Consider the following 72,089-nt stretch of genomic DNA (forward strand, 5'->3'; position numbering starts at 1 on the left):
TCTCTCTCCTTATCTCTTCATGTCTCCTTGTTGCAAAAAAAATCATTTCTTAAATAACCTATCAACTGACATCACTACCTACACAAATTTATGCAAAAAATAGACAAACAATTTCCAAATTAACCTTTCACAACTCTTTGGTGTACCCATTCCACAGCAAGGTGCAATTGCTAGTTTAATTGTTATAAGTGATAGAAAATGGAAATTTGGTTTAAAATGTCTATTTCAATGTCTCATTTTGACAAAAAAGTGGAACACATTATCGTGATATGCATTCTCATCTTAGTTTTAACTCTAACATCTTCCATTCATGATGAGATATCTACTACGAGATCATCACTTGGAGCAACATTTATGCATAAAAATGCATCAAACTTTGCTATTACGATAGGAGGTGCATGTCAACCTTTGTCTCATTTATGGATTTTAGAAGCCATCATCATTTAGTTTACAAGCCTTACAACATTGAAGGAAATGTGAGTTGTATTTAGATTATAATATTTCTTGAGAAAAACCAACAACCATGCTTGATATAAGACTAAATATTTTCTTGTATGTTAGATAAACACATTTTCCTCTAGCCAAGTTAATGCTAGGTGCAATCTTTTGATTTTGGTTGGGTTTACCCTTTTTTTATAATGTCCCAAATATTATTAATATTTAATTATCCAAACTTCTTGGTGTGTTGAGAAAAAAATCCAAACTTCTTGGAGTGCTCAATTTTGGTAATTACTGACTTTGGTTTATGGGAATGAGCTCAATTGGCTTAGGTGATGCTTTCAAAATTAGTTTGTGACCTCTTGTGTGCTCTCCAAACTTCTTGGAAGAGTAGGCTTATTTTAGTAAGTCACCTAGTTGACTCCAATCATCATCCCAACTCTTCTAAATTGTGTTGGTATGATTATTGATAATAAAAGCGATGATTCGAAGAGGATTGTAGATCAAAATTTATATCTTAAAATTTTCGTTTGCATTCCAATTAGTCATCCCATAATTTTATTGGTAAACTTATAGTTGGAATCACAAGTGCTCTTAATAAAAAATGGAGTAATTTTCTTTTGGAAACTATTTGGGCATCTTTTTCAACCTTTACACAAGGTATTCTTGTCAAAACAATTCTTTCATTTCGTATTTTTGTGAGAAAGTTCCAAATTTGCAATTGTTAATCCATTTTGAAGTTGTTGAATTTGATGAAACCAAATTATGTCATTTTTAGATTTGAACAGTAAGTTAGGTCATTCTAAGGCATTGGATCATTGGAGGATGTTAGTGGTTGTCATAAATTACTTTTAACTTGCATTAATTTTGATGTAGGTCCTTTATTGGAAGGGATGCCCTTCAACATCCTTATCGAGGGGTTTTATACAAGTGTGTTGGAAATTGTAATAGGTTATTTTTGGAGCTTATTCAAGGTAGTAGATTTCGACATCTTTTGACCATTTTCAGATACATGTAATGAAAAATAGTGACATTAACATAAATCATCCAATTTATATCAGAGTGGCACAATAAAAAACATGTTAGAGCCAAGTAGTTCTTTAGAGAGTTCATTGAATTTTTGCAAAGGATTGTTGAACTTTTTGCAAGAAAGGAGTTTTATTTGGTAGGTGAAAACAAAGGCTTATAAATCTCCTATATTGATTTGGGATTTGGAGCCACATTGAAATTTTCAGGTATGAAGTGTTGTTTGAGATTGGGAATTGCTTGAGGTAAGCTATTTCATAATTATTATAGCATAAAGAGCACATGCATTTGTTAGGCCATGAAAATAGCCATGTTAAGACCTGATAACAAGATTTACACCTATGAAAGCAAGATCCTTGTAGCCACTTACAAGCATTAAGTGAACCATTCTTACTTTCTGCATTAAATAAAAGTGGCAATAAATAACAGGTCATTAGTTTTAAGAAAAATATTAATATTAATATTTAATGGGCAAATATTTGTTCACTTGTATTAATATTATAAGTAGATATTAGTATTTCCTAATAAGGTTGTAACTTGTAACAATGAGCTTACATCATCCTCACTTACGTTTTGACTTTTGGTGTGCTCTCCAAGCTTCTTGGAAGAGTAGTCTTTTTCTAATGTCACCCACTTGACTCTAATCATCATCCTAAGTCTTTTGAATTGCGTTGGTACAATAAAAGTTTGTTTTTGATGCAGTTTTAATGCTTTTTGTAATTTGGGTGAGTTATTGTGTTATTAATTAATATTTCACTAATATTATCTAATGTTGAAAAATAATAAAATGACAACTTAGTGTAATATAGTTCATTGAAAACTTGATTAAGTGTTTTAAAAGTTGGGACACATAGATAAGGGGGCCTTTGCATAGAAAAAAAGCTATTATTACTTTGAAAGGTCTTTGCGAGAGAAATAAAGTGAATTATTATATTTTTAAATTATATAATTCTCTCCAAAAAAGACTATATAAGAAGGTGTTGGGCTCATTTAGAAGGAGCTTTAAGAATAAAATTGTTATGTTGTTGAAATGAATCTGAGATCTTCCAAAACTTCTTAAGGATGAAAACCCTCTTGAGTCTTGAGATGAAAACCTGTCTAACTGGTCTTGGTAGTTTCACCTAGTGATTACAGTTGTGCTTCAAATTGAAGATTAAGACGATATTAAGAGCTTCAAATTTTAAGTGAGTTTGAACTCAAAATTTAGAGTGAATATTATTTGTTTGTGGCAATTTATGGGTTTCATTTGTTTTAGATTAAAAGAAAAGTGTTAACTAGGGCGCTGACCTTTTACATAGCCAAAAGGCTACCAAACCTGCAACAACCCACCCCAACTCAAGAGTGGGGAGAAACACCCAAATATTGACCAAGGGGGGGGTTGAGAAAGGGGGGTAGATTTTCCCTTCTTCTCGCAACAAACAACCATCCAGGCAACACTGTCGTTAGGAACATTCAAAGAAAAATCATGCGGGGGGACCCTGCAGAGTTACTGCTAGACTGCTGCTACAGAACATTAGCAGATTGTCGTTGTAGGACAACAACAAGAGTAGAATTGCCAGGAGAAGAGAGGAGATGTGGAGTAGGAGCAACATATGAAGGAGCCAAAAGGGCGGAAGAGTCAACGACAACAGTAAAATCAACAAATGCTTCATCAACAATAAGGGGTACCTCATCACGGAAGGAGACATCATCCTCCAGAGAGGAGTCGATATAAACAACCTCAAAAGTATTAACCATCAAGTGACCTTCAATAGCATCCTTCCACCAAGTAGAAATACCTTTGCGATGGGAGAGAGAACAGTCCGAAGCTAAGTGACCCGTTGAGAAGCATCTTCTACAACGAAAGGGGAGGCCCTCATAATCCAACGATTGAGTCCAAGGCCTATCCCCAACCATTAGAAATACATCCCTAGGGAGGGGCAGAGATATGTCAATACCAATTAACAAACGGGCAAGAGTAGAATGACCCATAGAAGTCGTGGCATCATCTACCTTCAAGAAGCTGCCAATGGCCTCGAAACAAGAAGGCTCCCAAAAATGGAGGGGAGGATTAGGAAGACGTAACCAAACCAGATGAACAGTAAGGGGGTTGAAGGAATTTGTCCAATAATTTGTTGGTTCGTACCATTTATTACAATTTGTTGGTTGAACCTATTTAATGGTAAAATCTTTAAGTTCGTTTGATCAATATCAATGCTAATTGTATTATTTGAGGGAGTTTGTTCTAATTTTAAGGAAGCTGTTGTATTTCTGAGGAGCACATACTAAGACAAGAGGGGTGTGAGAGGTTAAGTCCACAGTGCTTCATATTTGGGTTTAATTTTGTTTGTCGACTCAAAGCCCAAATAGAAAAGTAGCTAGAAATTCTATTAAGATGAGTCACATTTCTTGCTGTCAAGCCTTTCCTACAATCTATAAAATTTTAGACCTGAAATGACATTTGTGAAAATTAGTTGAGTTTTTATTTACATTAGTTAGAATTTTACATAATTTAAGAAAGTTCAGTCTTGTTTATCTTTTGAAGGTATAAGTTATCAGTTGTTCTATGTACAAGCATAATTGCTATAGATTCAGTTTATCTTTTGGAGGTATATCTTCATGTTTGTTTTCACTATCCTTGTTGGTGAAGCACTTTAGTATGTTATTTGTTGACCTGCAACAACTATTGCTACCATTTCATTCATTCTATCTTGATTAGCAATATTTTGAGGTGTATTTGATGATGCTTTGAAGAGTTTTCACTAGTGTTATGCTTGTGTGTTTGTGTTAAGCATCTACACTAAATTTCTAAAACTTTACCAGGTAGTTACTTGTTAATAGTGTAGACACCTAAAAATGTCTCATTGATCATGTACTAATTATTCCTCTAATTAGTTAAATAATTCTTTAATTATTTAATTAAGTTAATTAATCATATTCTTCTAAATTCATATTTCCTCATAATCTTACTAATTATTCTATTTCCTATTCTATCATCATTTAATCATTTAAACCATTTTCTAAATATTAATTAAATATTTATTATTTAATTAATTATGATTAATTCCCCAATTTAAATCATATGTATTATTTTAAAAAATTAATTCTCAATTTCTATCTCTAATCATTTAATCATTCAATCCTCTTCTAAATATTAAATATTTAATTAATTGTGATTTAATCCTTTAAATTAAATAATCTTAATTATTTAATTAAATTCCATTTCTAAATAATTAAATAGTTTCTTTAAATTATTTAATTAACTAATTAATTCTTCCATTTCCAAATCCCCAAATACTATTTTCATTTAATTTCATATTCTTCTAATTTCTTCCAAATTCAAATACATGTGCATGATTTCAAAAATCAAATTGAAAATCAAAGTCAAGTTCTAAATATATTCAAATACTAAATTGAATTAAAATAAATTCAATTATTTGAATAAATATCTTGCAAAGATTAAATTGAAAATGCGACTCTAAATGCAAGCACATGCTAAATTAATTAATTAATTCAGTCAATTAATTAAATCATTATCTCTCCAATCTCTATTTCCATCTTTCAGTTAACTTTTTCTAAATTAAGCTTTCTTTGTCATCCTCTTTATTTCCTCCAATCATTCTTTTTCTTCCTTCAGTCATCTTTTTCTCAATCAGTTGACTCCATTGATCTATTCAATCTATTGAGTTTCACTCCTACAATCAACAGTTCAATTATCAATTTTCATTTGAGCTCACCTGAGTTCCACCTCTTGATCAATTTGTTCCACCTTTCAATCAATCTTCTCCAAAAATATTTAAATTGAGTATTAATCTCCATTTTCAACAATCACGAACTTCGAATCATTGTGTCACTTGCAGATTACCAATGCAATATCTGAGAGCCATCATACCACAAAGAAGAGAAGAGCAATGGAAGCTATATGTAATCTTGGAATAGGGAGTTTTATTTGTACTATTTTAATTCCTATTTGTTTGATATTGCATTATTTCATTGTCTTGTTTGTTAGAATTCTTTGATTAGATAGGGATTCGTGATATCCCTTTGTTTCTAATTGATTATTGTTATTAAGATGAATTTTACATGCATACAAATAGTACAACAACAAAAAAAGTGCCAATAGACTGAAATGATAACTCAATGCATGCACCTAATTGATACATTACTACTAGAATTAGTGACAAAGCAACATGGGTGCTTATTGATATGGTATGTATGGTTAATTTGGTTACAAAAGTATTTCGTTACATGTATGAATTATATCAAGACACTTGTCATAAATCTGAAGTCTTGATTTAGGTGTATGATGGTTTCACTTGTCCCACCATTGGCTCCATCAACCTTCAAGTGAAATTTTGATCTAAAATCTTACATGTTCCTTCTACCATTATTCCTACCTCAAACCAATTTCATGTGAAGTTGGGCCATCCTTGGCTCACCTCCATGAAGGCGGTCCTATATGTAGTACATAAGTGTTTGAAGTTCCCATTTGAAGAACAATTTCACAATGGTTCTAGCCCTTGTTTAAACATCGAAATTTAACACTTTGACTAGTTTTGGCCTCAACAACCTCAACCAATTAGATCTTATGAGGATACCTTATTCCTTTCTTACCAAAATTTGAAAGCCAAGAGAATAGCTAGGTTATCTTTAGGTAGTTCCTCAAGATCCACTCTAAATAGGAATCAAGACATCAAGAAGAGAATCACACTTGAAAGCACTTCTTTGCACACTCAAGGGTCTAACTGGCCCTTACCAATATGAATTCCTCACACATATCACACTAGGGATACTCTAGCATATATTAGGTGCATGGGATGAAGGTTGTGTGTAAGAGTCTTATAGTTGGTGTTACTCTTGTGAGAAACTTTCTCTACTAGTATATCATAATCTTTTGATTTTTGAATAATATATTGGACAACTTTTTTAGTGTGGGATTTTACTCTCAAAATTTTTTTTCCTACATAAATGATCGTGTTATCGTATGCATGATATTTATGCTTTTTAAATTTTTTTTTCTGTAACTATTGTAAAGATTTGAAAAATTTAAGCATTACCCTCTCAATATTAATGTAGGAAGTTGTTCTGCTACCTTAACTTCCTTAGACAAACAATGCCTAGAGAATAAAATCTTTATAAAAAATACTACATCATGACTTTCTAGTTTATGTACATGTTACATCCCATACATTCCACAAGATATAATTCATGATGTAAGGGGGGATGGAGACATTTCTTTAGAGGTAAAACCTTGCAATGTAGAAAACATCAAAACTACTTTAGCTATTTGGGAAGAAGACACCAAATTGCATTTGCCTTTTCTTAGAAGCATATTCTCCTTCTTGCACATCTTGGTGGCTATGAGAAATTTAGCTTTCATTAGGTTAAGATAGAGTTAGAATTCCCGCACTTGGTGAGGAAAGAACTCTTGTCGTAAGTATGGTTTTTAAAAATGAGGCCTTAAAAGCCTCTTTGATAGATAAATGTAAATAGGAAGAGGAAGATCTAGTTAGATCTCAACTGCATGCTTTAGTTTCTTAGTTGCCTATGGTCAAGAATGCTCCTCAAGCTTAGTTGATTTGTTGTTGGATTTAGGGTGAGGATTTGTATTTCTAGCTTTGGTGACAACATTATTACATAGTCCCTCTCTACCCCTCCTTGGGTTGGGTCTGGGTTGTTGTTGAATTGTAAGGTTTTGTTGTTGCATTTGTATTATTGATAGTCTCTGACTATGTAAAGGGTCGACACCCTAGCAATCGCTGCTTTTTTAATCAAAAACATTATTACATAGTCTAGGATTAGACTAAGAATTCTTTTGGGTTCCATTACAACTATTTTTATAGTTGCCAACATTAGTCCAACCTTCATCATGCTTAATTATTATAGTTGATGACTTATAGACTAATTGGGGCTTGAAAGAAGCAAAATGATATCCTCCAATGTTGTGGTAGAAACTTGACATTAAAAATGGATGTTAAATTGATATATGATACATGCTATACATGACACATTTCACTTATCATCAACTGTTTCAAGATCAATTTCTAACAAACTTTATAATATGATATGTTTGAGTTGTGAAAGAATTGTGATGAAGGCAAGGCCAACATTACATGATCAAATCCAAAAATTCAAGCTAGATAGAGAGCTTAAAAACCTACTAGTGTGATACGACAAAATCTCTTTTCCACAATAATAATATAAAATAAAATATAGCTAAACAATTAAGAGGGACGACAGTGTGATTTGATACGTTGGTTCTTCCCATGTATATGCTTGGAAAGTTCAGGTCCTCTATCCCATCTCAGATGAACGTGCATTTCACTTCATTGTCGGCTTTGACGAGATCAGCAACCAGAAATGACGTGATACTCAGTGCATGGCAGCCAAGAAAACAAAACTAAACCATTCTACGTGTCCACAACAAATTTGCTGCGAATTTGCCTCTTAGCTGGCCCATTTAACGCGGGAGAAAGTGCATTCCATCTATCAAATCGGATATTAGATCTGATCCAGCGTTTAGTTTAGTTTATTTGAAAATTTGACTGCAACTGTGAATTGTTTAGAGTTCCCTGTGGATAGTGGGCGGCGGAAGCTCATGCTCCTCTCTTCAACAATCTGTCGGTTCATTAAGTATAACTTGTAAAGACAGTTTTTCTCTCTTTCAATGCTGCTGGAAGTCAATGTTTGTATTATATTGATTCTTTCTCATTATGGGAGTTGGGAGATGTGAATGTCTTATTGTTTATTGGCACACAATCTAAGATATATATGGTTTAGCCATTATGTATTTAAATATTTCCTGTCTTTGATTGGTGGGTGGAAGGAGAGTTTAAGGTGAATTTTGGCCTGGTAAAATGTATGATGGTGGTTGGACATGATGTATAGGTTTGTCATATGGAGGTATTAATGTCGTCTTTTTTTCTTCTTTTTCCTTTTTTTTCCTTTTTTTTTTTGGTTTTGGTTTTGGTAAAATTTAAATATAATTGTGTAGGAAGTATATAATTCAAGGATAATAATGTATGATATGATGTAGTGTGTTATTATTTTATATTGGTTTTAGATGGATATATGTTTGATATTTGAATCTATGTGAAAGTTAAGTTGATCTTGGGATTAGGTGTCTCAATTTTTGAGTCCCAACATGTTGAATTATTTAATTAATTGTTGCATAATTGATTTATCCTAAGTTATTAACTTCTTGAGTTGTCATTCACTTCGTGGGATGTCTTAGTAAGGTGGCATTCTACATGACAGGTGATGAGATGACATATGAACCTTATTTTTAGGAAGTTGACACCCACTTGGAAGATGCTATAAGTTGAGAATAAGGTCAATGCAAGATGTTGAGTCCACTTTTTGGCCAAAAAATGGAAGTGTTTTCCTTGATTTTCAGGTTTTGTTTCATTTGAGCTTAAATTTTGAAACACTTGGAGAATGAATCTTGGAAAAAGTCAGTAATATAAAAGACAACCCTCTGAGTCTACTTTTCAAATATGTAATTTATTTTAATACCCACATAATACAAAATAACTTTTGAATGAAGTTCTAAAAACTATGTTTTAAAAATGTCTGTTTCAGGACCATACCATGCATGTGTATGACCCACATTTTTTGACACAATTACAATTATTTTCTTAAACCATTTTGGGAAATGGTTTGTAACACACTGAAGATTGATGAACATATTTTTCTATATTTTTTTTTAATAATTTTTAAAAATTAATTTTTAATGACCGTAATTATCTTTTTAAAAATTTGACGTGTATGGCCCACATAACTTGACGTAAACTTAACTTTTTTTGATTTTTTTTTTAAATAGATTTTTTTTTGTGTAGATTGATGACATACTTTTTTTTTTTCAAAATTTATTAAAATAAAAAAGTTATTAAATTAACAAAATTAGTTAATATTTCAAGTTTATGGACCCGATTTAGTATAAAGTAAATGAAAAATAGTTAAAATAATCATTTTAAAAAAAAAATTACATATTTAGAATCTAGACAGTATAATCTAAAATGAGGTTTAATTTCCTATAAAAATTCTCTAATTAGAGGCACGTAAACTATTTCAGAAGTTCATATTTGTGCTTTCGTTCATGGAGATTTGAATTTACAGGTCCATGTCTCAGGTGTGGCCATCCCAGGCCTATCCCAGACCTAATCCCGAGGCAAGTGGCGGAAATGGGTAAAATCAGATTTAAAAACGGGACCCTGTTTCGTTTTCAAGTGGACCCCCACTTGAGAACAAAACGAGGGCCCGTCTAGTTTCGCTTCGGGCCCTCGTTACTTTTTGCCTCAGGGGCCCAAAGCAAAAACGTGCCCCTGTTTCTAAGAGCGCATTTTCCAACGCACAAACTTCCACCAATTTGTGACCCATTACCTTGCATTTACCCAATATATTGTCATATATTTTCATTTTGGAGTGGAATTGATTTGAGAATTTCCTATGTTGACTAAAGAGTCTTGATTTTTTATTTCTATATGCATTGGAATTGTATTTTAGCAATTGACATTTATGGTGGAGTTCACTTTTTACAAGTGGTGTGAGGTAAGGAAGACACCTATTCTTGGTCATAGTAATTTCTATGATGTACTTACATTGTATTTGGAAAGATGACTGTTATGTCCATGAGATAAGTTTTGTTGCCTTAGAAGTTGCTATGAGCAACGTCTCATGAGATTACCAAGATTTTTTTTATGACACAACTTACCTCTTAGGCATTGAAGATGGTTTTGGAAACCACGGGTGCCTACCTCTTTGTGTTGAGCTCTATATATATGTTGATGCCTTAGCTGATTTATGAGAGGAGAGAAGTTCATTTCACATGGGTTACGCTACTAGATTTTTACCAGGATGGAACAAGATGTAAATCTCCATGTAAAGGTTTAGAGCCTAAAAATATATTGTAACTTGTTGCTGAATAATAAGTTGGCTCGATGATTTGGAGTGTGGGGCTTTAAATTACCTGAAATGGTTTTCCCCACGCATATTTATGTTTCTCTCTTCTGTCTCATTCTTCTTGTTTTATATTTTACAAGTATTAAATCTGTATGCGATAATGCTGCTGAAAATTTCTTAGATTTGTAAATTGCAATCACTTTCATCTAAGTTTTTAATTGTGAAAAATAAACTATTTCTGATTCCATTTTAATGGCATAGTAGTATGTGCATGTATTAGTTTGTTGGAATCCATTTTAAAGAATTATTGGATACTGGATGTGCATACTGATCTTAGATGGCTGTTTGGGATGCCCCATTTCCCTTCACAGTGAAGGATTAGACAATGTTTGAAGTTAGACATTTCTATCATGAAATGAATTATATGATAGCATTACTAATGCTAGACAATTTTAAACATTTATAAATCTGGTAAAGGAGTAGACAATAGGAAACATGAGGTACATCCAACAAAAAACTAATTGTGTGAAGAATCTTATCACACAATTATTTTACAATTTTTTTTTTCAAATTTTTGGAAATATAATTTAAATGATTCTATTTTTTGAGTTATAGATTCAAGATGATGATTTCGGTATTATAACTAGAGGGAGGGACTTAATAGTTTCTAATATTAACTTTGTACCTTTCATTTCCATAAGGATTCTTTTTTCATTTAATTTTTTTATATTAAATTGAAATAAGATTTGCTAGTGTCAATTAGATAGCAAAAGTATCAAGAAAATTGGAGATTAAAATATTTTCAAAGTCAAAGTAAGAAAAAAGTATCAAATGGAGCATCATGTTTTAAATATAGGAATAGATATTCAAATAGGTTCCATACTTTTCTCTTAAACCAAACTAGTAACCATAATGTACTTTTTTAACTTAAGGAATTAAACCCTATTGATTTGACCTTCATTATATAATGTATCTCCTAAAGAGGTTAAAATATTGATATCATCAATTAGGTTGCCTACTTTTTGAGTTAAATACTTGTGTTTTTTATTAAAGAAAGTACCAAAACAAGGGTGCTGGCCCTCTGTACAACAACCTGTAGGCGGCAAAAGAAAGGCAACAAAACAAAGGTAATAACCTAAAATAAAACAAGGTTGAACGAGCCAAAAACAACAAACCAGAAGACCACTATAGATGCCTGCCAAACTAGCAACAACCCAAAACCCAACTTAAGAGTGGGGAGACACACCCTGAAACAAAGGGGTTTCGGGGGGGAGGACTTCCCCTTCCGCCTACAAAAAACAACAGTCTAGGCAATACTACTACTAGGGCACATCAAAAGAAGAATCAAGTGGAGGAGGGGAGGTCCCCCACAGAGTTTCTGTTTGCAACAACAATAGGCTGTTGGAAACACAGTTGCTATTGCACCAAAATATCGACTTATTAATGCCCAATACAACTGCATGATACATAGAATCCATGGGAGGCGGTTAAGCCATGTCGCATACCCATCATTTGTGCTACACAGAGACCAAGGGCGTACACCTTGCAACAATCCCCCCTCAGTGCAAGCAGGGTTTGAACTTGCGACCCAACTCTGATACCATTTGTTGGAAACACGGTTGCCGTTGCACCAAAAGATCAACCTATTAATGTCCGATACAACCACATGACTCATAGAATCCATGGGAGGAGGTTAAGCCATGTCACAAACCCATTGCTTGTGCTGCATAGAGACCAAGGGTGCACACCTTGCAACAAGAACAACATCCATAGAAGATTCACTAATAGTGGAGAAATATTGTAGAATAGGAGTAGCTTGAGCCTTAGGGATAAAGGAGGCTGTATCAGTAGTAGCAAGGGGATCATTATAAGCTTCAACAACATTAAGAGTCACAACCTCATCCCAGGAGGAGTCATCATTCTCCTGAGAGGAATCATCAAAATCTGCAACATTGATAGTCAAGTGATTAGTAGTAGCATCCTTCCACCAAGTAGCAAGATGTCTGTGGCGAGAGAGAGAACAATCTGAAGCTAAATGACCCATTCAGAAGTATCTCCAACAACGAAAGGGGAGGCCCTCATAATTCAACGATTGAGTCCATGGCCTATCTCCCACCATAAGAATCGCATCTCTAGGGAGAGGCGTAGAGATGTCAACGTCGATTAGAATGTGGGCAAAGGTAAAATGACCCATGGAAGACATAGAATCATCAACCTTCAAAAATTGGCCAATAGAGTTACTAATGGCCTTGTAACAAGTGTGCTCCCAAAAGTGAAGGGGAAGATTAGGAAGGTGAACCCATATCGGATGCACATTAAGTGGTTCGGTAAGGGGGTTGAAGGAGGTTGTACAAGGTTTGATAGAGAGAGAAATACTTGTGTTATTTCTTTTAGAAGTCATTTGTTTTTTCAACCTTGAATTGCTTTGGACAATGCCTTGTGGAATACTAGAAATATTTTCCATTTATAACAAAATATTAACAAAAAATTGTACAAAATTAATTCTAATAGAAAAAGAGATTTTAAAAAAATTTATGTTTTTGATTAAGGGTTTTGAGGGTACCCAAAACCTTGTACAACAGGTTTTGAAGGAACCTAAAACCCTCTAATTTTTTGGGGATCCATATTCCTCTTAAATAATGTTGCAATAAGAAACAACACAAGCAATCGACAACCAATCCGTGACCATACACGACATACTATGCATTAGAGAACTAGCTATAAAAGTAGAAGGCCGAAGTCATCAAATCAAACTACTCAGATTATCATGAGCATAGGGTTTTTTTAGGCCCCCTTAGCCTTAACCATGGGTTTTAACAAGGATCTTGTAACCTCCACATCAAACAACATATAGATAAAACATACAAGGCATACTAGAATACTAGGTTTTTAAAAGGTTCCCAAAACCTTTAACATAGGGTTTTTCCAGGCTCCCTTAACCTTAACCATCACATTCGATTTTACCATGGCTCCCAAAACCATCATGCAACAATCAACAATAGCTCCCCAATAGCAAGTCCCAACCTCTCATGCCAAACCCCAACCCCTCTCCACCTTAATAGAAGACGATCCCACCTCAATAGGAATAACATAGGAAGAGACCACTAGGAAGAGAAGCCATGCTTGATCCACAATCACATTGAAGCAATTAAAGACAAGAAGAGCCCTCATAAAGTTGCTTCCAACCTATATCATAAGGTAAGTCACCACCTTCATAGGGACCAACACCACCTCAGTAGGAACCACATAAGAGGAAGAAAGGAGTAGGAAGAGCCAAACCCCATCCATAGACATGAAAAAAATCTCCAACTCGATAGGAGAGGTCTCCACCTCCATAGGAGCCAAATGCGAATGGAACAAAAGAAGAGAACCATGAGCCCTCTTGAGAAACAAGAAAACCTGAAAGTATTGGGCTCCAAGAAGGTTGAACACAACCCGAAAATAAGAAACCTCCCTTAACCAAAAATAGGGAAAACAAATAGCCAGAATGTGCCCTTGAAGATTAGTAGCAATAAAGTTACTATAAAGGGGAAAGAGAAGAAGAGTGAAGCATAAGCACATACCACACAAAACCACTAAGAGGCTATCCAAGAAGGGATAGAAAAGGCCTCGAACCCACCAAATAGGTGCCAAACCCAAGCAAAATAGCCACCAAAACTAGAAAAGTGGCAACACCAAAGAAGAGGTCCAACCATGAGGCCAAGCCATGAGGAACAAAGACAACCAACGACACCAAGGATAAGGGGAATAGAGCACCAAAAGCCCCAAAATGGGCTCTTAGGCTACCACAAGCCACTGCCAAAAAAGCAACACCTAGCTCCAAAGAGGTCAGACCCACCAAAGAAGAACAAAAGAGCATCTGAAGAGGAACACCCAAAAAGACACAATAGAAATCATGGCCATCAAAACGCATAACCACACCACCATTGGCAACTTCAAATTTGTCATGATGGTAGTTGGATTATATGATGTATAGGTTTGTCATATGGAGGTATTAATGTCGTTTTTTATTTTTTTATTTTGTAAAATTTAAATATAATTGTGTAGGAAGTATATAATTTAAGGATAATAATGTATGATATGATGTAGTGTGTTATTATTTTATATTGGTTTTAGATGGATATATGTTTAACATTTGAATCTATGTGAAAGTTATGTTGATTTTGGGATTAGGTGTCTCAATTTTAGAGTCCCAACATGTTGAATTATTTAATTAATTGTTGCATAATTGATTTATCCTAAGTTATTAACTTCTTGAGTTGTCATTCACTTCGTGAGACGCCTTAGTAAGGTGGCATCCTAGATGATAGGTGATGAGATGACATATGAACCTTATTTTTAGGAAGTTGACACCCACTTAGAAGATGCTATGATTTGGGAATATATTGTCATATATTTTCATTTTGGAGTGGAATTGATTTGGCAATTTCCTATATATCTTGACTAAAGAGTCTTGATTTTTTATTTCTATTATGCATTGGAATTGTATTTTAGCAATTGACATTTATGGCGGAGTTCACTTTTTACAAGTGGTGTGAGGTAAGGAAGACACCTATTCTTGGTCATAGTAATTTTTATGATGTACTTACATTGTATTTGGCAAGATGACTGTTATGTTCACGAGATAGGTTTTTTTGCCTTAAAAGTTGCTATGAGCAACGTCTCATGGGATTACCAAGATTTTTTTTATGACACAACTTACCTCTTAGGCATTGAAGATGGTTTTGGAAACCACGAGTGCCTACCTCTTTGTGTTGAGCTCTATATATATGTTGATGCCTTAGCTGATTTATGAGAGGAGAGGAGTTCATTTCACATGGGTTACGCTACTAGATTTTTACTAGGATGGAACAAGATGTAAATCTCCATGTAAAGGTTTAGAGCCTAAAAATATATTGTAACTTGTTGCTGAATAATAAGTTGGCTCGATGTTTTGGAGTGTGCGGCTTTAAATTACCTGAAAGGGTTTTCCTCACGTATATTTATGTTTCTCTCTTTTGTCTCATTCTTCTTGTTTTTTATTTTACAAGTATTAAATCTATATACGATAATGCTGCTGAAAATTTCTTAGATTTGTAAATTGCAATCACTTTCCTTTGAGTTTTTAATTGTGAAAAATAAATTGTCTGATTCGATTTTAATGGCATAGTAGTATGTGCATGTATCAATTTGTTGGAATCCATTTTAAAGAATTATTGGATACTAGATGTGCATACTGATCTTAGATGGCTGTTTGGGATGCCCCATTTCCCTTCACGATGAATGTGTAGACAATGTTTGAAGTTAGACATTTCTATCATGAAATGAATTATATGATAGCACTACTAATGCTAGAAAATTTTAAACATTTATAAATCTGGTAAAGGAGTAGACAGTAGGCAACATGAGGTACATCCAACAAAAAACTAATTATGTGAAGAATCTTATCACACAATTAGTTTACAATTTTTTTTTCAAACTTTTGGAAATATAATTTAAATGATTCTATTTTTTGAGTTATAGATTCAAGATGATGATTTTGGTATTATAACTAGAGGGAGGGACTTAATAGTTTCTAATATTAACTTTGTACCTTTCATTTCCATAGGGATTCTTTTTTCATTGAAAAAAATAATATTAAATTGAAATAAGAGTTGCTAGTGTCAATTAGATAGCAAAAGTATCAAGAAAATTGGAGATTAAAATATTTTCAAAGTCAAAGTAAGAAAAGAGTATCAAATGGAGAATCATGTTTTAAAAATAGGAATAGATATTCAAATAGGTTCCATACTTTTCTCGTAAACCAAACTAGTAACCATAATGTATATTTTTAACTAAAGGAATTAAGCCCTATTGATTTGACCTTCATTATATAATGTATCTCCTAAAAAGGTTAAAATATTGATATCATCAATTAGGTTGCCTACTGTTTGAGCTAAATACTTGTGTTTTTGATTAAAGAAAGCAACAAAACAAGGGTGCTAGCCTTTTGCACAACAACCTATAGGTGACAAAAGAAAGGAAACAAAACAAAGGTAATAAACTAAAATAAAACAAGGTTGAACGGACCAAAAATAACAAACCAAAAGATCACTATAGATGCCTACCAAACCAACAACAACCCAAAACTTAACTCAAGAGTGGGGAGACACACCTTGAAACAAAGGGGTTTGGGGGGGCAAGGGGGAGAGAGGACCCAAGCACCTTCTTAGTACAATAAAAGTTTGTTTTTGATGCAGTTTTAATGTTTTTTGTAATTTGGGTGAGTTATTGTGTTATTAATTAATATTTCAATAATATTATCTAATGTTGAAAAATAATAAAATGACAACTTAGTGTAATATAGTTCATTGAAAAGGTGATTAAGTGTTTTAAAGTTGGGACACATAGATAAGGGGGCCTTTGCACAAAAAATGCCATTATTACTTTGAAAGGTCTTTGTGAGAAAAATGCCATTATTAATAACAATTTTAAACTTAAAACTTGAACTTATAAACCTTCACCCAATCAATCATAAACTAGTAATAAACTCTTTACCATTACCGGTAATCACTGATAACCAACTGTTAAACTGATTTAACAAAACTGCTAATTAAGTGTTCATCAACATGCATAAACTGAAAGTAAATCAAATCAACACATCAAAAACATTCACCACATGAACACAATGTTTTTCATGTGGAAACCCAAATAGGGAAAAACCACGATGGGAATTGGTACCCACAAAAATTGTTCACTCTTTCGAAATGCGCCATGTTAGGAGCCTAGCTTGGTTAGGAGCTTACAAAGATGCCCTGTTAGGAGTCACTCGGTTAAGAGATTTAGATGATGAGCCCTGTTAGGAGCTTTGACCTGTTAGGATCAACCTCGCAAGAGGATTTAACACTCAGATGTTGAGCTACCTAGTTAAGGGATTTACAATGTAAGGCCTGTTAGGACCTACCCGGTAAAGGGATTTGATTGCTGCAACTGTTAGGGAACAACAATGAATGATCTAAGTATAGCACTTAATTGCTTGTTTGATCAGATCCAATTCTGCTCCAAATCTGCTACACTCTGGCAAATCTCTCACATTCTGGTTCGACTTCATATTCTTCTCAAAAACCACCAACACAACAAAACATCAACTGTACCGACCTAAATAACCTTTACAACTTAGTCAGTTACAAAACCCTATGACTTACAACATAGATCATCACAACTCTTTATAACTCATTACAGATCATCATTGATCATCATATAGATCATTACAATCAATTAAAAATCAATTACAGCCGTTGAATGATCACTGCACCTCAATCTGATACTTTTTCAAACCCTTAGCTCATTCCACTAACTAGAAGAACTAGAAGAGTCCATTTTCTAAGTAAAGATCTCAAAGTTACTGGTCATCTCCCTTGCGAGGGACTTGCAAGGGAAGCTTCCACAATAAAGAAATAAACCACGTGTAAATTCTGCACTTTAAAATGACAGATTCGATTTGTTCCAGGTGTTGCTGAAGATTATAGACTTGTGCCCCAACCAACATAAAACCTTCTGTATTTTACATCAATTCTCCTTCCAAAGAAATAATAAATAGAGCTTTCTGGATGCCAAAGAACTAATACAGTGAATAGCATTTTGTGTACATCATTCATTTATTGGCACTGCTGGAAAATGATGCACTTCTAAAGGAGTATATCACTTTGTTATATAAGAAGATTGGTGGAAAAAGTGTACAGATTCTCTACTAAAAATTAATGTACATGTTTCTTGGAGTAATGAATAAGATAAATAAATGATCTGAAAAGTTCGATATGGTGTCTGAGACAAGTATTTTCTGGTGTACTGCAGGATGTCTCGCTGTCTGCAGCAGCCCACGATCATTTTCTTTTACAACGATGAAGATAAGATTTTGTGTTATAAATTGAAACCATGATGCCTTCTTCTTCAAGAAGACTCGATAAGATTCTGTGTTATAAATTGAAACCATGATGCCTTCTTCTTCAAGCAGACTCGAGCTCTTGAGATGTTCTAAATTGCCTGGGCTTCCATAGATATTGCTTGATACCTGGTTATTATTATTGGTTTTGTCTAGGCCAAGAAGATAAGGAGACAGTTATATTAGAAACAAGCTGTAGAAAAACAACTTCATCATGGAATGGCATGCAGCGAGCGCTATCAATGCATATCTCGACACAATAGAGCTAGTGAGCAATTTCTTTTCCGCCGTCTACTACCTATAATCTGAGCTTAAACATAACTATTGGATAAGTTAGGAGCTAATTTTAGGAGTGTATGAGATTATGATGTTATATTAGGATTTAATTTTATAAATTTTGAGTCAAAGTCTTATTAGCTACTATTTTGAAAATTAAGAGAAAGTGTTCTAGATTTAGTTTTAAAGATAGTTCCATACATCAGATTTTGTATGTAACTTGTCCATCTATTATACTCAATCTCCCTCCAAAATGGTGGGGGCTCTTTCTCCCCTGACAAATGAAGAGTTAAGGGAGGTTGTAGATTCATGATTTTCAAAGAAAGTTGATTGATACATCAGATTTTATACGTAACATATCTATTTATTTTATTCAATCTCCTAAAAAAATTGTAGATGCTCTTTCTTCCTTATCCAATGAAGAGTTAAGGGAGGTTTGGTATATTTTGTTGCGTAGGTGGGAGGTATGTGAATGTAGAATTTTGAAAGGTTTAGTTGAGAGTCTTCTATGTTAGAATCTTGGAAGGTATTCTGTTTGGAGGTAATTTTAGTAGTGTATAAGATTAAGAAGTTATATTAGGATTTAATTCTATAATTTTTGAGTCGAAGTCTCATTATCAATGATGGATATAGATCTATTTAAAAAAATTAGAAATAAGTGTTGTAGATTAAGTTTTAAAAAAAATTGATTTATACACCAGATTTTGTACATAACATGCCCACCTAATATACTTAGTTTCCCCAAAGGTGGTGGATACTCTTTCTCCCCTACCCAATAAAGAGCTAAGGTAGGTTTGATATGCTTTTTTGGGTAGGTGGAAGGTACATGAGCATATAATTCTGGAAGGTGTTTGGTTTGGGGCCTGCTATATATAGAATCTTAAAAGGTGTTTGGTTTGGGGTCTGTTATATATAGAATCTTAAAAGGTGTTTGGTTTTGGAGGTATATTACATATTAAATTTTGGAAAGTGTTTGATTTGAATTCTAATTACATATAAAATATTGAAAGGTTTAAAGATTGTTATATATAAAGTCTTGGAAGGTGTATGGTTTGAAGATTGTTATATATAAATTATTATGATTCAAGCATATATTTTTTGTAATAAATAGTGATTCACATGAAACAATCATTCATGAATATAAATAATTCACTTAAAACTTATTATATTGAAATGATGCAGAATTAAAAATAAAATAAAATTATAAACATTCAATAATCATGATAAAATTGCTGAACATTCTAAAATGAAAATGATTCTATGCGTAGAAATTAAAGAAAGATGGCATTATTGTCACCGATTTAGCGTCTCCTAAAAAATATTCTTGATAGAAGGTGAATTAACTTTGTAATTTTTATTCTTGTAGTGTAAGAAAGGGAAATCCATGGATGTCAAGAACACAGAGCCACAGAGCACCGAGTTGATATCAGCTCTGGCAGCAGGCATGAATACACAACTTGTTGTACAAGTGTGGTGGGGCACAAGTGCAACAGACTTCACCATTGCTCTTACAGCTGCAGCTTGGCAGACTGGCGGCCGCCTCATTTGCATTGTGCCAGAACACAAAGCCCTAATAGAAGCCCAAAAGGCTCTCAACCAAGTGGGCTTCCATGAAACTACCGAATTTGTTATTGGAGATCCTACTGAGTTGCTACCAAAGTATAAAAATGTAGATTTTTTTCTTGTCGACTGCACGAGAGAGGATTGTGCGGGCCTCTTTAAGCACTTGAACTTGAATCCCTCTTACTCTGTGTTGATTGAAAACAATGCATTTGATAGAAAAGCCACACCTGCTTTTCCCAAAAACATTAGGAAGAAGATGGGCGCTAAATCTACCATTCTTCCCATTGGCAAAGGCATGGAGGTCACTAGAATTGGGAACAAAATTCATGTTTTCCCCTTTGAAACAGCACTGAATGACATGGCTATAGCTGCAAGTCCTGAGATAAAACCATGTAATAAAAGCAAATGGGTAGTGCAGTTGGACGAACAAACAGGTGAAGAACATGTTTTCCGAGTAATGAAACACAGATGTAAGGCAGGCAAGAAAGCTGTAGAATGTGGCCTCAACAGACGTGAGGAGTCCCCACTCGATTATATATGATCTAGAGACATGGTGCATTATATAATTGGTATATGTTGCAGGACGATCCTTAACATAGAATGTAGGAGACATGTTTACACATGAATTCTCTTGTTGTTGTGCTTCAATGTTTAAATAATAATATCTACTAAATTTATGTTTTGTACAAATAATATTATTTGGTTGAAAGAATATAGTAGGATAATGTAATTTTTTTTAAAAAATTGGTTTTTAAAATTTGTTTAAAAAGTCTAATGATAAAGAATTTATATTTTTGAAAGAGAGGTCACACTTTCAAATTTCATAGGAACACATGGAGTAAGGTATGGACATTTTGTTTGTAGGACAATTAGGTGCCTCTTGCATGAAGTATAGGGCAGTCTCATATATTGTCAGACATTTGTAGACCCAAAAACAAACTGCTTGATATAATGGACTACAAAAAGATCTATTTTCATTTCTATAGATCTTTCAATTAAGAAGCTCCCCATTGTACTTTAAGACCCAACAAACAAAGAAAGTTTTGTATAGATTGTTACATTTCGTTAGGGCTTTGCATATTCTTAAATATCATTAAATTTTAATGATGAAAGTAAAGTTTAATCTATAAAAGTAGGATAATTATTTATTAAGTTGTAGTAGGACAAGGTTGAAAACTATGATATTTAAGTAGAGTGATACACAAAAATAAGAAATAAATTTTAATTACATCAATTTATATATATTTTCTTCATAATGAGAAACTCGTAGACTATAAGTCATTTACTTTTTAAAATAAAATAGATAAATATATTAATTGGGTGTAAGAAAAGAGTTCATAAATGTCATTTTTCTCAATTCATCAATTAAATACAAAATGATTTGAATTGGTTCAACATTTTTCGTGTATACTCAATTCATTTTTTTCATTATATTTTTTCTTTGACGTGTCTAATTTCAATGGTGAAAATGGTATATCCATGCATTTTCCTTATGTTTTGGGTTTATCATGATTAGTTTATCATTTACGTATTGACTAGCGTGAAATATGTTATATTTTGTGTAGAAGTTGGAAGATAAGTTTATCATAGCATGTTTCCATCATCACTCATTCTTAGGATATAGATTTGACTTCCACATTTGGTTGTTCAACACCTTGATTTAGATCCATGGGTGTAAAATTGATCTAGACCATTTCCATGGTCATAGGATTGAACCTTGAACTTTTACAATTGAATTTCTTAAATTGGGTTCATGTTTGGACCTCTTTTATTAGTTTTTATGAGCCAATTAAATAATAAAATTTTAAATTAAACATTGATACAATCTACTTCAATACTAATCCTAATTCAAAATAATCATTTAGAATTGAGAGAAAAATATGTTGAACACATTTTGAATTCAATTGCAAAAGAATAAAAATGATTACATTACCAGTGCATCAACATCTTGGAATCATATTACACTCTTTCTTCTTGTTGTAAGCTATATTGGTTCAATGCCATTGAATTTATCCATTTGGGGGTTTGATTGAGGAAAACATGGCCCTAGTAATTCAATACGTTCCCAAAAAGTAATCTGATTAGATGAAAATGGGAGAGGCCCAAACCTTACAGAACAACCAAAGAGCTAAAAATTAGGTGTCTCACGAGGGTTGAGAGCACCCAACAAAAGAACCAATTGGAAATAGAAAACCAAAACCAGTTGACACAAAAAACCAACAAACAATAGAGAACAAGACTAGAAATCGAAAGACACCAAAAAAATGAATCAAAACCACTCATTGAAGACACAAACCAATGCTCTACCTGGTGGGGGTCTTTTCCCCAAAAGTGTTCCTAAATGTTGCATATTTCTTATTAAAGTGGGAACCTACGGGCCACTTTTGTTGGAAAATTAATTTTGATGGAGTAGCTAAGGGGAACCCCAGTTGTTCCGGAATTGGATTTGTCATTTGAGACTTTAGAGGGTAGGTTTTGGAGGTGAGAGTGGCTAGAATACTAGATGAGACAAATAATGTTGTGGAGGCCATTTCTTTAGTTCATGGCTTACACTTAGCGCATCAATTGAGAATAAAAACAATTATTTATTGAAGAGGATTCAATGAATGTAATAGAAACAGTTAAAAAATTTGAAGCCCCGAGTTGGAAAGTTCAATATGTCCTCCAAGAAGCTTGGCATATTCTCCATAAGTTCAAAGATTTCACCATCAAATATTTCTTTAGAGAAGCAAATGGTCTAGCAGATGCATTAACAAACAAATGCGATCACTTTGATAAAGGGGAGATACTTCAATCAAGACTAGATCCAAGTAGATGGGGTGCTAGCTCCCATTGGCTCTGCTAAAGCCATTTGTCCATTTTTTGACATGTGTTGATTTCTTGTAGGTATCTCCCCCATGGTGGAACTTCCTTCTTGCACATTAGCTATCCCTATCCTCGCAAGCTACTTGCATGAGAAAGATGATACACAATCCAATGCTTAGATCTACATCATAAGTATGTAGTCAAACAATTTATGTTGGGACATCCTTGCTTAACTTTTTCCTTGGTTTTGACAATATTCACACAGAGTAGATGTCTTTTCATTGCCCATATGTCATGCTCCACATGGTTTTCAATGCCACCTTTGTTTGCCAGGTGTTTGTGTTGGTTTTGGGAAAGAAATTATTAATTTTGGTGGGATATGAAAAATAGGATAGTAGTAGGAAACTAACAAGATCTCAAGTGTCACAACTATCCAAAGCTGCCATCTCCTTCTACATGGCTTGCATCCAAGACTCACTTTCCTTAGAAGAGAATGCTTCCCTATAAGATCTAAGTTCATCGTTAATACTTAACAAGGCAAACTTACAACACAATTGTAGTGGGCTATACCTATCAAATGGATTTCACTGTCTTGTGGACCTTTTCAAAGATGGCTTAAGAGGTTCTTCCTCATGTTCCTCTTCATTATATTCAATTTCTTCTATCACAACTGAATCTTCAAAACTTTCACTTAAACTCTCATCTTCTTCTTCTCCATCTCCATGTTCTTCCATATTTGCATCTTCTTGCTGGGTTTTAAAATGCACTATTTTTGACTTTACCTTTGTTTGTTCTTCACTCGAGTTTGTTCTAAATTCCTTGAAAATCACATCTCTAGAAAAGATCATTTTATAGGTTAGAGGATTCCAAAGCTTATAAGCTTTTACATTCTCACCGTATCTGAAAAAGATGCATTTATGAACTTTTGGATCTAATTTAGATCACTTTTCTTGAGGCACATGAACAAAAACCTCACAACCAAAGACCCTTAAATGTGAAATTGAAGGCTTTTTATGAGACCACATTTCATAAGGTGTTTTTATCAATAAGAGCTTTACAAGGAGAGATCTACCAACCAAATAACAAACAGTACCAGCAACTTCTGCCCAATAACATTTATCTAGGTTAGCACTACTTAACATGCTCCTATCTCTTTCCATTAATGTACAATTCATTCTTTCCGCTACCCCATTTTGTTGGGGAGTGTAATGTGTAGCTTTTTGTCTAAAAATTCTTGCATGTTTGTAAAACTCATAAAATTTCTTAGAGAGATATTCATTGCCATTGCCAGATCTCAATAAATCTATCTTATAATTTGTTTTCTTTTCAACCAATGCCTTAATTCCTTAAACTTAGTGAAAACTTTAGATTTTGAATGCATAAAATAAATCCAAGTATATCTCAAGACATCATCAATGAAGGAAACATAATACCTAGATCTATTCAAAGAGTCATAATCTACTAGACCATATACATCCGAATGAATTATCTCTAAAAGTCTCTTAGATTTATTAACTCCTTTAGGAAATGAAGATCTATTTTGTTTACCAAAAACATAGTGTTCACAATTCAATCACTCTTACTAACATATAATTAGAAATCCCCTCAACTAGTTTCTTATCTAGAATGTTCTTAAGACCTTTTCCACTAATGTGACCCAATCTATGGTGCCACAACAAACATGCATTTTTAGTCCTAGTTACAAAAGCTGAATTACAAAGAGTAGAAGCACAAAGCTTAAACAAAGTCCCTATTTGAGATCCTTTAGTGAAATTACCAAACTTCCCATTGCCAACTTGCAACTAGACTTATCAACTATCACATGCATTCCAGAATCATTTAACCTGGAAAACAAAATTAAACTTCTTGCAAGATTTGGAATATGTAAAGTATTATTAATGGAAACAATCCTCCCATCACTAAAACTCTTGACTTTACCTTTCCTTTGCCAACAATCTTCACTGAGGTATTATAAACAATAAATTATTCTCCTCCATCATATCCTTTATAATCCAAAAACCACATCTTGCGAGGAGTCATATGGTAGGAAGCACTTGAATCAACAAGCCAAACATCATTACTAATATAGTTAGCTGAAATAAACAAAGCATAAAAATCACTATTATTTGAGGATTTATCTATGAGAAAGCTTCAATACTCTTTTTCTTGTTTCTGTACTCCTTCACATGCCCTCTTTTACCATAGATCCAACACTTAAGTCTGGTCTTTTCAGTGGTCTTAGAACATCCTTTTGACTTATAATCCTTATTTTTATCCTTTTTAGGCCATTTTTTTTAGGCCTTTCTCGAACATGCACAACATCTTGGGAGCCAACATTCATGGTCTTTTTTCTCATCTCTTCTTAAAGAAAAATGAGAATCATGCTATCCATCTTAGGCTTTGCACCATCACCACTTATGACAACAATTAGATTTTCCCAAGAATTGGGCAAAGAGAAAAGTAGAAGAATACATTTATCTTCATCTTCAATACTAACATCTATTGATGCAAGATGAACTAAATAAAATTAAAAGTATTCAAATATTTAACAATAGAATCAACATCCCTCATTTTCAAATAATTCAAATGTCTATTTAGAAATAGCTTGTTAGAAAAATTATTATTTTGATAGATATCACCTATTTTCATCCATTACTTGTATGTGGTGTCTTCTGTAGAGACATACATGAGGAAAAAGTTAGTGAGACACAATCGAATGGTTCCTCGTGTCTTCTTGTCTAACTTGTTCCACTCGTCATGTGTCAAGGTAGAATATGTTGGTTTCTTTTCTTTTGAAACTGGCAACCACCGATCTCTCTCTTCTAGGAGATCCTCAACTTTTAGCTTCCAGATCTCATAGCCAGTGACATTGAATGTCTCAGTATTTTGATGAGAGGTGGAGACCGTGGTATAGAACCTTTCTCAAATTTGCAAAAAACCACAAAAAAAGCTTCCACTATAGCAAAACACCTTCAACACTTATAGAGAAAGGCGTCCCTCCCTCAATAGAACCATTAGCTCTAATATCAAATGTTGTAAAAAAAGGTGAAGAAAGCTTGCAATATGAATTTAAAATCAAAGTTATTGCAAATCTGAAACCAAAGATTAACCATTAACATAGTGATTGTAGAATCAAAACAAGCATAAGAAAACCATTGTATATGAAACACCAGATTTATGTAGAAAAATCATTTTAGGAAAAAAATCCATCATAGAAAGAGAGACAAGTATATTATTAATCCAATGAAGAATACAACAACAATAATTTTCTTTGTAGACCTCTGTAAAACCCGACAACACTCAGTTACCTTGCAAACTAAACAAGTCTGACTGAAGAACACTAGCTCAAGGCACCAATTTATAGAAGTTTGTGAGGATGAATACTACTATGGTATCACTAAACAACAAACAACAAAACCACTTGGAAAAACTCACACCAACCTCCCAAAATAGTCCCTTACAGATGCACTTATAACTATCATAAGACATCTCCCATGCATGTGCACATGTGCAAGGATTCTATAATAAATATTGTCATGGATGTTGTCATAGCAATAATGGGTGTCATAACCATCATATATTCTCTTACAACTAACAACTATCTAAGCACCTAAAAATTTAAAAAATCCAAGAGGGGCCACCTAGTTATTTTGTCTTTTTCATAGAGGACAAACAAATAAAAGTAACTTTGCCTTTATATGGTCTCTTTCACCATCGTTGGTTGCACGATTTAACCTCTTATAGATAAATTACAAAAAATATTTAAGAAAACAACGAATTAAAGGGTTTACAAGGTTGATGACAAATAATGGTAACTTTGCTTTACATGGTCTCTTTCACCATCATTAACTGAACAATTTAACCTCTTATAGGTAAACTACAAAAGATATTAGAAAAACAATGAATTAAAGGATTTTCAAGGTTGATGACACCTAAATCCTAACAGACATAATAATTAATTATTTATATTTATTTAATTAAATGAAATTAACTATTTATGTTTAGTTAAAAAAAAATTATTTTTATAATTTTGTTAAATTTTTATATAATGAATAAAAAAATTAAAAAAATAAATTTTCTTAGGATAGAATGCTAAAATTAAATAAAGTGCCCAAAACATATAAAATTATACACTAACAAAAAAAAAAGCTATTTGTACAAAATATACACTATAGTACAGATTATTCATTAGGTGGAAGAGATCACAAATACAAGAGCAAAAATGAAACTCTACATGGATGGACATCATAAATTCCATGGAATCCATGGTGCTGTGCGAAGGTACATATGCCATCACTGTGAGCATGTACAAGATCAATGCTTTTACTTACAAAATAGAAAAAAAAATTGAGTGTGGGCTTTCTACATTTAACCCAGTATACATGAATCTACAGACTGACTGACTTAATGCAGGTGGGCTTAGATCTGTGTGTGAATACTCTAAATACATGTTCTTCACCTGTGCGTTCGTCTACCTGCACAATCCATTTGCTTCTCTTGTCTTTACGACCACCTTTTGCATTACAAGCACAGGATTTTGTGTCACGATCCCCACTTCCAACGTCTCTGAATTGCCCTTCACAGGACTCGAGAATATTATCACCAATTTTGGTGACTTGTATTCCCTTACCGATGGGAAGTGTTTTAGATTTGACACCCACCTTCTTCTCCAATCTTTTTTCCCACGCAGCCGTGAGTTTCCCATCAAAAAGATTGTTTGTGATGACCATTGCCCTCGTGGGATTCACATTCAAGAGCTTCAAAAGGTCTGGGTATTCTTCAATCTTGCAGTCAATCAGAGCAAAATCTACATTTGGGTACTTGGGAAGGAATTCTTTGGCGTCTCCTATCACAAATTCAGTGGTGTTTTCCAAGCCCAGTTCCTTAACGGCCTTGTAGATCTCCATTTGGGTTTGAGGCTCTGCTACAATGCAGATGAAACGCCCCCCAGTTTGGCGAGCAGCAGCTGCAAGCCCAACGGTGGACTGTGATGCAGCAGAACAGACTTCTGCAATTAGCTGTGCATTCATGCCCGCTGCCAGAGCTGATATAAATTCAGTGCTCTGGGGCTCCATCTTCTTAAAGCATGTGGATTTCATCTCTTTGCACTGCAAATCAGAAGTAAAGCCATGTTAGTGTTGAGAAAATGTGAGCCCACCACACCATAAATTAGTTGCAAGCAATAAGATGCGGACTTATGTGGTCAGTAAAATATCGACTTATATACTAAAACCTTAGACACTATATTAAGAAGACATAGATATAGATTTAGGTGGTAAAACCTTTTACATGCTAAATATTGACAATATGTCAAATAAAACATATTCTTATTATGTAAAAGAAAAATTACATTCTTCATGTAGTAAAAAAAAGATAAAATGGAACCAAAAGAAAAAATTACTAGCTTCACTCAGCTGCTGCTATGGAGATAAAAAATTACTATCTCACTCAGCTGCTGCTATGGAGATTTGACTACTAAAAGAAAAGATTTTAATGGAATAGGAGAATAACATTACACAAATTAGATGTAAAAAGATAAAAGAAAAGATAAAATATAATAACAACAAAAATGGATCTATTTCAAGAAAATATCTACTGTTCGAAGTATCGATATTCTTATTACTGAAAACAAAATCACAATCTTGTTGCTATTGTAAAAGTCTCGCAATAAGAAATAAACACAATCTACTTGATAAAACTTTTGACAATAAAGAATCGATAGAAATCTGCCAGAATATTTGAACTATTGTTACTTACCAGTTTTACAGAATCCAGATAGGCATTGACTGCATTCTCACGATGCCAAACCATGATGAATCTATTTCCTTGGATCTAACGAAAATATCAACAGAAACCTCAGAAAGCCAAATAATCTACGAGAACCCAGTTCACGTTCAACCTTCTAGAACAGCAGTAAAACGATTTCTTTTCTTCTAGATTATGTCTCTGTGTCCTTCTGCACTGATCTGCAAAACACGGAACTTGCCCAAACAGAAAATGTAACCTGACAGATTTGTTTCCTCTACTACTCCACAAACTAACTTTCAACTGGGCTTATAAATTGCAATGGTGTGATATGCACGCTACACGTGTGGTCTACAAATCATGGAGATTCAGCCAAGTGCTACTCTATGAACATGCAAGATTTGACCTTTACAGTCATTCAAAGGATAAGGGAAGTCATTTGATTGAATTTTCACGTTAAATTCAAATATTTGATGAACGACCTTCCATTAAATGTTACACGTGGGCCTCGAACCAGGGTCGGTTCTTTTGTGGAGAGGAGATAATGGCCGGCCAAAAGGGTCATTTGCAATAGTTATGTTGTGACACGTAGCGAAGATCTGATTTCATTTTTGGCTTTTCGGCTTGTTTTTCGTGAGAAGCACGTCATTGGGCACTGGATTTTTGTTTGCGTCGATTTTAGTTAAAGTGCCGTGGAATTCGGTGCATTTTTCTATTTTAGCTTCATTCTTTATTGTAAGAATTGGCTGAGACAAGTCTTGAGTCCGAGCTCTCGGGAGGGCTTTCTAAACCGTCGGGGGAATCAATGAGTACACTTTACACATTCCAGTTGTCTGATGGCTTCACAAAACTAATACAAAATTTCAACGGTGAATGCCTTTATGAGATTGCACGGATTTATTTAATTTTTTTGAGCAGCAGCATGGGAAATGTGTATAGGAGAGAGAATCAGTAGTTGAACATGTTCTTGTTTCAATTTGATTCAGCAACATGGGAAATGTATATAGGGAAGAGAATCAATGGTTGAATATGTTTTTGTCATCACAAAATCTATTTATATTATTGTTTAATCATTAAGATATCAATAAAAATCATGTTATTAATGTTAAGAGTGAATATTATTCATTCATAGTCTAAGTTTAATTTAGGCATTTCATATTTTTAGGTAGTAGGTAAGTTTTATTGTTATTTTATGTTTATCTGTATATAGTAATTTGTATCGGGTGGTTGACCTATCCTACCTACTTTCATATGATTGAGATACAAAACCAAATCCAAACTGATGGGGTGCTAGCTTCCATTGCCTCTATTGACGCCATTTGCCCATTTTCTGACATGTGTTGATTTGTTGCAGGTATCTCCTCCATGGTGGAACTTCCTTCTTGCACATTAGCTGTCCTTGTCCCAATAGGATACTTGCATGAGAACGATGACACACAATTCGATGCTCAGATCTACATCAGAAGTAGCCAAATAATTTATGTTGGGATGTCCTTGCCTAACTTCTTCCCTAGTTGTGACGGTGTTCACATAGAGTACATGTCTTTTCATTGCTCATATGTCATGCTCCACAGGGTTTTAGATGCCACCTTTGTTCGCCAGGTGTTTAGTGGGATATGCAAAATGGGACAGTAGTGGGAAACTAAGAAGATGTGTCACAATTATCCAAAGTTGTTATCTCCTTCTGCATGGCTTGCATCCAAGACTCACTTTCCTCAAAAGAGAGTTCTTCCCTATAAGGTCTAGGTTCATCATTAATACTTAATAAAGCAAACTTACAACATAATTCTAGTGGGCTATACCTGTCAAATGGATTTCATTGTCTTGTGGACCTTTTCAAAGATGGATTAAGAAGTACTTCCTCATGTTCTTCTTCATTATTTTCAACTTCTTCTATCACAACCGAATCTTCAAAACTTTGACTTGAACTCTTTTCTTCTTCTTCTCCATCTCCATGTTCTTACACATTTGCTTCTTCTTGCTTAGTTTTGAAATGCACTATTTTTGAATTTACCTTTGGTTGTTCTTCACTCGAGTCTATTCGAAATTCGTTGAAAATCACATCTCTAGAAAAGATCATTTTACAGGTTTGAGAATTCCAAAGCTTCTAAGCTTTTGCATTCTCACCATATCCTACAAATATGTACTTTTGGATCTAATTTATATCACTTCTCTTGAGGCACATGAATAAAAACCTCACAACCAAAGACTCTTAAATGTGAAATTGAAGGCTTTTTATCAAACCACATTTCATAAGGCATTTTATCAATAAGAGCTTTACACGGAGAGATCTATTAACCAAATAACAAATAGTACCAATAGCTTCTGCCCAATAACATTTTACTAGGTTAACACTACTTAACATGCTCCTATCTCTTTCTGTTAATGTATGATTCACTCTTTTTGCTAACACATTTTGTTGGGGATTGTAATGGGTAGCCTTTTGCCTAACAATTCACGCATGTTTGTAAAACTCATAAAATTTCTTAGAGCAATATTCACCACCATTTTCAAATATTAATACTTTTATCTCATAATTTGATTTATTTTCAACCAATGCCTTAATTCCTCAAACTTAGTGAAAACTTTAGATTTTGAATGCATAAAATAAATCCAAGTACATCTCAAGACATCATCAATGAAGGGAATATAATACCTAGATCTATTCAAAGAGTCAACATCCACTGGACCACATAAACATCCAAATGAGTTATCTCTAAAAGTCTCTTAGATTTATTGACTCTTTTAGAAAATGAAGATCTATTTTATTTACCAAAAACACAGTGCTCATAGAAATCACTCTTACTAACAGAATAATCAGAAACCCCCTCAACTAGTTTCTTATCTAGAATGTTCTTGAGACATTTTTCACCAATGTGACCCAATCTATGTTTTCACAACATACATGCATTTCTAGTCCTAGTTACAAAAGATAAATTACAAAGAGTAGAAGCACGTAGCTTAAACAAAGTCCCTATCTGAGATCCTTTAGCAATTACCAAACTTCCCATTACCAACCTGCAACCAGACTTATCAAATGTCACATGCATTCCAAAATTATTTAACTTGGAAAACAAAATTAAACTTCTTGCAAGATTTGGAATATGTAAAGCATTATCAATGGAAACAATCCTCCCATCACTGAAACCCAACTTTACCTTTCCTTTGCCAACAATCTTCACTAAGGTGTTATCAACAAGAAAAGATTCTCCTCCATCATATCCTCTATAATCCAAAAATCACTTCTTGTGAGGAGTCATATGGTAGGAAGCACTCAAATCAACAAGCCAAACATCATTACTAATATAGTTAGCTGAAATAAACAAAGCATCAAAATCATCATCATCTAAGGAATTATCTATAAAAGCTTTGATACTCCTTTCCTTATTTCTACACTCCTTCACATGCCCCGTTTTACCACAGTTCCAACACTCAACTCTTCTCTATTTCTGTGGTCTTAGAACATCCTTTTGACTTATCCTTCTTTTTATCCTCTCTAGGCCCTTTTTTTAGGCCTTTGTCGAACATGTAAGGCATCTTGGGAGCCAATATTCATGGTCTTTTATTTTCATCTTTTATGAAATAAAAATGGGAATCACACTATCCATCTTAGGCTTTGCACCACCTCTAGTTATGGTCCAACAATTAGATTTTCCCAAGAATCAGGCAAAGAGAAAAGTAGAAAAATACATCTATCTTCATCTTCAATTCTAACATCTATTGATGTAAGATGATTTAAAATAAAATTAAAAGTATTCAAATGTTTAACAATAGAATCACCATCCCCCATTTTCAACAAATTCAAATGTCTTTTCAGATATAGCTTGTTAGTCAAATTTTTAGTTTGACAGATATCACCTATTTTCCTCCATAACTTGTATGTGGTGTCTTCTATAGAGACTTACAAGAGGACAAAGTTAGTGAAACACAATTGAATGGTTCATCGTGCCTTCTTGTCTAACTTTTTCCACTCATCATCTACTAAGGTAGAATCTTTTGGTTTCTTTTCTTTTGAAATTGGCAACCATTGATCTCTCTCTTCTAAGAGATCCTCAACTTTCAGCTTCCACATCTCGTAACCAGTGCCATTGAACTTCTCAATATTTTGATGAGAGGTGGAGGCCATAGTATACAACCTTTCTCAAATCTGCAAAATACCCACAAAACAAAAGCTTCCACTCTAGCAAAAAACCTTCAACACTTATAGAGAAAGACATCCCTCCCTCAATAGAACTGCTATCTCTGATACCAAATGTTATAAAAAAAGATGATGAAATATTGCAATATGAATTTAAACTCAAAGTTATTGCAAATATGAAACCAAAGTTTAGCCATTAACATATTGATTGTATAATCAAAACAAGCACAAGAAAACAATTTTACATGAAATACCAAATTTACATAGAGAAACCCTTTAAAAAAAACCCCATCATAGAAAGAGAGACAAGTATATTACTAATCTAATTTATAATACAACAATAATACACTTCTTTGTAGACCTTTGTAAAACCCGATAACACTCAGTTACCCTGCAAACTGAACAAGACCGAATGAAGAACACTAGCTCAAGGCATCAATTTATAGAAGTTTGTGAGGATGAATACTACTATGGTATCACCAAAAAACATGCAACAAAACCACTTGGAGAAACTCACACCAACCTCCCAAAATAGCCTCATAGAGATGCTCTTATAAGTATCATAAGACATCCGACTTTGTCTGAGTAAGTGAAGTATCCCTGGTTGGGGGGATACTTCCCTCACTTAGTACTTCAGTCAAGCCCCCCCTCTCCATTCATTGTTTTTCCTGACTATCCTTCCTCTGTAGTTCGGGCTTTCTTGCCCCCTTCGCCTTTGTGGGCTATGGGGGGAAAGCCCTCCTCTGAGTACGTCATGCATGTGCACCTGTGTAAGGAATCTATCATAAATATTGTTATAGATGTTGTCATAGAAATAATGAGTGTCATAAGCATCATATATTTTCTTACAACTAACAAGTGTCTAAGTACCTAAAAAGTAAAAAATTTCAAGAGGGGTCACCTAGTTATTTTGTCCTTTTCCTAGAGGACAAACAAATAAAAATAACTTTGCCTTTACATGGTCTCTTTCACCATCATTGATTGAACAATTTAACCTCTTACAGATAAATTACAAGAGACTTTTAGGAAAACAATGAATTAAAAGGTTTACAAGGTTGATGGCATCTAAATCCTAAAGACATAATGATTAATTATTTATATCTATTTAGTTAAATGGAATTAACTATTTATATTTAGTAAACAATTAATAATTTTTTATAATTTTATTAAATTTTTATTATAATAAATAAAAAATAAAAAAAATATTTTTCTTATAAGAACGAAGTGTAGAAAAGAATGAAACATATAATTATACACTTAAAAAAATGCCATTTGTACAAAATATACACTATAGTACATATTATTGATTAGGTGCAACAGATCACAAATACAAGAGAAGTAATGAGGCTCTACATGGATGGACATCATAAATTCCGTGAAATCCATGGTGCTGGGCTATGGCGCATATGCCATCACTGTGAGCATGTACAGGATCAATGCTTTTACTTACAAAATAGAAAAAAAAATTGATTGTGGGCTTTCTAAATTTAACCCAGTATACATGAATCTACAGACTGACTGACTTAATGCAGGTGGGCTTAGATCTGTGTGTGAATACTCTAAATACATGTTCTTCACCTGTGCGTTCGTCTACCTGAACAATCCATTTGCTTCTCTTGTCTTTACGACCGCCTTTTGCATTACAAGCACAGGATTTTGTGTCACGATCCCCACTTCCAACGTCTCTGAATTGCCCTTCACAGGACTCAAGAATATTATCACCAATTTTGGTGACTTGTATTCCCTTACCAATGGGAAGTGTTGTAGATTTAACACCCACCTTCTCCAATCTTTTTTCCCACGCAGCCGTGAGTTTTCCATCAAAAAGATTGTTTGTGATGACCATTGCCCTCGTGGGATTCACATTCAAGAGCTTCAAAAGGTCTGGGTATTCTTCAATCTTGCAATCAATCAGAGTAAAATCTACATTTGTGTACTTGGGAAGGAATTCTTTGGCGTCTCCTATCACAAATTCAGTGGTGTTTTCCAAGCCCAGTTCCTTAACGGCCTTGTAGATCTCTGTTTGGGTTTGAGGCTCTGCTACAATGCAGATGAAACGCCCCCCAGTTTGGCGAGCAGCAGCTGCAAGCCCAACGGTGGACTGTGATGCAGCAGAACAGACTTCTACAATTAGCTGTGCATTCATTCCCGCTGCCAGAGCTGATATAAATTCAGTGCTCTGGGGCTCCATCTTCTTAAAGCATGTGGATTTCATCTCTTTGCACTGCAAATCAGAAGTAAACCCATGTTAGTGTTGAGAAAATGTGAGTCCACAGCGTAAATTAGTTGCAAGAAATAAGATGCGGACTTATATGGTAAAATCTTGACAATAATATCCAATAAGATGTTGATTTATATAGTAGAACCTTGACAATATATTAAGAAGACATAGATTAAGAATACATAGATTTAGTGGTAAAACCTAATCTTGATAATATGTTACATGCTAAAATCTTGACATATTCTTATTACGTAAAAGAAAAATTATAATTTGCTGTTATGCAGATTTGAAGACTAAAAGAAAAGATAAAATGGAATAACAGAATAACATTAACACAAATTAGTTAGGAAGAAATAAAAGAGAAGATAAAACAGAATAACATTCAAGAAGAGGTAAAATCTTACAATATGTTAACAAGACACGAATCTATCTGATAAAACTTTGACAATATGTTAACAAGATACAATTTAAGTGATAATCTCCTGACAATATATACTCAAAAGAAAAAAATATCATCTTCACTCAGCTGCTGCTATGGAGATTTGACTACTAAAAGAAAAGATTTTAATGGAATAGGAGAATACCATTAGCACAAATTAGGTGTAAAAAGATAGAAGAAAAGATAAAATATAATAATAGAATCATTCAATAAAAACGGATCTATGTGGTAAAATCTTAACAGTATGTCAAGAAAATATCTACTATTCAAAGTATCGATATTCTTATTCCTGAAAACAAAATCAAAATTTTGACTGTTGCTATTGTAAAAGTCTCGCCATACGAAATAAATATAATCTGCGTGATAAAACTTTTGATAATATGCTAACGAAACATCCACATAACGAGGAATCGATGGAAATCGACCAGAAATTATGTTTGAACCAGGGTTACTTACCAGCTTTACGGAATCCACATAGGCATTGACTGCATTCTCACGATGCCAAACCATGATGAATCTATTTCCTTGGATCTAACGAAAATATCAACAGAAACCTCAGAAAGCCAAATAATCTACGAGAACCCAGTTCACGTTCAACCTTCTAGAACAACAGTAAAACGACTTCTTTTCTTCTAGATTATGTCTGTGTGTCCTTCTGCACTGATTTGCAAAACATGGAACTTGCCCAAACAGAAAATGTAACCTGGCAGATTTGTTTCCTCAATCGATACTATTCCACAAACTAACTTTGAACTGGGTTTATAAATTGCAATGGTGTGATATGCACGCTACACGTGTGGTCTACAAATCATGGAGATTCAGCCAAGTGCTACCCTATGAACATGCAAGATTTGACCTTTACAGTCATTCAAAGGAGAAGGGAAGTCATTTGATTGAATTTTCACGTTAAATTCAAATATCTGATGAATGACCTTCCATTAAATGTTACACGTGGGCCTCGAACCAGGGTCGGTTTTTTTGTGGGGAGGAGATAATGGCCGGCCAAAAGGGTCATTTGCAATAGTTATGTTGTGACACGTAGCGAAGATCTGATTTCATTTTTGGCTTTTGGGCTTGTTTTCCGGGAGAAGCACGTGACTGAGCACTGGATTTTTGTTTGCTTCAATTTTAGTTAAAGTGCCGTGGAATTCGGTGCAATTTTCTATTTTAGCTTCATTCTTTATTGTAAGAATTGCTTGAATTGGCTGAGACAAGTCTTGAGTCCGAGCTCTCGGGAGGGCTTTCTAAACTGTCGGGGGAATCAATGACTACACTTTACACATTTCAGTTGTCTGATGGCTTCACAAAATTATTACAAAATCTCAACGGTGAATGCCTTTATGAGATTGCACGGATTTTGAGCAGCAGCATGGGAAATGTGTAATGGAGAGAGAGAATCAGTAGTTGAACATGTTCTTTTTTCAATTTGATTCAGCAACATGGTATAGTTGAATATGTGTTCAGCAACATGGTATAGTTGAACATGTTTTTGTCATCACAAAATATATCTATATTATTGTTTAATCATTAAGATATCAATAAAAATCATGTTATTAATGTTAGAGTGAATATTATTCATTCATAGCTTAAGTTTAATTTAGGCATATCATATTTTTAGGTAGTAGGTAAGTTCTATCGTTATTTTATGTTTATTCGTATATAGTAATTTGTATCGGGTGGTTGACCTATCGTACCTACTTTCATATGATTGAGATACAAGTAAGTATCTTGTGCTCTCCCCTTTCTAGCCTCTTGTTTTAGAAGTAAGCTCATTGTACATTGTTTTGATTAAGGATAAACAGGTTTTGAGGGGATTTGAAACCCCATACAACAGGTTTTGAAGGGACCCAAAACCCTCAGATTTTACTAGGATCTGGAACCCAAAAAACAACGCTGCCTAGAGGAATAATCATCAGAAAACTAGCAACCCAACCACAACCAAAAAGACTAGCCTCTAAAACATACACAAGGGTTTTACTAAGGCTCCCTTAACCTTCAACTGACAACATGGGTGTTCCAAGTGCCCATAACCTTCAACTGACAACATGGGTGTTCTAGGCGCCCATAACCTTCAAAGACACTAGACTACAACAGGTAGCCATACATTCAAGATCAGGACTCATAGGGTTTTGAAAGGCTCCCCTAACCATCAACCTGGGTTTCAAACTGGCCCCCAAAACCAACAGAGAAGGGTTTTCCTAGTCTCTCTTAACCTGCAACATAGACCTTAGGTTGCCAAAAACAAAACCTATCCTTAACCAAAAACCAAAACAATAAGTGGCCAGGCTGGGCCCTTGAAAAATACTAGCATCTAGTCTGCTTGTGGGTTTTACAAGGCTCCCATAACCTGAACCAGGCATCAATAAAATAAACAAAAAACAACAACCAAGAGGGGGATTTTGAAAGACATCCCAAACGTTCAAAATGGGTTTTAAAGTGGCTCCCATAACTATTAGGAGGGCACCTGTCACCACCCAACATTTGATCAGACCCCACCTTCCAGCACAATACCTCTCCACCTCTATAGGAAAGGGAACCACCTCAATAGGAGGTGGAAGGAAAGAGACCATGCACATAGAAAATGAAGCAGATAACCCCAAAACAAAGACTAGCAACCAACAAATATTCACATGATGCTTAGCTAGAAAGAAGGGTTTTGAAAAGGCTCTCAAAACCTTGAATAGAAACGGAGGCCAGTACCAGAAGGACTCTATGCCAATAAGCTTCACCAAAATCTCCACCTCTACAAGAGAAGAGGGAAATAAACCCATCAGCAAATAGACAATCACATGAGCACTTCCAACCTCAAACAGAAAGATATCCAATATCCCCATCAACAACCATCAACAACCATCTCACCAAACTCTGCCCACAACTCTTCCCCTCTATAGATGAGTGGTCCACCTCAATAAGACAGAATGAGAAAAAAAGAAGGAAGACAACCTGTGAAGCACCAGAGAATCTCTTGAAAAGAATAGATCCATAAAAGAACTCACAATCTGCAAGAGAAAACTCAGAAAGACCATACCAAAAAGATGCAGGGACCTCCTAGACAGTGTCCCCCATCCACACCAAATCATTCCCAAAGGGAAAAACACAACCCATGGGGAGAAAGGACTCCAGAAAAACAAAACCTCCACCCGGATCCCAAACATCCCCCTCATACCAAGGTGCAACCAAGAGAGCACAAACTACGGACAAAGCCACCATAGCCACCACCAAAACCTTCTTGCGAAGCAAAATGACCAACATTAGGATCTGCACCTCACGGGCTGACCAGGTCCAGAAGAAAGCTCAACCTAGATCTAGATCCAAGCACCCACAGATCCAATACCCTCCATTGACAACACATAAATGAAGAGAAGCAGCAGGGTAAGGGCAAAGAACCCCAATACCCTCCACAGTCTCAGCGGCGCCCACAAAACCCACGCCAAAAAGCACCAATGGGAAAAGAATATTGCCATCGACCAAACAGGGCAAAGGGGAGCAAAGCTGGGACATATCCCCCCCCAATGACCAGAGAAGACACCAAACCGTCTACATCACTGGCAAAGACGTTGACCCCCACCAAGATCCCAATCCCACCAGGATCGACCACCTCCCCATCTCCATCATCTCCTTCCTCCGCCACATCTTCTCCTCCATCGACTACCCCTGAAACCCTTGCTGTAGTGACGCTTCCCGCTTCATGTTTTTTTATGAAGCTCATTGTACACTGTTATTCATCTCAATATTATCATTATTTCATGTGAAATACTTTTCTCTCTATTCTGAAGGTTATAGAGGCCAAGAGTGCTTTACCTTTTATTTTGTCAATCCCATTTGCAACTCTCGTGATCCATAATTGCACATTAATGAAGACATTGTGGATTGTGATGCTGAAGAAGAAGAAAACACTAATGGGTGTAAGTAGATGTTCTTCTTCTAAAGAAGGTGTGTTAGCTCATCAATTTTATTTTCATAACACCTATTCTCATCATGTACTAGCCTTTTGCAATATGCACATTTGAACCTCTTTTTAGATGATTCCTGTTTGAAAGATGAGGTGGAATTAGGGGTGTTCTATGAAAGTGAATCCTTAGCTTGTTCATTAGACTTAGGTTATTTTTTTTTCTTACCTTGCCACTTGAAGCCTTTGGATCTTATGCAAGAAGATATTGTGCCTTGGAAGACTTCAATGTACCCATGTGTGCAAGCTTGTTTCGTTCCCTTATGAGATGATTTGTAAATCCATCAAGAGAAGGCATTTTGCGTGCATTTCCTAAGACAACAATACTAGCATAAAATGTAGAAACAAAAACCAAATAATTAGGACTTAGCTTTGTAAGAATATAGAGAATTAACTGTTTATCCTCTTTAGTAACCTCACAATCAGATAACTACAATATGATATAATTAAGCTTAGAGAACCAGTCCTAGATATTATCAAAATATGAAGACTTAAGATTCATTAGTTCATTCTCCAACTTAAATTTCCTCATCTTATATGTTTTAACAAAGAGACTCTCTAAGGTAGTAAAAAATTATTAGTACATGTACAAGATGTAACATGATATCTAATATTAGGTGAAATGATCAAAATGAGAGTAGAAAGAGTTTTATCCCTTCTATTAAAGAATTTTATTCCTTCTATAGCACCTATGGCATCTGGATTTGTGCCTTGTCTGATTCTTTGCAACTTAAATTAAAACAATAGAACTTTCATTTGTGGTTTCCACTCATGATGGTTATATGGATTAAGAAGTATAAATTTTGGCAAATCCATGATAAAATTGGAAATCACAATAGAGGAATAACAAATTACTCCTCACAATACATGTAATTAAACCATTTTAAAAGAAAAATACCATTTTTTTGTGAAATAAATTAGTTATCTAAAAGTACCAGTTTGGATTCAAACTCAAATTCTTACAATCTAGAAATACAACTACAAAATTTGGATATAAAAAATTGAAGTGTTGCTAAATACCTTCTTGATGCCACAAGAATTAAAAAAATGGAGTCTAGAGAATAAATTTATGAGGTAAGCAGCTGAAAAAGAAATCTTTGAATTCAATCTAGTAAAACATGCATCGAAATAGAAAATCTATTCAAACAATTTACACCACTAGAAAATTGATAGAGACATATTTTTTAGAGTATTTTATATGCAAAAGAATGTCTCTATTTGTGAAAGTTATGATAAAATGAAAAATGGCCCCTACTAGGAGCTTAAGAGAAAAATATCGACCCCTTGGGGTTGTCCATGAGACCAGGGGCTAAACAATTTAGCAGTCAATTTTACAAAAAAAAAACTATGCTACCACTTGGGTGAAAATGGGGATATGCTTAGGTGGTGGCCTATGTTCATCACTTGGTGTCATTGTAAGGATTTCAACCTCCATCTATGCAATATGACCTGAACCTATATTGACCTAGTATTGGGAGCTTGGAGACCTATCAAACTATATATAATAAAAATAAAAAATTTAAAAGGTTGACACCATACCAATGATATGATGGATGACGTAGGGAGAGGACAATATCGACACAGATTGACCCAATCTCTATGCAAGTTTGCATAGAATATTTTACAAATTGAATGGAATATGTCAAGGGTATTATTGATTAGACTGGTGATGTTGTGTACATATTGTATGGACTATAAAAATTAGATGGATCTATACAACAAGATTTTTTTTTTGCAAATCTAGAAACTTTAGTAAAAATGGACAATTTTTTTTGACCTCCAAAATTGAGGTATTTTATATGAAAATATGGGTTTTCGGGCATTCTAGGCTCAATTGTGAGGTCCATTTCCCCCAAAACTACACCCTAAAAAAGAAATTTCCCATATCACCCTTAAATAGAATGAGTTTTTAGCTAGAGGTCTAATGCCATGTAGGAATTATTGATGACTTCTCAATACCCCCAGGAACAAGTTTGCAAGACCAAAATAACTTCAACAAGAGAGAAAATAGAAAAAATAGCTTGTTGATTATGGATGAAAGAATGATTGAAAATGTATTGAGATGCCTTCCTTATAAAGGCAAGGCGTGTTGGGAATAAGGTGTCTCAACCTTAGAGTCACAACATGGGATTAATATTTGATTATTTATTTCCTAAGTGTTAACTTATTATATTGTTATATCACTTTGTGGTACTTGATTGTGAGTTGGATTCCTACGTGTGAAGTGAAGAGCATGCAATTGTGCTACATTTCACCTAGGCACTCATCTTGGGATAAGAAATTTGTAAAATTCCTAGGAGCTATACTTTGTTGACATGTGTTTCATTAATAGTTGAGTTAACATTGGCAAGTTAGGAAATTGCCATGTCAGGACTACTGGAGTCCTAGGGAGTTATTATTTGATAGTTTATATTTATCGCTGAGTTACTTTTAAAAGATTTCTATGTGCATGGTGGATGCCTAATTATGACATTAGGAATTTCTATGTAAGTGGGTGTAGCGCTTATGGAAAGATACTATTATGGAAGGATAGATTTTAGTACTTTGGAAAGTTCTTTTTGCAACATGTCAAGGATATGGCAAATTGCTATTTTGGACACCACTTGACTACCTAGGTGTGGGAGATGGTTTTGGAAACCATGAGAAACTACCTTTCATATGCAATCTCTATTAATATGTTGGTGCCTTAGTTATTTTTGAGAGACACTTTGTTTATTTTTGGAGATGTAGTTACACTCTTAGAATTCCTCCAAATTTCTCTATTGTCATATCAACTCTTGAAGAACATTAGCTTATGCATTGTATTGTAATATTTATTATTATAATATGATTGAGATCTCTATTTTGGAGTGTGGATTCCTTCTTATTAGGGTTTTCCCATGTAAAGATGGTTTTATGTTTTTTACGTGCTTGTTTGTTTAAAACTGATATTGCTTTTGAACATCTAATTTGTCATTGATTAAAGGTTTTTTAGTAATTTTTTGCATTCACTCTCCTATTAGATTTACCATTTGGAAGCATTATAATTATATTGTTACCTTTGTTTAAATTGGTATCAGAGCTTGGGCAACATTATTTTTGATTAAAGTATAGATTAGAAACAACAAACAACCTAGAGGATTGGAGCGTAAGCTAATGAAAAAATCACCAAAACAAACAAATAGGGTGGCCCAAAAAGAAATAAGAAAGATGGAGCCATTTAAAGTACACTTGCAAATGAAGAGTAGAGGGACTACTACAAACTGACCATACCAACAAAATGAAACAACAATCTTACTAAAAATTAGAGTTGAGACCCAAAAGTGGGTCGAACAAACTCTTCTTATGATGGACAATAGTCCATGTGAAAGTATCTTTGTATAGAGAAGCTAATGAAGTAGTTCTAGGGGAACCATCTGAGGTTGTAGACCAATCACCAAGAGAAGCCACCACATTTGTGTAGGAGTATAACTCCAAAGCCAAGATCACAACCTATATAAATATTCATAGAGAGAGCCCAATGTATCATCAAATGAGATGAAATATATTGAGTTGATATGAGATACAAATGTACATAAGCCTATTTATCTAGGCAAGGTGGGAGATGATGGAGGACACTGAATGAGACACGTGTCAGACCAATCATGTGCAGGAGTAGGCATTGATAACTACTTAGGTGCAAATAACAATGCACTTAGGAAATAATAAATACAAATAATAAAATATACCTAAGTTAAACTTAAGTAAGTAAATAGGAATGCTATTTACTCCAACACTCCCCCTTAAGTGCAACTTAGGGAGAGGAATTATTATGCATATGATGATACAATATGATATGATGATGGGCCTCGATAACTAGGCCATGTTAGGTACCCATGTATGTAACTAATCTCTTACAAACAAAGAAAAAGAGAAAACCACATGGAATAATTCTCCTCCCCGAAAGAGATAATGCAAATGAAGATAAGTGATAGGGTGAGTGATGAATGGAGGTCTCAACATCAATACCCCCAAGAACATATCCATCACAAAGATACAAATGATATCCCTCCCATAAGAGGAAATGTGAGAGACTATGTAGCCTTTCATAATGAATAATCACTTGCAAAATGGTAAGTGTCTAAACATGATGCCATGCATACAAACAACTTGTCTCTCATAAAAAGAAACAAAACCATGCAGAAATGTAGGAACACCTCCCAATTCGGATAGAAATTAGTAGGAAGATGAAGATGATGTCTTTGAATTGCTCATATCTCCTTGTCCATGTTGATGAAGTCACAATCCAATCAGATACATGCCTAATCAATAAAGAAGGCAACAATCTAAAACTAATGTAGAACAAGCTCCAGAGACAAAATTGACAACTAGATTAAGTCATCAAACAAATATGTCCTCCACCAAATTTGAAAGACAAATCAAGTGGATTGACTTGATAGAGGACAAAATGAACTGGATTAAGCTACTCAACTACGAAAGAAAATCAGGAGGATGGATCGGACTAGGCAAATTGACCTACTCCATTGCTATGGAATAAATCACTAATATGATGCCCAATCAATGACAGCCGAATTAAGCCCTAGGGTAGATTGACCCTTGGTCACATACATGACAACTTGCTTAGAATGGGCAAAAGTTGCTCAAAAATGAAATTTTTAACATCTAGGGTTTGGCCACCTAGATGCCCATATGACCTCGACACTAGTAGGAGCAAAAACAGCCCACCACCAACGGTGAGGGGTACCGTAAGGATGGACAACGCTAATAAGAACAATTGGGTGGCAGGCCATAAGCCATGACACCTCCAACTATAAGCTCTTGTATAAGCATAACATCTCGATAGCATAGTACATAATGCTCAACATACATAAAGATGTTGACCATACATAGATGATAAACAAAGAAAAAACAATGTGTGTTGGCCAAAATAAATGGAACACCATATATACCTCACGCATAGTGCAGTAAAAACATAAAAATGGTGCTCACAATGTGTGGGCTAAACAAAATACATGTCGACCAAACAGAAAAACATTTTAAAAGACATTATAAAATGTTTAACGTACTATAAATAAGGATGTCAGTGACAGGTGAGTACTCACTAAACCACGAAATAAGGTTGTTAGTGCCCAACATGATGTGGATGCTACACCATGAACAAGATACCATCTGCAAGATGAGAGATAGACTGAGAAAAAGCACCCTCATCGTTAGAGATCTCACCGCTAGCAACGTTGAGCACTTGGTGATAATAGACAACCAGGCCAAAATATGCGATTTTAGAAGGATATGCGCAAAGTTGATTTGTTGAAAAGGCTTTACGAACATTTAAACAATCTCATTTCTGAAGTCTAAAGACAAATTTCATGACCTTTCTCAGTATCATGAATTTTAGTGCATGCTTGGCAAGCAGATATGGATTGATGAGGCCCATTGGTCGTCTGCGAGCTCAATTTTACCATAAAACTTGCCTTATTCGTTACATATTAAGTGAACCGGTTTAGATTTTTTATATGTATCCCAACTCTTTTTGCAACCGCTGGTATGAGTGCTCAGGGTGCCCATTGATTTGTTATTTTAGAAATAGATAAATATAATGTGTGTTTATGTAGGTAATTCAACATCAAAGAAATTACCGATATTGTTGAACCTTATAGAGGCCTCCTGCTATCCATCTTTGCACCCATTTGTGCATAATTCATTCACTGGCTTGGAGGAAGGGTCTTTTGCTTGGCTATAATTTAGTCTATTTGTGCATAATTTAGTCTATTGTGGTTATATTTTTCCATTTGTTGTATTTTCCACCTCCACCCTCTTTCATTTCCTATCTATACTCACTCCTAGCTAGTCTTTGTACTCCATTCTATTGCATTGTAATTGCATTTTGCAATTTTTTTCTTTTGCATTCTTCTAATGCTATTTTTATTTTGTAGCATTTGTGTTTCTCTTGGAATACTATTTTTATTTTTCAACATTTTCATTTCTCTCTTTGAGACTAACTTTGTGTTTTTATTTTGATCTTGTATCATTTACATTCACAATTTTATTTCTTTTTATTTGCACTAGTTGTTTTGGGTTATTCATCTTTCCAGATTCTAACATAATATCAGTGCTATTCTAGTGAAATAATAGATTTTAGTTTCCTTATTTGAGAGATCCAGGGAGGCTAATAAGTTTTCTATAGGTTTCTTAAAAACTGAATATGCTATTCTCTTGCATTTCAATATGAACTTGAGAATTATAAAAGTTTGAGGGAAAACTTGAATATGCTATTCTCTTGCATTTCAATATGAACTTGAGAATTAGAAAAGTTTGATGTATATATATATATATATATATATATATATATACATATTTGATTGGTAATGGGCCAAAGCCGATAAAGTGTACATACCCTACCCCATTGTGGGATTTGAAATTGTGACCTCTCTTTCAAGAGCAGAAGTTCTTCACCACTAGGCCAACTCAAGCTGTACATTAATAAAATATATATTATATTATATATGATATAATATATAATATATTACATATGATATAATGTATAATATATTACATATGATATAATATATCATATATAATATATAATAAATAATATATATAACATAATAAATAATAAATAATAAATAATAAATAATAAATAATAAATAATAAATAATATATAATATATAATATATAATATATAATATATAATATATAATATATAATATATAATATATAATATATAATATATAATATATAATATGTTATATATAAAATGCATTGCATAAAAACTTTTAGGAATCAAATATCCGATTCATGTGGGTATTTTTATACCCACTGGGATAGCCCGTGTGTCATTTTTTACCCACGGGCTATGTGAAACGCATAAAAGCCAATATCGGATTTGAGTAGATATCAGATTTGGGAGATTTTTTTTTGTCAATTTGTCATCTAAGGTATGATTTTATTGCACTTTTATTACTTTTTATCAAAATTTTCACATTTTTTATTTGTTTTTCGATTTTTTTGGATAGAAACTAGGTTTTTTCATTTGAAATACATTGTTCTTTCAAATTTGTTGATTAAGTTTAAGTTTTCAAATTCAATCCGGTTAAATGGGGGATAAAAATGATAATCCTAAACAACCACAACTACCTCAACTGCCACAACCACCAAACCATCCGTTAACAAACTCTCCATTACCAAACCCCCCCTTAATTCAAGATTTAATTGGTCAAAATTTGAACCAATTGAGGGGCATTGCAAATATTTATTGTAGAATCCGTCATCTAGCCCCAATGTTAGATCCTCTTAATACCATAATAAAAAATCTAGAAACTATCATTGCATAGCACAATGCCCCTCTTTTGTGGCGAGAGTTCATGACGAATAGATATGCTAATGGCTTGACCTATGATCAGGTCAAGGAACTTGAGATGTCCAAAGCTGATATTGTCGCATTGTTTATCAATCCCTACACTAGACAACCTGTAGATGTGAAAAAATAAAACTTTCCATCAAGTTGTATCAAAATGAAGATATTGTAAATTACTTTTGGGATCGTTGGTGGATGGTTTTTGATAGACCACCCAACAACAATATTGATGTCTCATTTTATTTCATTAAAAAATTGTATGCTGAGTTTGTTTTGAGCAAGCATGCTAACTAATTTGATATCAAGCGTTTCCAGGGTGTGGGTGTAGGTATGCCTGAAGATAGACTTGGGGTAGTTCGAGTATTACAGGGCCCATATGTTCCCTCTCCTCCAACTGACCCCCCACCTCTAGTACAACATCCAGATATCATTTCCGAGGTAGCATCACAAACTATATCGACTATTCACTCTTTGAGTAGCCTTTTGGTTTCTCAGGTTAGGGCACTAGGTCAGCCATTTAGTGATGCTAGTGGTGGATCCGGTGGTGCTGACATGTCCTCTTTAGCTCTCGATATTTGTGTGCCACATACTTATGCTATGCGCGGTCAATTATGCTTAGGTCCTATTAGAGAGCTTGTTGATCCTCCCGCAGATATTGCTGATTATGAGGTGCATGATATGCTCGATGCACCAGATGTGATGACAGGGACTAGAGGATACCCTGGAGAGTCCTCACATGCTATAGGTGTGGAGGTACCTTCATCATACACTGACGATGTAGTGGTAAGACTTGTAATTTCATAATGCATTTTATTTTAAATGAATATTTAAAAAAGATAGTATTAAGCACTAATGTTTATATACATGGTCTATTTAACAATTGATGACTAAGGAGGAGTTAACATAGGTCCATGATGACACCTTGACAACCATTTCATTTGGCCTTGATAGCTATACGATACATATATTATCGCACCTAGTCATTTACATTTTTTATTGTACATACATGCTCGTTATTTAAATTATCATTAATTAAATTATATAGTACAACTTGCATGTTTATCTTATTTTTCTCTTGTAGGACACAAGTAGTGTGAGTGCGGTGCCGTGTGATTCGAGATTTAATAGTGCGGTCAGAGACAAGGGAAAGGTAATTGAATGCAAACAAGATTGAATTGAGAGTTTAAATAACATAATGATTATACATGTCTACATAGATTGATAATTTCGCATACTTGTCATCTTTATGTACAGAGAATTGTTTGCTTCACATCGTTGTTGACCGTACCCACTATAACTGAAGAAGTAGAAGAGATTCCTTAGGTACATGTGTCTATTTTATTTTGTGTTTAGTAGATATAATTCGTTCCTATCATCAACAATTATATGCTAACTTGTATCAATTTTATGTTTGTGAACATATGTAGGTTGTTTACGAAAATATTGATGATATACTTTCTCTAGCGAAGACATATTCTAGGACTCCTCCCAAGATGAAGATAAAACATGGAGATGAGGTAATCAAGAATTCAATTTTAGAGTTCAATTATAGTTCAATGTATATTGATATTTATGTTAACTTTTCAAATGTAAATTATATAATATAACTAATCTCAATTGTGGTTTGATTTTTCTTGTGCAGGATCCTTCAGAGATGAGAAGTGCTATGAAGAGGATCGATTTGGATGATCCATCATTATTTTAGGATGTTATAGAACATTTTGGGATACTTACATGTCTATTTGGCATGCATATTTTGTATATGGATGTATACATTTACATATATCAATATACAATTTGTTTGAGTTGGCGTTTATGCCATTTTTGTAATGGACATACACTTGTAATTATTCAACATTTTGATATATATAAGTTGAGATTCGATATAACTTGTTCCTCATGTGCATGGCGTCATTATTTTAAACTTTAAACTTCAATCGAATAATTAACAATGGTTAAATAATGAACAATAGAATGTTGTTTGTATAATCTTGAGATTCTATATAATTTGTTCCATCTAAATCTTTAGTGTTAAATTTGGTTGCCTTTGGCAACTTCACCAAATTTAACGATCATATTGGTATTGTTATTAATCATAACATGGATACTTAGTAATGTCAAATAAAAAGTAGCAAATCATCTTCTACAACGGAATGCAATTTTTTCATAATTGATTGGTTACATTTAGCAATAATCCCCCATCATTAAAGCCATCTCAACAGGGAGATACTATGAAGAGGTCCATTTCCACATGTTGCCCATTAAATTTAAGACCTGAATATATGAACTCTGAACATAAACTTGTTTTGATTGTCATTCAGCTACTGAAAGATACAAATTTTACCTTCCTTTCTTTTACTATCATGTGAAAAATATCTCCACCCCCCATTGAATGTAGGCATATTATGCTTCATAATGCATTGTAATGTCGGTTCCAACACATTCGATTAGGCATTCTTACCCTAGGCATGCTCCTATTCCCCCCCCATTTGATTGAACGCTCAGAGCCATACCCTATTGGCGCTGTCCCTTGAGCGCCCTAAGTATGAAATTTTTTCAAAATTTGACAAGTTGTATCTTGGAATCCATGACACTTGCAAATGATTCGTTTAAAGAATAAGGTCATGTGAGGGAGGGATTCCTACAATAGATTGTCTCATATTTTCAAGATTCAGAGTGGTTTTCATATAGCAATGATTTTTTAGTTGATGAAAAATCATCAGTTTCATTCAATGAAAAGTTGCCATGGAGCCAATTTCTCTTTCTGCTCATCGTGGGCGCAAACCATTGGTTCCAACACATCTGGTTAGGAATTATTACCCTAGGAATTCTCTTGTCCCCACCCCGCCCCACTTAGTTGAACGCTCAGGGTCATACCCTATCAATGCCATCCCTTGAGCGCCCTAAGTGCGAAAAATTGTCAGAATTTGATAGGTTGTATCTTGGAATTTGTGACACCTGTGAATGATCCGTTTGAACCTACAGGGTCACGTGAGGGATTCCTACAATATATTGTCTTAAATTTTCAATCATCAGAGTAGTTTTTGTAGGGAAGTGATTTTTCAATCGAAAAAAAAAATTGTTAGTTTCATTCAATGAAAAGTTGCCACGGAGCCAATTTATCATTATACTCGTCGTGGGCACGAATCGTCGGTTCCAACTCATCTGATTAGGAATTTTTACCCTAGGCATGCTCCTGTTTTTCCTCCACACTTGGTTGAACACTCAAGGCCAACCCTATCGACATCGTCCCTTGAGCACCCTAAATGCGAAAAATTGTCAAAATTTGACAAGTTGTATCTCAGAATTTGTGGCACTTGTGAATGATCCATTTGTACCTATAAGGTCATGCGGGGGATTCCTACAATATCCTATCTCTTATTTTCAATATTAACGGTTTTCATAGGGCAACGATTTTTCAGTTGATGAAAAAATCATTAGTTTCATTCAATGAAAAGTTGCCATGGAGCCAATTTCTCATTTTTCTAGTCGTGGGTGCGAACTGTTGGTTCCAAAACATCTAGTTAGGCCTTCTTACCCTAGGCATGCTCCTATTCCCCCCCCCACTCGGTCGAACGCTCAAGGCCATACCCTAACAACGTCGTCCCTTGAGCGCCCTAAGTGCAAAAAATAGTCAAAATTTGATAGGTTTTATCTCAAAATCCGTGGTACCTACAAATGATCTTTTTAAACCTACAGGGTCATGTGAGGGCTTCCTACAATATTCTATCTCATATTTTCAAGATTCAAAGTGGTTTTCGTAGGGAAACGATTTTTCAGTTGACAAAAAAATTGTCAGTTTCATTCAATGAAAAGTTGCCATGGAGCCAATTTCTCGTTCTTCTCATTGTGGGCATGAATAATCGGTTCCGACATGTTTGGTTAGGAATTTTTAGCCTATGCATGATCCTATTTTCATCCCCTACTCGGTCGAATGCTCAGGGTCATACCCTATCGACGTCATCCCTTGAGCGCCCTAAGTGCGAAAAATGATCAAAATTTGACATTGTATCTCAGAATCCGTGGCACCTACGAATAATCCGTTTGAACATACAGGGTCACTTGAGGAATATCTACAATAAACTACCTCATATTTTTAATATTTGGAGCGGTTTTTGTAGGGCATCGATTTTTCAGTTGATGAAAAAATTGTCAGTTTTATTCAATGAAAACTTGCCACATAGCCAATTTCTCATTCTGCTCATCGTGGGCGTGAACCGTCGAACATATGGATAGGAATTCTTACCCTAGGAATGCTCCTATTTTTCCCCCCACTTACTCGAACGCTTAGGGCCATACCCTACCGACATCGTCCCTTGAGTGCCCTAATTGTGAAAAATTGTCAAAATTTGATAGGTTGTATCTCGACATCCATGACGCATGCGAATGATCTGTTTGAACCTACAGGGTCACGTAAGGGCTACCTATGATAGCCTATCTTATATTTTTAATATTTAGAGTGGTTTTCATAGGGCAGCAATTTTTTAGTTGACGAAAAAATAGTTAGTTTCATTCAATGTAAAGTTGCCACGGAGCCAATTTATCGTTCTGCTCATCATGGGCATGAACCATTGGTTTCAACATGTCCAGTTAGGAATTATTACCCTAGGCATGCTCCTTTTTTACCCCCCCACTTGGTTGAACACTCAGAGTCATACCCCACTGGTGCCATCCCTTGAGCACCCTAAGTGCGAAAAATTGTCAAACAAGCCTACATTAAATGATAACGAGGATGAAAAGGATAAATATAGACTAACAAGCCTATATTAAGCTGTAATGAATTTAGGGTAGCAGTAATGATCATGATCATCAATATTTGCATATATTCTGGACACATAATTACCATGAGACTTACATGTGACATCCATGAGCATACATAAATGGGCCATACACATAAGATTTGTTAGTCTATGCATCTTTTTTCATCATTATCAATACAACTACACCAATTTACTCATTTACAAATACATTGTATATCATCAATACAATTAAACTAGTTTACTCATGTACAAATACATTATATATCATCAATACAACTACACCAATGTGCTCATGTGCAAATACATTGTATATATTTGTTCTAATGTACAAATATATCGTATATCATCATAATAAACTTACATAAATGTAATCATATAAAAATACAACATCAGGCACTTAATGTGCATCAGAATTCCCCATGTCCTAAGATTTAAGCTTACGTAGAGCAATGCCTGCATATAAATGAAGACCAACATAATCAACGTGAATAACATAAAAAAGACCTACATTTTTAAGAATTGTTAATCTACACATAAAAAAACATGATAATAAATGGAGGGGTGGGATTATATACCATGAAGATACATCCTTTCGAATTATATCGAGTGTACCCACTATGTTGATGCAAAAATCATGATGCAATAGTATTGTATATCATCAAAAAGACCTGCATTTTTAAGAATTGTTAATCTACATATAAAAAATGAACATAAATGTTTTATGATCATTATTTGAAATGAAATGCATGGTAAGAAATGGAGAGGTGGGATTATATACCGTGAAGATACGTCCCTTCAAATTATATCGAGTGTACCCACTATGTTGATGCATTAGTATTGTAAATCATAAAAAAGACATGCTTTTTTAAGAATCGTTAATCTACACATAAAAAAATTGAACATAAAGGTTTAATGATCATTATTTGAAATGAAATGCATGATAATAAATGAAGAGGTCAGATTATATGAATTATATCAAGTGTACCCACTACATTGATGCAAAAATCATGATGCAATAGTATTGTTCATAAAGAAGACTTGCATTTTTAAGAATCCTTAATATACACATAAAAAATTTGAACATCAAGGTTTTATGATCATTATCTGAGATGAAATGCATGCTAAAAAATTAAGAGATAATAAAGACCTGCTACTCAAGTGTGCCTGGAGGGTCATCTCTTTTCTTAAGAGTATCCAGTATTGCTTCATGATCAACACTAGTCACTGTCCAAAGTTCTTTTGTCTTCGATTTTTCTTGATGCTTCAACAACTTGACATTTGTAGCTATAATAAGGTGAAAATACATGAGAATGGTTTTGTGTCTCTCGTAGTCTTCAAATGTAAGTATGCCATTCTTTCTAATCATGTATATTCGCAACCAAGTTCCTTCAACAACAATTGAACTTGTAGGATACATGAACCCATCATCATCTGTCACCAATTGTGTTAGCTTCTACTTTCCCTATACACACCATGTAAACCAATAGTCTAATCTCTCTTCATTCCCCTGTGGTGCAACCACTGCAAAAACATGTATTGGTTGTAGAAGATCTAAAAGATGATCATACTCAACTAAAATTTCCATGTCATCATTTGACATGGATATTGTTTTAGATAGAGGAGTTAGATATTGTGGAACCCATGTATCAACCCACTCACTTGACTCGCACTGATCCCAATCATACTGAACACAACTCTAATAAAAATAAGCCAATTCTTGTGTCCAAATGGTCCATGTACTTGAATCTGAGTTGCAAAATGAATGTATCTTTTAAGAATATTTAATTGATTGACAATCCAATTTGTCTCCCAATGTGCCCTCCTCAACCAACCAAAAGAATCTGTGCACTGCTGAATCAAGAGTCCCTCCCCGTGACATTGCTGAACTACACCAATCAACAATAGAACATGCATCAATTTCTCCTTAACTAGAGCTCTTTTCAAACATGAACCTACTCCATCATGTTCTCCCTTCCCATGCCCCGATTCAAAAAAACTCCAAATATGAGGTACATGCCTCTCTACATGAATTCTACTCAACCAATAAAACATATGAATATTCTTGAATTGATTAGTGCAGTTATCTGACCATATGAGATGTCAGTCTTTTGTAATACCTTTCTCTTGGAAGAACTCATAAAAATTCTTGAAACAATGTTGTACATAGTCAGAGGAGTGAGATATATCATCACTCATACAAAAATGATACTCCCTGATTATTTTCCTATCCTCTTTTGTACTATCATGGGCATGTCTATATGTTATGTGAACAAAAATAGCAATCTGAATTGAATTGTAATATTGAGCTTGTACCTCATTTTTTGGTTGCAATGTATAGTTTTCTATAAAATCAACCACCGATATAATAGTGCCAATCGGGAAAGAGTTCTTATATATCCTGAACTATTGAGCCAACCACTAAGACCTATGGGTGTGCCTTGCATACATGTAGAAATTTTTTTCCATAAAGTCCAAAATAAAATCAGCAACACTGACTTCTCTAGAGACAACCTTGCATCTATAACCTTCACCTCCACTCTTCAAAGTATATTTCACTGTCTCATATTTTTTTTCAACAATATTCTTTCCAAACTCGTGTTTGCTACCCTCATGAAAACACGAAACAAACTTTGACAACCCACCACATTGTGAGCACTTCTCATTTAAATAATAATTTCTATAAAAATAGCATCTTTCATCTCTAGGACATAAAAATAGATCTAGCAAGTCTCTTGATGATCTCAGAAATTGCATTGCACCGCACTCTTGCAACATGGGGATTGGATTGACTTCAGCTAGCAGTGTCTGGGGCTTAAGTTCCTTCAAATTGCTCTCTTTGCTATAGTTCCTAGAGACAAGAAAGATGATAGACTGATATGGAGGGAAACCTTGGATGGGAAATACTCTGTGACTCTGTCTCCTCAGTTGTGGCTATCCATAATGAATCTGTGGAATAAATTCCTATTTGGGCTAAAGTCTAGAACAAGAAGTTAGTTCCTAAAGTTAATATCTTTTTTTGGATTTTCATCCAAAACAAGGTTTTAACCCTGGACAACCTTCAAAAGAGAGGTTTTGTTTTTCCTAACAGGTGTTCTTTTTGTTGCAAGGAAGAAGAGACTCCCTGCCATATTCTTAATCAGTGTACCTTTAGTCAGGATATATGAAAAATCATCTTAAGTAGGTGGAACTTGAGCTGGGTTTTCCCGAACTCCCTAGGGGAAACTTGGCAGCAATGGCACTCCCCAATTCTAATTCTAAGATTTTGGAGACTTGGAGACTTATTCTTCTGAATGTTATCTAGAATATTTGGAAAGAGCGCAACAATAGGATTTTCAAGGATAAAAGTGCTACTCCTGAAGTGGTGCTAGATAAAATTTACAGGAGTATATTTGAATGTATCTATGGTATTGATTGTGGACCAGTTTCTAAAGATGACTTCAAAGACAGGTGGAACCTCTCCACTACCACCTCTAGCAAGGAAAAGGGAAGAGAAGGTCTCTTTTGGTGTTTTCCTCCTTAGGTGTGGATTAAGGCTAACTTTGATGGGGCCTCTAAGGGGAATCCGGGTAAAGATGGATATGGGGGCATTATCAAGAATTTTGCTGGAAGTTGCTTAGTGGCGGTGGCTGGTCCTTTGGGGAGTCAAACAAGTCATTTTGCCGAAGCCTCAGCTACCTTGAACACCTTAATTATAGCCAAGAATATTAATCATGATAAATTATGGCTCGAAGGAGACTCACTTAATATTATTAAGTGTCTGAAGGGGGAGTCGGAGCCATCATGGTCAATTGAAAATATCATCTTGCAAGCTAGGGAAATTATTGCTAGTTTTAAAGATATTATAATTCAACATGCTTTTAGAAAAAAAAATATGGTGGTGGATTGTCTGGCGAACCTAGGGGTTAATTCTGATTCTCGAATGATTTGGTACGGGGAAGATGTCAACGTAAACGCTAAAGAGCTCCTTAGCAGGGACAAATATATGGGAAGGGAAGGACCGCATAATCATGACAAAACATATGATTAATTCTTGCCTTGATGGAAAGGTAATTATTACCTGGCAGAGCGGCAGATCCCCAACCATTTCTTATAATACGTTGCATGCTTTGTGGGTCACCCAGTTCAAAATCTTGAGCAACTTCAGGAAAGGAGTGCTGAGTCTGCAGAGGAACAAAGCTGATAATCAGAATTCAAAGATGGGAGGAGATTTAAGGAGGGAGGAACCTGATAATCTGTCAACATGGAAAGTGATGCCGAAGGTGTGGGAAAAACTGGAAAAAGGATCCCTCACAAGCTTTATGGAGAAGCTTGCGGATTATGATAAAGGTAGGGTAAATCTCGCCGTTACCAAAAATTCTAAAAATTGGTGTAATGGTTCCTTTAAAATCTATGGAGTTAAGTTCAAGCTGGATGCGTGCCTCATAGCTACTGTGACTGGCATGCCCCATACTGGGCTTAATTTTTTTAGAGACCTTAAATTCTCCAACAACACGGTTAATTTGTTCCCACGGAAGGAAAAAGAGAGGGACAAAATCAGCAAAGCCACAGGAGGTTACTATGAAGCTGGTAATATCAAGAAAATCTGGGGCTAGGTTTTGAACACTATAATGGAATATATCACAGTTGAGGGTCGTTTCTCTAGGGCCCACACCTACCACTTTGTTCTTTTAAACCATTTCAGACATGACAAAAAGGTATCCCTTCCCTACTACCTTTTCAGGTCCCTTTCTAGGTCCCTCAATAAACACAGTAAGAATCCCTCTAGTCCAGTTCTCCATTGTGGGCTCTTGCTGCTCATCTATGAGCACTGCAAAACCCTCACCCTGTTGGAAAACAAGAGGTTATCTGCCTCCCCAGGGAAGAGAAAGATGGAGGGAGGCAAAACCGGCAAGGAGAAGGTGTCTTCGAGCAAAAAAAGAAAGAATGCCCTTGGGATGGAAACAGAGGAAATTGAGAAATAAGGTAGCGAAATGGAGATGGATGATTCCGATGGTGATGACAGCTGGAAAGATGAGGAGGTGGGTATTAAGGAGGAAAGCGGTGATAATGAGTCTGACAATGAAATCCCTATCCACAATGAATGCCCTGGCAAGGACAACAACCATCCTATGGAGGATGTGGATTACAAGGATAACGAGGAAATATATGCGAATTCTGAGAGAGTAAGGAACAAGGAACCTGAGAAGAATATGACTAAGGAAAGTTTAAGCGAGGACAAGGAAAAAAACGGGTTATTCCTGGATAACCTCAAAAAACTTACCGAGGTGGGACTGGATTATGATAGATGGACCTATGAACTCTTGAAGAACCTGGAAAAAAAGGGGAAAAATACGGATGAGAAGAAGGAGAATGACAACAGGGAGCAGATAAAATGGAAGCAGGATATGGAGGAGAAGGTTAAATTGCTGGAAGAAGGGAGAGAGGCCATGAAAAATTTGATGGATATTATCCCGAATATCTTGTTAGTTGTCACTAAAAAATTGGAGGATATTGCTAAGGTCTTCGATCATACCAGCTCTCCTAAGCCAGTGGTGGAACTTGACATGGATGATGAGACTATCCAGATTGGTAGTGGTGAAGCTACTTCAGTTGGTGGCGCTGCCAAGAGGACTAGGGCGAGTGTCAAGAAAGTTGTGGTGACTTCTCCAAAGGATCTCCCAAATATCAGGGATAACATCAAAGAACTGCATGGGATTAGCAACACCCTGGATAATGCCCTGAAAAAAATCAATTAGTTTTTCTTCTTGGGTCTGGCCTGTTTTGCTAGCTTTGTGGGGCTTTAGCTGGTTTTCTTTGGTTTTCTGTTGGCTTTTCAGTGGCCTGTTCCTTTTTGTTTCTTGTTGCTTTTTCTGTTAAAGCTTGAATTGTAAAGGGTTTCAGGGCCCCTTCAAAACCTATTTTTTCCTTAATAAAAAACATATCATTAGTATACATTGTATAACGAATATAGCATAAAAGTTCATGGTATATTGAAAACTCCACATGGTATTTTCAACAACAAGGATTATGAATCTTAAGAGGTACACAATAAAATGGGTTCAAATATTCAAAGGCCCTTTGCGATATTTTCAAATTTGGATGTGTTTCACAAATTGTTTTTGTACATTGTTTGGCTTGATTCCAAGTAATGTTTGGGATGCGGTGTGTGGTCTTGGTTACCGATTCTTAACTTTAAAACATCCTTTATATTGGGTGATACTCTATAATTAGAGTACCAAAATTGTTAAATTTCCTCCTTCACATTGTTGGTCAACTTCTTATCAACACGTGGAAGCCTCCCACCAAAAGCCATGTATCATATTGAAGGGGATTGTAATGGATGAAATTTTTCACCTTGGGAAAGATAAATCCCCAAGGACAAATTATCCGTCCGATTACCTCTTCGAACAGGCGCAACACTGAGCCAGGAGCAATAGGAATTTTCTAGATCCGTCAGAGAACTGAGACAAACCTCTAGCAAACTCTGTGAGGTTCTGTAACTGAGGAAATAACATGGATCCAAGACTGTAGTGTAGATTACATATTGCAGCATGGTGTGCTAGTATTCTAGGTGGACAGAACACAGAGCTAGACAAAGATACCTGCTTCTTACGGACATAACACAAAACATAATTAACTAAACTACTAACTATCTGACAAGCTAACCAACTATGAATGAATAAATATAGAATGTATAGAATATGGGCAAAATAATCTATGAACTGCTTAAATGGAAATATGAAACAAAAAGGACAAACTAAATAGGGAACCTGGGAGGCTCTTGGGTTTAGGACGCCAACGTGGTGCATGGACACCAGTGCGCTGCGCTATCGTCTATGCATTTAGAAAGCAATAAGTTCTAGAGTTGAAGTGATGAATCAAAAGTGTACCTTCACACACAGAGGGGCTGTATAGAGGCCTGCCTTAGTCAGACCCCTGCTTAGTTGTTTCCACCGCCACAGACAAGTAGATTGGTATAAATTGGAAAAATAGATCTCGGAATAAATTGGTAAATATGTGCAAAAAGAAATATTCCAATTGCATGCAAATAAATATTGGAATATTGGTAAATACACTTATTAATGCAAAGGACTCATTGCATGAAAGTGAAATAGAGAGAGTAAGTTTGGAAATCAAACCGTACTTGATATTTGACACGATGAGCATGATGAAGCCCACTTGGTAGATGAATTGGTAAGAAGCCACCACGAGGTTAGGAAGCTTGATTTTGGTATTGATAGCTTGCTTTTGATGTTGATGTTGATGTTGTATGAGCCAAGAGCTTGCCAAAGAGAGATTTTTGAGAGAGCTTGAGAGAGCACAAAGATCAAGAGCCAAGAACCCAAAGTGGGAACCCTTCCAAATGAGTTGGAAAGGGTTTTTAATTTGAAAAAAGTGTGGAGAGCGGTTATGACACGACCCGAGATCTTTGGGATGAAGGTCCTATGATGACATAATGTTACAATTTTGATCACAGGGTCATCATAAGTTCCTTAGGTGTCATGCATAAGTGTCATAAATGCATCATGTACAATTTAGAACACTATAGGGATCATTAAGTCTTTCTCTTCTTGCATGTGCTCTATCCAAAGTTTTACAATTTATATTCAAATCAACACAAGTTTGTCTCATAAAGCGTGCCTTACTCAAATGATGACTTACTAAGGAGGTTGTAATCACTCTTTGAGCGGCTCTCTTATCTTTTTCCTTTCTATTCTTTCCAATAGAATTGAGAGCATTAAAAAGATTTTTGACAATAATAAAATTTTTCTCCATTTTCTTGTTCATACGAATCTTCAATTTGACTAGCAATGGTCTCATCTTTTGCATCTTTAGCAATTGAACAAAAATTTGGCATTGCTTGGTCAATATCTTACTGCTAAAATATTTATTGAAAAGTTGTGTAGCCTACAATCAAACAATTCATGTTGACCTCTTGCCTTCAAGATTGGAAATAATGTTCTCATCAATTTCAAGTAACCATTTTGGGGTTCTTGAAGGTCTTGAATTTTGAGTTTGTCTTTCATCCATAAGAGGGTATTCATTTCTCATGTAATTTGGTGTTGCATATTGTTCACTTGGTTTAACAATTCCACCTTCAGGTAAGTGCACCAAGATGGTATGCAAAAAGGGGGGTATAAGTGGACACCTTTTTTTTTTTTTTTTTTCTGAAACCAGCCAAACATGAACTCCGAGGAGCAATTTGAGATTCGTCCACTCAAAATATGAAGATATGAAAAGAACAAAGATTGTCTTACTATGAATATAGTTTTTAAACTATTAAATTGTTTCAAAATTGGATAATATTAAGGGGGTCAAATCCTTCATGCATGAGAAACATCCTGCTTTTTTCTAAAAAACATAACATAGTGTCTGGAGTGCGCATAAAAAAATTCATAGTTATATTTAGTATTTTGAAAAATCCTTTGGTAGAAAGATATTTAAAAGTGAGAACTAGAAGTTGCGTATTTTTTGTAATTTTCTATTGAGTATTTGTTTTTCTATGATTTTTCAAAACAAGCATATCTTGAAAAATCAGGTGCCTGTTCATGCGTGAAGCATAACTTGCACCCAAATAAACGAAAATGTATATTTTTTACTACAATAATATATAAAGTTTTTAAAATTTGGATAAGTAGATCAGAAGTTATTAAAAACATGGTATACATATGTCTTTGAGTTCACTATGGAGACACTGGTAAAAGAAATTCAAGATTAATATGTTAATGTTGTTCAAATTTTTTAAAAATTATATGGTTGGAAAGCTTAGAAGATGGGTGAAATTATGGTTGAAATTTTAGAAATATCCACTTGATAATGTGTAAACCTAATGACGATGAAGTTGAGAAACCAGATTGGAAGAAGAAAACACGTAAAAAGGAGGGAAAAAAGGCTCCCAATGTTGGATGTTGCTGCTACTAGGATATGTTGTTGTCATTGATGTCAACATATTCCTATGAGAGCTGTTTGGTTTTCGGGTGATTGCATTGAGTTGATCTGGTTGGTTTACCTAGTTAGGATGCTGAATGAACTAGAGATATCTTATTCTTTATTGATTTCATGATGCTATTTGGTGATTTGGTCGAGTTGTGGATTCTGGTATGAAGATTGTTCCTGTGTTCAGTGGTTGGCAGATTCTGGTATTTGATCCAATACGCTCCGATGTGATCATATCTTTGGTTGTAGATTTGGGATAATGTTTTGGATATTCATGTGTATCTTCATTTCAGATGGTTCATGATTTGGTGTTCTGCAAGTTATCTTTCTAGTTCGAAATGCTGTTGTTAAGTGTTCTTGAGTGTTAGCATGTTGATCGATGAAGTTTTGAATAAGTGGTGTTGGTGCAACTATTGCAGATGGTTCTAACGTGCTTATTGGTGTTTCCCAATCGTGTTCTATTCATTTTGGTGGTCCGCATTGATCCTTGTCCATAGTATTGGTGATTTTGTTGATCCAGTGATATTCTTCATGTTATGTGGTATTTCTGATGGTGTAACATGTTGCAGTTGAACTTGACAAGATTTCCGGTGCTGATGGGTGTTTGGAGACTTGATTTAGGTCCATGCTATGTCATCTATATAATTATATTGGTCCGGTGGTTGATTTATGTATTGTGTGATGTAATTTTGTAATTAAGGGTTGAAGCTTTGGCCGACCTTGTAGTCAAGGTTGATGAATTGTATAAATAGGTGTTATATTCATGTAATTTGTGTGTTGATGTGGTTTCTGCATTATGAAAGAGTGGTGTATGTGTGCATAAGAGAATTTATCCTTTGGTATGGTGTATTGAGAAGAGATTGTTGCAGACCAAACAAATGTGCTTAATCGGAACTGTCATCAAGCATTAGTAGATGGTATTTTTGTAGTTCATGTAATCCAGATTGTAGTCCAATCATTATTGTAAGGTAGTGAAACTTACCTGAGGGTTGGAGACTTTTGGGTCATGATATCTTGAGCAGTGAGCTCTAGGCAATGTACCTGAATGCAAGTGCAATCCCCATTGTAATATTTACACATAATATTGCAGAGTATCATCTTATTGTGGGTAGGTTCCCACCGTGGTTTTTTCCTTAACTGGGTTTTCCATGTCAAAATCTTGGTGTTATGTGTGTTGCTATTATTGTGTTTATCTTTATTCTTGCTACAGTTGATTGAAATTTGAGATTGTGCTTAATTTGTATAATCTGGTGAAAACTATTTCACCCTACTCTTAGTTTTCCTTCATTGTTGTTGCCAACACCCAAGCCTTAGCCTTGTTATCCAAGCCTAAGTACAAGGCAAAATGCATATGGGTTATTTAAATTAAAAATGCGTATGGGTTTTTTAAAACAAAAATTTGATCATGTTTAAAAATAAATAAAAACACGTTTGTGTTTTTAAAAATACAAAACACGTTTGTTTTATATTTAGTAAGAAAAACACACACATGTTTTTCTTATGTAAAATGGACTTGTATGGAATTAATTTAGCATTCCCTTAGTTTTTTCAGTAGGATATATACATAAAATACAACATTTAAGTCTAAGTTATATTTACAAAGAGAAAATATAAATTATACTTTAAGTTATATTTTATGCATATATTGTTAGGATGTTTGAGAGTGGTTTCAGATCTCTAGGAGTCAGAATGTAGATTCTAGATTTTAAGAGATCTTATAATTTTTGAGATTTAGTCAAATTTTAGTAATCAGTGGGCTTTCATCATCATTCACTTGTTATCTCTCTATCTCACGATCTTTGCCTCCCCTAAGCTCTAGACTTATCTATTTTCCTATTTCTCCTCCTCTCTTCACCTCTCTCTATCTCACTCTCTCCTCTCTCCCGAAGCTTTAAATTTAATAATTTCTTAGACATAATCAAATTTCAATAATCACTAAGCTCTTATTATTGTTCTCTGTCTCTCTCTATTTCACTCTCTTTATCTTCCTCCATCTCTAGACCTATCTCTCTTACTATCACTCCCCCTCTCCCCTTCTCTCTCCCATCTCTATATCTCACTCTCTCCTCTCCTCCAAGATTTAAACCTATCTCTCTCACCTTTCTTTATATCTCCTCTCTATTCTCTAAATACATGAAACACATTCTCTTTCTCTCTCTCTCTCTCTCATATAGTGTCCTAAAGAGTCGTATGGGGTCCTAAGGGGTCATATGACATCGTTAGGGGTCATATGGGGTCCTCAAGGGCCACACATGTGTCAGAACACTATATGATGCCTTAGGACACCATATGACCCCTTAGAACATCATATTTTTCTAAGGGGTCATATAGTGTCCCTCCCCTTAAGTCTTTTTAGGAACTCTCTCCCTTTGTCCTCTTTTAGCCTTTTAAAAACTCTCTCTCTCTCTCTCTCTCTTTGAAGGCCAATCTTTTTGAAGGTATCCCCTAGATAACAAAAGATAGCATTGGCCAGCACACATCACTATATGTTAAGACCAGTAGCATACGCAATAGAATTACAATATTCAGTAGCCCAAATAACCAGCCCAAATAACCAAGAGTGGAGTAGCATAGATGAACAAACCCGCTGAACACCTGGAGTAGAAGGAAGGAGGAGCATTCAGTTTTGCAAAATAAACTTTAGTCCTTCAGCAATACAAATCTTCTCATTTCTGAGCAACTAATCTACTTAAAGTTGAAACATTGGATTTGAAAATCCTGGAAATCCTGGAATCTGAATAAAGAAGCAAGACTATAAAATATATCAGAATAAAGCCTTAGAATTACAAATTCCTGATGATCATTATAGTTATTAAAAATTGCTTTACATTTGTTTCCCCATAAGTACAATAACAACTCCATCAGCAATAACATCATGAGGCCTGAACCTGTGTAAGGCCTCTTTTCAATTAAATTATATTCAAAATCCCTCAAGTCCTGAAGTTTTAAATAATACTATCAATTATTTGTACTTCTATGCATCGATCTTTTTTTTTTTTGATCAGTAAAGGGCATTAGCCGATAGATTTATATATTAATATAAGTAAGATTTACATAGTATAGTTAATAGTTTGAAGTTTGCAAGCCCAAGAAGAGATCAAAAAATAATTACAAAATGTCCAGAAATTATATTGGGCAGAGCCAAAAACTCAAAAGTTCAATTTTTGGACAAAACTACTTCAACTAACTAGATGAGCTATTCGAAAAGAACAAGGTAAACTGAAAATGCTGCTTAAGAAATTATCCAGCTGAAGAAGAGGAACCTGGAGTGAGATGGATCATTTGTAGAACTGATTAGGATGGCAGGAATGCGTCTAACCCAATCAATCTGCTTTGGCTTGGGGAAGCATTCAATCTCTTGGTCTGGTTCATCTCCACTACTTGCCTAGATGTTATGAAGCTTTTCTGCCCATTCCTTCATTCTCTCCTCTGAAGCAAACTCTGAAAACCCATGAAAATCAAGAAAATTTGCAATCCGATCTTCTCTTTCAATTTTGGTTTGTTTGAAGAGAGCCCATAAGAAGTTAGCATTCTTCTCAACGGTGAACATTTTGTAGTTGAAAGTCCGCATGTCTTCCATATATAAAATAGGGAATCTTGGCAGTTTTTTCCCATTCTTAAATGTCACCCCAAAATCTATTGGCAGTGGGATCGTCAATTCTTCATCAATGTACCACAAGACTTGGTCTAGTCCCCCAAAAGGTCGGATTTGAAGACTTTCTTGCATAATATCTCAGATTTTCTCTTTGAAAGGCCAAAATCAAGCAAAGTTGTTAAAAAGATCATGGGGATTTAGTAATCACCCTATATTTGTGGTTAGTTCTTAGAAAAAGGTCACCCAAGATCAACTTAACCACCCTATGCGTTGATCTTTTCATGAAGTGGGCTTGATGGGTACTCTAATATAAATATATATATTTTTGATTATTCTAAAAATATTGTATTAATTCCCTTAGAAAATTAGTGACATGAGTTGCATTAAGTGAAAATGATAACTTGTAACAATTAAGAGAATCGTATTGCATAAAACTTGTGTATTATTGCATTTCTTAGCAAGCCTCAAAAGATAATATGATAGTGATTGTATTTCTTCATAGGGGTAATTTTCATTGTATGGTTGGTTTGAGTGTTGTTCAAATAGGCAGACTTACAATAGCGTACTTGTAGGGCGTTGGAAATTTGTATGGTTGGGGAGAAATAAATTAACACTCTCATTTGAAGGTGATCACCTTCAAATTCTTTCAGTTTTGTAATATATATTTTTTGAAGTTATGGTAGTAACGTTACCTTTGAATAAAGGTTCTTGTGCGGGTCTTTTCATTCCGGTCTTATGATTTTTCTCAATTTTAATTGTTTCAAACCTTGGGTCGCACCAAATGAAATTGACAAGGATAATTTGTAGTTTCATCTCTTTTTGTGTAAACTATCAAAAAAATATAATTGCGAATATAGCTAATATGGTTATTATATTTATTTTTCATCTTTTAGTGATAGATTTTTCATTTAACATCAATGTCTTTGGTCCGCACATGGAAAAATAGAAAAATACAAGTCTTTTTTTTTGAAAGATATTTGATAGATTTTTTTTTTTTTTTTTGAAATTATTTCATGGAAAATTATAAGTCGTTTTGGAAAAATATTTGATAGGAAAATAGAAGCCTTTTTTTTTTGAAAAATATTTGTCGACTACGTATTAGTGTTCTTGTTTCAACAAAAAAATCGTGATGTATAAATTATGTTTGTTATATTATTTTGACATAATACATTAAAATATAAAACAAAAAATTACAAAACATCCGTTCATTAGATATTGGTGTTACTAATTTAAATTTAAAATTTATTTATGTTTTTTTTTTGAAAAAGTGAAATAAATGTCACTTTTAAAAATATTTGTTAATATATATTTGAAATAAAAGTAAATTATGAAAATTTATTTTTTAATATATATATATTTTTAGAATTTATACACAAAATCCAAAATCTATAGTTATTGTTTTCAAAATTTTAATATCTTAATTGTTTTTGATTAAAAAGCAACAAAACAAGGGTCCATAGGCTAGAAAAGAAACAAACTCAAGTTACATAGACCTTTAACAAGAAGATAGAATCACTGTTAAGGGTAACCTAGACTAGTAATAGCCCAAAAGGACTCAACCCAAAACTTGATTCAAAGGAGTTCGGAGGGGGGGGGGGGAGAGATAAGAGCAACAAGAGATGAAGCCTCAAGGCCAGAAGGGGCCCCATTAGATAGGAGGCCAACATAGGCCACATTGACAGTTAGAGGCACAACCTCAACTCGGGAGGGGTCCTCCTTTGCATGTGAGGAGACATCGTCATCGTCATCAGAATCCATGATGGGCAAGTGATCAACAATAGCGTCTTTCCACCAAGTAGCAACACCTTTATGGCGAGAGAGAGAACAATTATAATTACATTGAAGGTGTTCCTTATTTGAAGTGAACCAAGCTAATTTTGAAAATCAATGGTGTGTAATAATGCATAAAGGATGCAAGACCATTGGAATCATCCCATGCATTCATTAAAAAGTGTCCGCCAGCCAATGAAAAGTACATAGATCGATGCCTCGATAGTCAACCCGATACTTTTTCCTCTAGTACCACCAACGTTTTTACTCTGTCAGATTGATGATGCGAGATTTCTCAGGATATGATTTTCTTTTTGCCATCCTCAATTATTGAGATGAATGGAAGCTTAGTGAGGACAAACCGCACCCTATAGTCTAGGCCCTCTTGCCTTCCACTCTGCCACTACCATATATGGTGTACTTCTGCGCAGCCATGAGGCAAGTGTTTTTTTAAAGGGCAAGTCCCTTTATAAACAATTTTATTTATATTTTTTATAAATTTTATTTAATGTTGTATTTTATTTAATAAAATTTAAATATTTTTTTAATTATATTTTTTTTTAACTGTAGTTTATATATATTACCTTTTTTTTTAATATATTTTATTATATTATATTTTGTTTATTTTTTTAATATATTTCTTTTATATCATATTTTTTTATTTTTTTAATATATTATATATATAATTTATACCATATTTTTTTATATTTATATTTATTATATTATATCTCGATATGCAATATTTATGTTGAAAAATTGAATATTATTTTCAAATTCAAATTATTAACATTTAGTTGTCATCTATTTTAGTTTTAATATTTATATTTGTACTAATTCAATTAAAATATAAACATAAATTACAAAATGTAAATTAAAACATGTAATTTAATATTAAATCCAAATTATTTCATTCAATTTAAAGTAAATATAAAATTAGATATAAATAATAAAACTTTATGCATTTTTAATTCTGAAGTACTTAAAGTTTATTATAATATAATTTTTACGTACTTTATATTATAATTCAAAAGTGAATAAATTTTCACTTGTAAATTCAAAGGTATATAAAGTTCATTCAAAATTGCTTAAAGTTCATTAAGTAGAATATGTAGCATATATATTAATTTATTATAAAGTTAATTAAACTATAAAGTAAAGAGGAAATATAATTTAATTTATAATAAATTAATATATATGCTACATACTCTACATAATTAACTTTAAGCAATTTTGAATGAACTTTATAAGTGAAACTTTATTTACTTTTGAGTTTAAAAGTGAAAATTTATTCACTTTTGAATTGTAATATAAAGTATATAAAAATTATATTATAATAAACTTTAAGTACTTAAGAATTAAAATGCATAAAGTTTTATTATTTATATTTATATTATATATAAAGTTTATAAATATAAATAATAATAAATTTTATAAATTTTTATTATGTTAATATAATATAATTTAAATATTTTTAAAATATTTTTTATATATTAAATATAAAATATAAAATTATATATAAAACTTTAAATTATAATAATTAAATTATATTATGATGTTAATTTATAATATATTAAACTTATGTATTATAATAATTATAATACATTTTATATTAACATTATGTTTATTGTTTTATATTTAACTCTACATTTACTTTAAATTGAATTAAATAATTTAGATTTAATATTAAAGTACATATTTTAAATTACATTTTGTAATTTATGTTTTATATTTTAATTGAATTAGTACAAATATAAATATTAAAACTAAAATAAATGCCAACAAAATGCCAACTAAATGTTAATAATTTAAATTTGAAAATAATATTCAAATTTTCAACATAAATATTGCATATCGAGATATAATATAATAAATATAAATATTAAAAAACATTATATATATATATATATATATATATATATATATATATATATATATATATATATATATATATATATATATATATATATATACGGAATATAAATAAAATATATTAAAAAAATAAAAAAATATGATATAAATGAAATATATTAAAAAATAAACAAAATATATTAAAAAAAAAAGTAATATATATAAACTACAATTAAATTTTTTTTTAAAATTTTATTAAATAAAATAGACACAACATTAAATAAAGTTTATAAAAAATATAAATAAAATTGTTTATAAAGGGACCCGCCTTTTAAAAAAACTTGCACTTGCCTACACGGTTGTCATGGCTGAGCAGAAGTACACCATATACGACAATGGCAAAGTGGAAGGCAGGAGGGCCTATGCTACATGGTGAGGTTTACATGGCTCCATAGCTAGTGCCTCAAGATTGGGTCTATAAAATATTTTGCCTTCGAAAGTTGCGAATTGATGAGTCCTCAAATTCAGTCTGTTTATGTGATTTCTTCTATTGTTGTGTATTGTTTCTGGTATACTGTAGCTACATAGAATACAAGCCCCTTTGGCATATAGATCCTCGAACAATTCCTCCATGTTCAAGTTAATAACATGCTTGACTGTCATTTTTTATAATGGTCTGGATAAATCCAATGTTCTTCAAATAGAAGCCTTTTTTATTAAAACTTACTCTTCTTTCACCAAATTTAGTCCCTGTGATGCAACCTTGACTCCATGTCTCTGTGATGGATCTTGGAACCTATCACATCCCTGTGCGAGGCTTTTGATTTTCTACATTTCTCATATGCCATGGTTTGGTGGTCCTAGTTTTAGAATTGATCTACCTGATTGTGAATTACACTACCACCCATGTCTACTACAACACTAAACAAGTTGAATTCGAATAGTGAAAAGTTGTCAGTCTCAAAATCCAGTGACAAGAATCACAGATTTTCCAAGGTAACGAGAACACATCACCATTGACAGTGCACCTTGTCTTCTCAATAAGAGGATGTGCATCGATAAATTCGGGACAAGTTCCATATCTCTATGGATAAAACCTTGCTCCTGAAAAATATACCAATCCTTCCAACACTTGTGAATATAAAATGCCATGAGATTCTGAAAAAAGCTACAAATTTAAAGGGCTTGATCATGCTCAAGGAGCAAAAGAAGACCAATTTACTCACAAAAAAAATAGAGAAAACCAAAGCAGAGAGTGGGGTGAATGACCAAAGGCGTAGTAGCAAAGACAGTAAGGTACAAATGCTTGGGGTTTGAATTAGTCAGGGAGGATGATACTTTACAACAGAGGAAAACTCAAAATTTCAAAACATCAAACCTTAAAATGCACATTATCCTTTTCCACTCACATAAGATATTGAATTTTTCCCATGATTTATATGCATTTTTTATTTTTAGCTTTAAATTAAAATTATAACAATAAATTAAGTCTATATCTATTATTATGAATGCAATCTTTAAAGAAAACTTTATGGATTATCCCTGTATACATAATAATGGTTTGGGGTCATGTTGTAGTTGTCATAATGGATTAACCGAGAACAATGGAGAATTCTTATTGACCATAACTTTGATGTTGATCCGATGGCCATCGGTTGTGTCTATTTTCCGAACTCTCATCTTTCTAAAAAAGTCATGAGAAGAAGCGTATGTTTCTAAAATTATTTCTTTGGATACAAAAAATGCACAACTTCCTCCAATGAACCATCGTAATGAAAAATATTGATGTTATTTGTAATAGAGTATTTTTTGTGAAAGTAAGTTCCTTTCCACCATCATGACCTTCAAATGAAGTTAAATTTGATGTAGACTTTGTATGTTACATCCGAAAACTTTATGATATGTATTCATTACTTTCTGTTATGGTACTTTACCTTTGAATCAAGTGAATCATTTATATGGCTTGCTACACATATCCCCTAGATCTCTCTTTATATTTATCTCTTCCTCTATCTTTATCTATTTATCTTTCTCTTCCTTTCGTGCTCTACTTTTATCTCCACCTCTATCTTCCTCTCTCCCCCTCTATCTCTAAACATGTCTACCTCTCTCTATTCATCCCCCCCTCTCTCTCTCTCCACATTTCTTATTTTAACTCTCCCTCTATCACTATCTTGTTATCTCTTCATCTCTCTTGACTTCTTCATCTCCCTCTCTCTATCTCTCTCTATATATCACTTCCTATTTCTATCTTTATCTATCTGGCTCGACCTCTCTCTCTCTCTCTCTCTCTCTCTCTATATATATATATATATATATATATATATATAATTATCTCTTCTATTTCTATCCATCCCTCTCTCCTCTCGCTATCCCGAGCTCCTTTTTCATTTCTCTCTCTCTCTCTCTCTCTCTCTCTCTCTCTTCATGTCTCCTTGTTGCAAAAGAAATCATTTCTTAAATAACCTATCAACTAACATCACTACCTACACAGATTTATGCAAAAAATAGACAAACAATTTCCATATTAACCTTTCACAACTCTTTGGTGTACCCATTCCACACCAAGGTGCAATTGCTAGTTTAATTGTTATAAGTGATAGAAAATGGAAATTTGGTTTAAAATGTCTATTTCAATGTCTCATTTTGACAAAAAAGTGGAACACATTATCGTGATATGCATTCTCATCTTAGTTTTAACTCTAACATCTTCCATTCATGATGAGATATCTACTACGAGATCATCACTTGGGGCAACATTTATGCATAAAAATGCATCAAACTTTGCTATTACGATAGGAGGTGCATGTCAACCTTTGTCTCATTTATGGATTTTAGAAGCCATCATCATTTAGTTTACAAGCCTTAAAACATTGAAGGAAATGTGAGTTGTATTTAGATTATAATATTTCTTGAGAAAAACCAAAAACCATGCTTGATATAAGACTAAATATTTTCTTGTATGTTAGATAAACACATTTTCCTCCAGCCAAGTTAATGCTAGGTGCAATCTTTTGATTTTGGTTGGGTTTACCCTTTTTTAATAATGTCCCAAATATTATTAATATTTAATTATCCAAACTTCTTGGTGTGTTGAGAAAAAAATCCAAACTTCTTGGAGTGCTCAATTTTGGTAATTACTGACTTTGGTTTATGGGAATGAGCTCAATTGGCTTAGGTGATGCTTTCAAAATTAGTTTGTGACCTCTTGTGTGCTCTCCAAACTTCTTGGAAGAGTAGGCTTATTTTAGTAAGTCACCTAGTTGACTCCAATCATCATCCCAACTCTTCTAAATTGTGTTGGTATGATTATTGATAATAAAAGCGATGATTCGAAGAGGATTGTAAATCAAAATTTATATCTTAAAATTTTTGTTTGTATTCCAATTAGTGATCCCATAATTTTATTGGTAAACTTATAGTTGGAATCACAAGTGATCTTAATAAAAAATGGAGTAATTTTCTTTTGGAAACTATTTGGGCAGCTTTTTCAACCTTTACACAAGGTATTCTTGTCAAAACAATTCTTTCATTCCGTATTTTTGTGAGAAAGTTCCAAATTTGCAATTGTTAATCCATTTTGAAGTTGTTGAATTTGATGAAACCAAATTATGTCATTTTTAGATTTGAACATTAAGTTAGGTCATTCTAAGGGCATTGGATCATTGGAGGATGTTAGTGGTTGTCATAAATTACTTTTAACTTGCATTAATTTTGATGTAGGTCCTTTATTGGAAGGGATGCCCTTCAACATCCGTATCGAGGGGTTTTATACAAGTGTGTTGGAAATTGTAATAGGTTATTTTTGTAGCTTATTCAAGGTAGTAGATTTCGACATCTTTTGACCATTTTCAGATACATGTAATGAAAAATAGTGACATTAACATAAATCATCCAATTTATATCAGAGTGGCACAATAAAAAACATGTTAGAGCCAAGTAGTTATTTAGAGAGTTCATTGAATTTTTGCAAAGGATTGTTGAACTTTTTGCAAGAAAGGAGTTTTATTTGGTAGGTGAAAACAAAGGCTTATAAATCTCCTATATTGATTTGGGATCTTGGAGCCACATTGAAATTTTCAGGTATGAAGTGTTGTTTAAGACTGGGAATTGCTTGAGGTAAGCTATTTCATAATTATTATAGCATAAAGGGCACATGCATTTGTTAGGCCATGAAAATAGCCATGTTAAGACCTGATAACAAGATTTACACCTATGAAAGCAAGATCCTTGTAGCCACTTACAAGCATTAAGTGAACCATTCTTACTTTCTGCGTTGAATAAAAGTGGCAATAAATAATAGGTCATTAGTTTTAAGAAAAATATTAATATTAATATTTTATGGACAAATATTTGTTCACTAGTATTAATATTATAAGTAGATATTAGTATTTCCTAATAAGGTTGTAATTTGTAACAATGAGCTTACATCATCCTCACTTACGTTTTGACTTTTGGTGTGCTCTCCAAGCTTCTTGGAAGAGTAG

General features: G+C 34.0%; 3 protein-coding genes across 3 annotated transcripts; 1 reads left to right on the forward strand and 2 right to left on the reverse strand.

Annotated features, from left to right (window-relative positions):
• Window positions 1–19,904: 19,904 nt before the first annotated feature.
• LOC131046548 (uncharacterized) lies at window positions 19,905–20,624 on the forward strand. Its single transcript, XM_057980308.1, has one exon. It carries the CDS (start codon window positions 19,905–19,907, stop codon window positions 20,622–20,624), a length of 720 nt encoding a protein of 239 aa, XP_057836291.1.
• Window positions 20,625–27,276: 6,652 nt separating this feature from the next.
• On the reverse strand, window positions 27,277–28,699 carry LOC131874334 (uncharacterized). The gene is made up of 2 exons (XM_059217660.1): window positions 28,646–28,699; window positions 27,277–27,996 (listed from the first exon to the last, which is right to left on the reverse strand). Exons 1-2 carry the CDS (start codon window positions 28,697–28,699, stop codon window positions 27,277–27,279), a joined length of 774 nt encoding a protein of 257 aa, XP_059073643.1.
• Window positions 28,700–28,744: 45 nt separating this feature from the next.
• On the reverse strand, window positions 28,745–35,941 carry LOC131874335 (uncharacterized). The gene is made up of 3 exons (XM_059217661.1): window positions 35,888–35,941; window positions 34,287–34,995; window positions 28,745–28,854 (listed from the first exon to the last, which is right to left on the reverse strand). The coding sequence occupies exons 1-3, from the start codon at window positions 35,939–35,941 to the stop codon at window positions 28,745–28,747; spliced, it is 873 nt and encodes a 290-aa protein (XP_059073644.1).
• Window positions 35,942–72,089: the final 36,148 nt, after the last annotated feature.

The sequence above is a fragment of the Cryptomeria japonica genome, chromosome 3 (genome assembly GCF_030272615.1).
Source record: "Cryptomeria japonica chromosome 3, Sugi_1.0, whole genome shotgun sequence".
Lineage (NCBI taxonomy): Eukaryota > Viridiplantae > Streptophyta > Pinopsida > Cupressales > Cupressaceae > Cryptomeria > Cryptomeria japonica.

Excerpts from the sequence above, each read along its gene's own strand:
- LOC131046548 (XM_057980308.1), top strand. The coding sequence starts at position 19,905 with ATGGATGTCAAGAACACAGAGCCACAGAGCACCGAGTTGATATCAGCT.
- LOC131874334 (XM_059217660.1), bottom strand. The coding sequence starts at position 28,699 with ATGGTTTGGCATCGTGAGAATGCAGTCAATGCCTATCTGGATTCTGTA. Across the intron at positions 27,997-28,645 it reads ATCTGGATTCTGTAAAACTG|TGCAAAGAGATGAAATCCAC; the intron begins GTAAGTAACAAT and ends TCTGATTTGCAG.
- LOC131874335 (XM_059217661.1), bottom strand. The coding sequence starts at position 35,941 with ATGGTTTGGCATCGTGAGAATGCAGTCAATGCCTATGTGGATTCCGTA. Across the intron at positions 34,996-35,887 it reads ATGTGGATTCCGTAAAGCTG|TGCAAAGAGATGAAATCCAC; the intron begins GTAAGTAACCCT and ends TCTGATTTGCAG. Across the intron at positions 28,855-34,286 it reads CACCTGCATTAAGTCAGTCA|ATCAGTGCAGAAGGACACAG; the intron begins GTCTGTAGATTC and ends CGTGTTTTGCAG.